The sequence below is a fragment of the Balearica regulorum genome, chromosome 11, assembly GCF_011004875.1.
Source record: "Balearica regulorum gibbericeps isolate bBalReg1 chromosome 11, bBalReg1.pri, whole genome shotgun sequence".
In the NCBI taxonomy this organism is placed as follows: domain Eukaryota; kingdom Metazoa; phylum Chordata; class Aves; order Gruiformes; family Gruidae; genus Balearica; species Balearica regulorum.
The window spans coordinates 3,966,553-4,038,641 of record NC_046194.1 but is presented as its reverse complement, the minus strand read 5'-3'; positions in this window follow the sequence as shown (position 1 = coordinate 4,038,641).

Below are 72,089 nucleotides of genomic sequence, written 5' to 3'. Positions count from 1 at the left end.
ATAGCTAATGCTTAAAGTTTGTATATTAAGCACCTCAGGAAGTGACAACGCTGTAGTCCAAGAGTACATCCCATGCCAGTCCAGAGGCACAGCACTCCTGTGGCGTGCGGGCTCATCTGGACTGTTGCCCTTGGTTGGTACACAGAGGATGGGACCTCTTCCAAAAGAGGCCCAAGTATTTAGTCACAGCTGTCCATTTGCACAGTTGCATCTGCAAGGCCTGTAACCTGTTTCAGCAGGTAAGTTTTTTGCCCAGGTTCAGGTGGAGGGATGGTAGGATTGTTCTTTCCTCCTTTCCTGGAATATCATGACTTTTGCTTTCCTTAAACCTGAGTTTTTGCAGAATTTGCTTGTATTAGCAAGCATTTTTCTGGAAGCTTATGCATTTAATTGGCACATAGACTGTGAACCTGCCATGCTTGACATAGGACAGTTACAGTGGTTTTATGCTGTTACTCATCTAATAACAAGGAGTTAGAGGGTAAAGGTGGGGTTCTGATAAGGTCATACTGGCTGATGTTGAACTGCTGTTTGTTACAAATACTTTTGGTAATTGATGCAAAGTTGTATTTAACCTCCATCAGAATTTCTCGTGTTTTGTCTGTGATAATAGGCGCAGGTGTCTTCAGTAGCGGAGTGAGATGCTAGAAGCCATTTCTCTCTAGAAACTTGGGTGAGTGCAGGTTGGGACCTGGCACCTCTGGCACTTGAACAGCTCTGCAGAGGTGAGTTGGTGGGAGGCTTTGGACTTTGGGGAGTATCTGCATGGATTAGATTTTTCTCCTTTATAGTAAATGTAGCGGTCTGCCTTGAGTAGCAATCCCTATCTAGGCCACAGGTATTGTAATAAGAAAGGTAAAACAGGGCAAGTACTTTCCCTGTGGGTAGTATGTGTGTGGTGATACGTGGAAGTGCTGTCCAACCTCACTTTTGTGCCAGGCTGTCAGTCCTGTCACGAGGCTTTTAATCACTGTGCAGTGATGGTTTAGATATCTGTCACAAAACCAGAAGCATAATGATCTGTTTTATAGGTATGGCTATCTGAAGTGATCTTTTTGTTTGTGATTTAGTGAGAAAAAAGGAGATAGAGGCTATCTAGGAAACCGTGATGTAGAGGACTTGTCTCTCAGGATTTTTGCTATTTTAAAGTTTGTTTTTTCTACCTTGACTAGTTTAAGTGTTTTAATCTTTTGTAGTTACTAATAGAATGTTTATAGCAGATGTAGGTGTATTCTTAATCTGCTCTTTAATTATAAATTGAGGTATTATGTTTGATAGTTGGGAAATTCTGGATCAGAATTCACCGTGATTCTGGACACATAGCAAACAGCATTTCTTAATGACACTTATTATTAACAAGACCTCTCTGTGTCCTTGACTTTTTTGACACTGCCAATCAAAATTCATCTTCCCTTTGGGCATGTCTTGTGAGCTGCTCAGATTCAGAATAATTTATAATGAGTAAATCAAACAATCCTCTAACATGTTAATGGCCTTAATTTCCTTCTTCTCCTCAAGGTCTAAAGATTTGATTGCTGTGTTGAGAATATAAAAAAGAACATTATAAATTGCAACCTGTCAGAGATGGTCAGAATGAGAAAAGTGCTGATATAAAAAAAAAAAAATGTTAAAGGTGCATAAAAGTGGAACACTTCTGGCTCTTGTCCATACCATGCCTAGGAAATGTCTTCTCGATTTACATCATAGTAAATACTATTTATTTTCATGAAATGTGCACTATATGGCACTGAATCAAAGGAAGAAAAGATATAATAGATATGCTGTATTCTAGTATATTTGGAATAATTCTTGTCGTTGTAAAGCTGTAGAGGTATTTGCTTGCATTTTGTGTGTGAGGAAAACTGATGATCCAAAAGAAAATTACAAAAAAATTAATCTGTATCCTGGCAGTATGCAGGGTTTAGTTACAGCTCATAATATAAGCAGTATATCAGTGAAAATAAAACTGATGTATAAAAGCAATAATATTATGGGGCTTTGTCCAATAATTTTGTATCTGTTACAGTTTGTAACAGAGGCATTTATGGTGCTCATCACTTTATTTTTTGCATCAGCAGAATATCATTTTAATTCCATCTTGGAAGGCACTCTGGAAGTCATTTTTTCCAACCTCTTCTGCCCCTCACACACCTTGCAGCAGGGCAAATTGGGTCAGGGTACTCCAGCAAGTTTGAATGTCTTGAGGGATGGCAGTTCCTCAGCATCTTTGGTTCACGTGTCAGTGTTTGAGCACCCTCATGGTAGGAAGAAAAAAAAATAAATCCTATTTAATCAGAATTTTCTGTGCCCAGTATTTCCCATTGCTTTTGTCCTGTTGCTGCACACCTCTGTCTTCTCCACATCTTTCCAGTTGGTAGTTGTAAAGAGAAATAAGATCTCCTCTTAGCCTTCTCCTTCAGGCAGAACGAACCCAATTTTCTCAGGCTTTCCTCAGTTGTGGTTGCGTGGCCACGTGCTCTGCCGCTCGTAATCATCCTGGTGGCTTCTGTTGGATTGGCTCAAGGATGTCCGTGTCTTCCCTGGGAAGCTGAAAAGTGGGTGTAGTCCTCCAGAGGAGCTATCACACAGAAACACAGCAGAGCCCCTGGTCGTTGTTGAGGGCACCATTATACTAGACACTGCACAAGTGTGGGACAAAAGGATAGCTGGTTTGTGTCCCTATAAGCCTGGAATCTAAATGGCTAGTGATACTAAATGGAAGAAGACAGAGATGGCAGTACCAACAATGATGTAATCACCTTTAGTTGGCACAATATGTAGTGCCATTGCCGTATCAGCAGCCTAATAGTTGTTGGTTTACACATTAAGGGAAAAATCATTAGAGGTATCTGCGTGAGTCCCTTACAAACACAGACAGTAGATTACGTATGAAAATGTATGAAAATGTATGAATGCACCTGACTGGAAATGTAGCAATGGAGTGATTTATTAAGAGTCAGGAATAAGCATGTCAGAAGCGATCGGTAAAAGGGTGAGCTGACCTTGAAAGAGAAAGCAAACAAAAAATAGTTTTGGGAGGCAGAAGAAGGGATGACTGTAAACTAAGGCCAAGAGATTAATGATATAAACAGATCAACAGGTTAGAAACTTATCTTTGTAAAAATATTCTTACTGAATAAGGCAAAGGATGGCTCAGTACTCAAAGTGTTGACAGCCCAGTCACCTTAATGTTGAAAAGGAAAGACCAAGTCTTTGACGACTTGAAGCGACAATCTGTAGAATTTTGGATGTAGGGTATGTGAGAGTGTTTGGAGAAAGAAACTTGTCAAAGATGATGATGGAGTTGTGTGGTGGAGTGACAGTTATGTGTAGCCTTAATTACAGTAATTAAAAACACACAGAAAAATAAGCTATAAATGTGAATATGCTTGATGTATTATGGTGACAGTGTTCATAGGCTAGCTTATGAGATGTCTGTAAGACCCACTATCTTTACTGCATATTGCATGACAAATATAAATGAATGTGTCAAAAATTGACAGTACTTCTGTACTTGATACTCTATTTAGTGATTAACATACAAATTTATTTGTGTCTGTATTATATCCTGTATGTTTTAACCACAGTTTACCAGTTATTGGATGAAAACATCTTATTTGTATTTCTAGCTCTATATCAATTTATTGTGTATTGTGAAAGCTGAGTGACAATTTCTTTAAGATCTACGTTTAACTAGGAAGCTGTGTCTAATTCCATGATTCCAACTTCGTTTATGGATGCAGCTGGTTTTCATTTGTCTCCTTGAATTCATTACCCTTGTCAAAATTTATACTGATAAGGGTCAGAACATGTATCCCCATTATGAAAATCTTTGCCTTCAATTCTTTTTACTCTCATTTCAAGTAATCACAAAATAGACACAAGTTCAGTTAGCATTTATGATTTTCACATGTCTTATGTGAAAAAATTTCTGTGACCCTTGTACTTCCCACCTGCCCCGATGGTAACACCACAGTTATTTTCATGAGATCCTTTTTGTTACTGCATCATAGGAAATAGCACAGAAATAATTTTATTCCAAAATTTCCTCTTTCTTTCCTGAGGCCATTTAAAGATACCTGAATATTTGCATAGCTCTTATTATAATGACATGTTTTTAACTGTTTTCCAATTAAAGTAATAAAACTGTGTTCAAGGTAAATCAAAAGGAGCTGTTAGATATTTTGGATAATAAAATTCTCCTTCAGCAGGGTGTTTATGTTGCAGAGATTTTATTTTTCAGTTTACTGTTGTAAAATTAATTTGTTTCCATTTTCAACAAGGTTCTTCAGCATTCCATTTTGCTGACTTGAAGCCAGCCTGCTTCTTGCATCTGTGATGAGCAATTAAAACATATACTACATACTTTCTGAAGCCTTGAAAAATTAAACGTGGGATAATAGAGCAAAGGCTGCTTCTAGCATGGATGGGATAAGAACTACTTTAATGACAATTGATGTTTGTAATATTTTTAAGAAATCTGTTAATATTTTACTGAAATCCAAAAATAAATGAATCTGACAAGTTCAAGAGGAAAAAAGTCAAGTGAATGATACCCTATTTCATCTTTACATAGAAAACTTACAATTTCATGAGGTGATAGACTTGGAGGAAGCATTTTGGGAGCTTCATCCTACCATCGTTGTTTTTGAGACTAGAGGGTATTTTACAAGCATGCCCTATTGAGGAACAAACATTTTTGTGAGCAGCAAACCTCGTGACATTTGGTCTCTCATTCTTCAATTTTTTTTAGCAGTGAACCGCTATGACTACAGTGTTTCCCACAGTTGAAACATTGATCCTTTTCTCTCTTTTCTGTGTTGATAGTCTAGCATTTCAAAGGCCTGGCCTTAATCTTCACCAAGGGAGATACAGATAGTATCCATCTCCCTTATTGGGGTACCTATTGCAGTGGAGCACGAAGGAATTTAGTGTCTTTGAAAGTGTAGCCATGTCAATTTTTCTTGGACCTAACCTACATAGAGAAATATGTATGTGAAGCAGAAGGCTTGTGTACATGCACTCATAAAGTAAAATCTTGCAGGCATCACTTATATTTTTATTTATAATATAATATGCTGAGTTTTCTAACACACACACCCCCAAATATTCAACGTTAGGGCAAGAGGCAAAAAATGCTTAAAAAAAACCAAACCACCTTGATGATTCAAGCGTCAAATATTCTTTGTAATTTGTTGGATATATTGAAGCTAATACTTCTGCAACGTGCCAAACATAAAACACATTTTAGAATTTTAATAGTGTGTTACTGAGATAGTTTCAAAAAATGCAGCAACGCTATTACAATTTAGAACTAAGGGATTTTTCTAGGTTAGAATCTGTGCCACATAAATGTCACGTTTGACTTCAACAAAGATGTATGGTTATGCATAAACCCAGCTTCTTCCAGGAAGTGGCTAAATAGGAGTAATTACTATGTATCAAATGAAAGTATCTCTCTTTAAACTAGTTGCTTTTTCTACTGCAGTTATTGCTATGCTAAAATGCATCTTGTCCCTCCAAGCTCTTTGACTTTAATCATAATTCCATAGGATTTTCTTTTTACTTCCCTGAAATGATTGTGAATTATATATGTGACAGTCACTTATGGTACATTGAGGTCAACAAGAAACATCTTTTGCTAGAGTCATTCTACTGTATGTCTTGATTTCTGGGAAAATTTAGAACTGTTTTAATTTGTATGAAAGCTTGAGCAATCAAGCTTTCCCCAAATCCACATCTGTGTATATAACATGGGATGCTGCTACTGAGGATCCGTGTCGTCGTCCACAAAATAGTTATTTAACTTTATTTAAGTCTTACAGGATATAGCCATTGGTATTTGGAAACTTTCATTTTGACCCTTCCTTTTTGTATATTCAGGGTACCCCCTCACAGGGTTATGGAAGGCATTCTTTGTTTATCTTATACATGCTATATAGTGTGAAAAAAAATCCACAAAGAACTTGTGTGTATAAAGTTATTGGTGTTGCCACTTAAGTCTCATAGCTCCAATACAAGGTGATTCACATGTATCTATTATCTTCATGATCTCCTAATTAATCCCTGCCATGTTCCTTTGAGTTCCTGAGAGAAGAATGAGAAAAGTAGGTCACATTCAATTCTTTTCTTTCCAATAACAGTTACTTTTTTTTTCTTTTTTAGTATTTTAATGGTGGTTGGGTTTGGTTTTTTTTAATGTAAGAAAGATTGGTTGAAAATGTTACTCTGGTGAATTTTGTGTGCAAGCATTTTTGGATGAACTGAGGTCAGATCCCAGGTATTTGCCGGTGGGACCAGAGATTACATTTCCAGATAATTCTCACAAGTCCTCTAAAAATCCCAAACATTCCCATTAAAATATTTCCATGCTAGAGAGATAGAAGTTGAACTCCAAACATGAATTGGAGGCTTCCAAGAAACTAAATTTTCTAATTATTAAGTAAAATGCATTACATTGTTTAGGTCTGTCTTTACTGTTTTAATGCTTTTTAGTTGCGAGAATATACTGAGGTTACTTACACATGTCCTGTTTCCTCTTTTGTTTCTGTAAGGCTCCTTGACTGGTGCTTGTCAGAGACCAGATTCTAGGTTTGCTGTACTCTGCTTTCATATGATAGCACCAGTCTTGTAATGAGGATAGAGCAGGTCAGAATATTGCATTGAGTGGGCATCACGGTGCAGCTATTACAGGGCAGAAGTCGCTTTGGTAGAAATCTATGTGGAGTCTCGTATGAAGTTCTTATATTGCCATTACAGTGTCAAAGCAATCTCTAAGCTAGTCCACGGAGACCACATTATTATGTCATGATAGGAGATTACGCCTTTGCACTAAATGGTTTCAGAATGAGTCTACAGAGACTTAATTATATTGCCATTGCTGCTTGAGAGAATTGTTTAACAGTAAAGCACTTTCTGTGGAAGCTCACTTACAACGACAAAATAAAATGAAATTATGACATTGTATTTTCTGCTAAAAAAAAAAAAAAGAAAAGAAACAAATAAAGCAAAATCAATTATCATGTCAAATTAAACCAGAAATACATAGTAAATGCTGAATTTGCAGTCAAGCTAATTTAACTCTGACTTCCTGTAACTAAAATACACACATAAATAAGTTGTCTTTAAATTCCCACAGCAAATAATTATTTGTGAAAACTGTTTTTATTCATATAATAATACAGTAACTCTTAACAGTCAATTGTATGCCCTTGTAATAATGATATGACTGGTTTCTAAAGGATCAGCTCCTGTTCCAGACTATTTAATGAATCCGATGTTCCTAAGCAGAACTTCTGATTGAAGCGTTAAGTGGTCAGTAGTAGTTTAAATTATGAATTTATGCATGGTTCTAAATGTATGGCTGTTACCAAATTAATTTTAATACGTATTTTTGGTCTTTATCCAGATAGAGAACAAAGTTATTGCTATGAAAATTAGATTAATATTAATAACAATCTACACAAAACTTTTCCCAAGACAGAGGGCAAAACAAAGATGAAATCAATTCTTGCAAATGTTTATTTAGAGTGCCTTTCAGACTATGAAGATGTTATTCATTACCTGTTCTATAGATGCAGTGTCTCCTTTAAATTGGTATAGAAAATCGATGCTCTGAGTAGAAGAGACACTCTCCTCTATAAATCACAAGTATAGACTTTAGTGCTGTAAATTTAATTCAGAAAATGAAAACAAAACAAATATCTCTCTGCCATTTTTTTAGTTAATAAAGAAAAAGTGTAAAGGTTTTATAGAATACAAGCTTGAACTCAACAAAGATTCAGGCTATCCTGCAAGAAAAAATTCTAGAATTAAATTTATTAAATATTCGTATGTATGCATTTGCCTGTAAATAGACATTTCAATTTATATGTATGTTTAAACAAGTTTCAGTTTATAAAAATCTGCTAGAGTTTATAGTCATCAACTATAAAGTTGACTTCTGTGCATCTGTAGAAGTCTTCTGTCTCTTAAGTCTTCATCAGCTAAATGCAGGAAGCTGAAATGAGGCACAATTAGTTCTACAAATTGAAGAGTTGGAGAAAATTGGTTAGAGTTAATAAAGCTGGGGTTTAGAGAACAGTAAAGGGAATATAATACTCATCAAGTAATCAATCAGCCTTAGCACATACAGTGCTAATTCCGTCTAATATATCTATTTTGGTATTTCTAATGTATCTATCACTGTAGTGTCTAGATACCATGTGTCAGATATAGCAAGCCTCATTAAACATAGTACAAAACTTAAATTCAAAGTAAGGCAATAACTGTTTTCTGTGATGCCAACATTCAGTAATAAAGATGTAACCTAAAGAATTTCTTTGTCCGTAGTTATCGCGCATTAAATGCACATAGTTTCATCACTTCATCAGATACTGAAACATATATATTTATGTATTCACTTAAGGTAGTCTGAGAAATAAGATGAATGAAATCATTTATGACCTGTAAAAGTAATTGCTAAGGCATAGCCAAGTGTGGATTTTGCAACCGTAGAGCTCTGCTCAGTGTAAGCTGAGGCTAACGTAGGAATGTGATGACTTACCAGGGAGCTCCTGATCGCGTTGCTGTTGCACAGACTCACAGGTGACAAGGAGCAGCATTACTAAGACTAACAGATTAAGGAAGGCTGTGATAGCAGGAAAGGTTTGGTAATGATGTTTATGTAAAGGAAGAAGAAAGGCTGTATGTTGAAGGGTGGAAGAGTATGGAGGGAAGTGTTGGGAAGGAGATATTCTTACCTCTTGTGTTTGAAATTAACACAGTTATTGAGTAATAGCAAAATCACTATCATGGGATGACATGTAAGATTTCACATAATGGCAATGTAAAGACTAAGTTCTTCTCAAAGGAATATAGATGGAATATTATCATTTTAATTTAAAAAAAAAAAAAAAGAAAAAAATTAGGCTTGGCTAACAAAATTGGAAACTGCCCTTTAGGGACAAATCTGGAAATGATCAAGGACAGACTTTAGAAGAGTCCCTCCTTTAGCCTGTTTGCAGCAGTGTACTCAGAATTTCACTGAATGAAGATAACCGCCATTCTCATTAAAGCCCTGAACAGGGGGAAGAAAACCCCCTAATAATTACTTGACATCATTTGTGTAGGACAGTACTATCAAAGCAGCTGGGTTATTAAAAATATTTACGTGCACAAACATTAATTTTCACAAGAATCTCTCCTCCATCGTATTTTTCCTCTTCCCCCTCCAGCCAATTAACTAAATTGTGTTAAGGAATATATGCTCATAATAGATATGCTGTCATTTAAAACAAACACTCTGATCCATAGAAAGAATGACAAATGTTAGCTTTTACAGCCTCTTCACTTTCATAGTTAAATATTGTACTATACTCACTTATTGATCATTTGACGCACAGATCATACTCACTACAAGTAGATACCTGCGCTTTGCTGCTAATCTACCTGTAAATTATACACCTATATGATTCAGTGCTGAATAAGGTGGGTGGTACTTTGCAAGTTTGCAGTCTCTCTTTCCAATACCCGCCCAGAAGTCTCATCCCATCTCCCAAAGCTCTGCTAACTCAGATCGTCTTAGATTAAAATCCCTGGTCTGCAGTGGTGCAGCTCTGGTACTTCCACCATTCAGGACATCTCTGCTTAACACGGCGAGCCGGGACAGGAGCTTTGAGCTTAGTCCCTTAACGCTGCCAGAGGGCAGCACCAACAGCACCGCCCTGACTGCGGTCAGAATTCTTGCAGATAAATCCCCTTGGCTACTGTCAGAATTAAATCTGTGGTTTCTAATTTTCAGTGGTGTGGGGTTTGCTTCTGGAAGGGCACAACACATTTTGTGCAGTCTTAAACTTACTGTTCTATTTTTGTGTTTTGACGACTGGACTGGTCATTAAATAAAAGCCAAGCTATGGCACTTCTTCCAATGTTAGAGTAATATTGATCAATGGGAATACTGGAATAAGTTCAAGGAATGCCTACTTCATCATAAAATGTACATTTAAAAGCTTGTATTTTCCCTGTATTTCACAAATACAACGTGTACTGTAGTATGGCAATGGAATATTATCGTCAGATATTTTAAGAAGTAGACCTGACAAAGAATTCAGAACATTCAATTGGAGGAAAATCTGGAAGTTGTAAAGGACAGATGTAGTAAAATAGTATTTCTGTGACAATGAATTTGGCTTATAAAACATCCTTTGCAAACCTTTTAGGGTAGTGTGAATGTTCAGTAAATATAAAACCAATGTAATCGTCTAACTGAACTGAATCATTGAATGCAATAATTCTGTGTGCATTTTTTCTAGAATATGTTGACTTCACACTGAAATACAAGGAATTAACGTTGCTTCTTTCTGGTTGTTTCAGTCATCAGGACTTATTATTATTTTTAGATCCAAGAAGTTTGCCCGTGCTTTGCAAAGTATGCTCTTGCTACACATTGTACCAATGTTTTTCACTGACAGTATGAGCTCTTTGGATTCTGGGAAGAGAATAGATTCACTTATCTACCAAATCAGCAATTATGAGCTAGAGAACTACTGTTCTCCACTAGAGAGACAATAATGGCTGCTCCAATGTTCATTGAGATATGAATCTTTAAAATGAAAGAATTCCTGCCAGGAATCTAAATTTTACCTTTAGTGAAAGACTACTTAGGTTTGATTTCTTGTTTCCTTTTAGAATTGTCTTTTGCATTTAATCAACTGAATTAAATTGTGTGAGGAACACAGTTTTTCAAGACAAAAGATTTCATAATGATCCTACAGAAATATTCTGATCATTACCTCCTGAAATAAACAATCTTTCTGAAGCATTCAAAATTATTTTAGGAAAAATATTATAGAAGTCATTATGCATATAGCTCACATGTAAGTTATGTTAAAAAAGACTGCAAGGCCGATGACTGAAAACTGGGGAAATGCTAGAATTAAGGTTACTTGTACAAGTAAATTCATCCGGTGTCACTTCGAATGCATTATACAATACAATTTATCGTATACACAGTGATTAATGAAGTGGTTACCCAGTAGTTTAACTCCTTTCTTCATAGGCTCAAGGTTTAACCTGAATTCTCTTCCTAAATTTCAGGACCTTCATTTTGCAACCTGGTAGGATATTATGTCACGCTAGGTGTGAATGTACTCGAAACACTTGTTTCATTGGAAAACCTTAATTACATAAATAGGAGTTTGGCCACTAAATACTAATTTCTGCTCTGGATATTGTAGAATTCTAGATCCACAGGACAGCTCGTAGAAATCTGAGCAATAAAATACAACTTTCTTACTGCTTTTAACATGTGAGAATATAAACTTGGATTTAATTGCATAGTATAATTAGATTTTGCCCTAGTGTAACATCTATTCACTTTAAAATTGTACAAAACACTTTAAACTACTTAGAAAAATCTTCTCTGGGGTCAAAGAAAGGCATACTGCATTCATTCGAACGTACCTTTTCCAGAACCCCTGTCTTACAAGAAGTGCTATCTGATGGGAACGCTGTCCACCCTCTTCAGAGACTGACAATACTATTTTGGCATCCATAATGTTGGGGAAGTCAGATACAAAAATCTCTTGAAAGCCAAAGAGGGCTTTTCAACAAATGTTTCCTACTTGAATAAATGCTATTGAGAATGCAGAAGCTGTATAGACACAAAATCAGTTATTTGCCAAAGAAGCTTTAACTACATTACCCTTGAAATTTTATATATTTTAATGTATTGCTTTTAATACAAAACTCCCAACTTTACCCATAAAAGTCTAATTTCTGCCTGATAAACTCTCAAATTAGTTTCAGATAATTGCTTTTTCAGTCTTCTCACATACATCAACTGTCAATTTTTTACAGCTCACTGAGCCATTTCAAATTATGTCTGGTTTGTCTTGCAAAATAAAAAAGAGTGATTAAAGATGTTAAGTGTTTCTGTATCCAAACCTTTGTTTTTACTTTCTGTGTTACAAATATTTTTCATTTGACTTTTTTTTCATACATAATGTCTTCAAGATTCACGCTGAAAAGAAAAAGGACGAGTTGTGGTATGCTGCGCTGTATATTATATAATATGTTGTCTTTTTGTAATATGTTGTTTAATACTTATGTGTGAGTTGCACTTTCAGGTCCTGCCCTTTCTGATCCACAGTATCTGCGTGAGCTATGCTAACGTACATGCGGTTTGCAAACAGGCTCAGAGGTCTACGCAATCAATATATGATGGCGGACTTTGCACTTAGACTTTCAGTAAAATTTCTAAAATCGTGGCAAAAGAATGCATGCAATTTAACATCTCTTTGCTTCCATCAACAGACTGCTATTAGGATTTTTTCTGCATATTAGTCGTTTTATTTGTTGTACTCTTACATGTTTGTGCATTCTCTTTGTCGTTCTGCTGTCACTTTGTGTTGGCTCATTTAAACTCCTGAGACTTGCTTTTTCTTTGCCTTAGCGTACAATACCTGCAGTATGTTTGGATGTCACTTCTGATAATTGCGCTTCCTTCCATTTGTGATTTTATCAGTGTTTCAACTAAAAATTGAATAAAAGCATTATCAAATTAATTCCTTTGTAACGGTAGTAGCAGGGGCAGAAAACTGAACTGGCATAAAGAAAGGCTATGGTACGTGTTTTAAAGTGTTTCCATGGAGTCAGGACTCTTCTCGCTGACATACAAAAGTTCCTTCAAGCTCGATGTTCTTGTAATCAGAGCAGGTTATTAGGAGCTTTTCCTCTGGCATTTAATAGGCAGATATGCACTTCTAGAGGTCTCTTCATCAAATTCTAACCAGATTTATTTGTATTTATTATATAACAAAGAGATAATACCATCAAACAATGTGCTAAACTGACAAATAAATTTCTTAATTACACTTGTTTTCCATGGCTGTAACTCAGCAATTCTTACTCCAAAGTCTCTTAGTAGAATTATTACTGCTTTAATTTCTTTGGGACCACGACAGCACTTAGTCTCTAATCATTTCGGCTCTATCCACCTGACAAATACCCATGTATTAGCACAGTTTTCTGTGAAAAGCCTCCTGTTACCTTCTGTGTTTCAGGAACGACCTATGCGTTAGGCTACAAGTCTGACTCTGTTTGGGATTAGCAATCCCAAACATCCATCAGCTCTCTTCATTTTCACATCTTCACTCCTGCAACTTCTGAAAATTTTTTCTCCATATGCTCAATCTCTCCATCCCACTGGCCTTTCAAAGGACAGAGTTATTTCAGGACAATCTTTAGGTAATCTTGCAAGTTGTAAGCTTAAGCAGGTCTGAGAGGAAATTCAAGAACTTCATGGTGTGACTCAAGTCTGCGTAGACACTGGAGACTAGGAAAATAGGCGATATAAGCAACTCATGAAAAACGTTTGCTTATGTTGGTCTGAACTGTTGGTAGGAGTGCGCTGTGTCATCCTGCAAAGTGTTGAGGGTAGATCGGTGTGAAGGAGCAGGGCATCCCACGTGCATTTTGATTCACCTGTAGTTCGTGCTCTATACTGCGGAACACTAACGTGGGAATTACAGTAGCCCTAAATTCCTCCTTTTGCAATAATTCTGCTAATTCTAAAGAAGTTTTGGAACTACTTTGACTTGGACCTAAGACTTTGAACTGTTTGGGGTTTTTTTCCTGAAAGAGTAGGAATGGTGCTTTGTAGTCTACTAGAATATACCACTCTGGGATTTAACTGGGAAGAAGAAACTTTTTGGTTATGTATAATAACAGGGAAGTTGGTAGTGAATGTAAACATCACAATAAACACAAGCGTGAGAGAATCCTGTATTTATTTTTAACATTTTAAATATTTTCCACTCAATTTTGTTCTTGTAGACATTTAATAGAACCATAAAAGGAGACCAGTTGCTTTATTTTGAGAGATTAGTATAAACTTGGAAGAATGCAATGATAGTCAAAACATTATTGCCAAGTAAGTGGGGGATGAAATGTTACTTTATATTAAAAAAACCACCAAAACTTTTCTACAATTGTTTTTGGTTTGAAAAATGCTATATAATTCCTTTAGTAGAAACATAGATGTTACTTTTTTCTTTTTGCTTTATTAAAATATAAGCTAATTGTTGCCCATAGTTTGATCTTCATTATCTAACAATTACATTAATTGGGTGGTTAAACGTTTACTTAAGACATCCTATTTATCTTCTGCAGACAGCAGATATAGTTTGTAACAATAGTTACAACGTAAGAGACTGCAAATGGTCCAAATTCCTTTCTCTATCCTAAAATGTACCATAGGGAACCTGTCACTTTATAGTGAGAATATTCTGTGATTTTATATCAATTACTTAAACATTGGCACACCTTGTCTCATGGTTTTTAAGTAATTTGGAAAGTATTTTCCCTTCAGTATACTTAGGAACAATTTTTTTTAAAAAAGAGATACTTTAGGTGATGGTTCAGATGATGCATTGGTTCGTGATGACACACACATCTAATCTCTGCTTCTTAACCTGTATTCTCTGGTTCCAAGCGCCAGTGTGATTAATGATTTTTGTTGCCAATCTCATATAAAGTGTGACTGGAGATTTCAGAATTTAAAAAAAAATATTAATGTCATACACAAAGGCAGAATCATCAGTCTGAGACTTTGCTAACTGCAAAAATTAACCAAACCAGCAAATTCCAGTTTGTGCATACATCAGCAATATAAACTTAGTATGAATTTTTACTGTATATTAAAGCATATTTTCTAAACGTGCTCTTCCAATATCCTGATTTGTAATAAAAATAAAATGTTATAAAATTTGACATTACCTGTTTTCAGAAATTCTGAATTTCACCAAAATTTAGTGAGTCTTTTTTTCTGAAACGGTATTTAGGAAGAAATAGAAGAAAATCTTCTGGGTTTCAAATAGAAGTTATCCATATTCCTGTATTCATACCTGTGAGTATTGCTTTATGGTAATTCCTTTTGGTAGTTGGTAATTCCTTATAGTAGCTGTTGGGTTTGGGTTCCAAAACTGTGAGTATGCTATATGTGGCAGAATAATTCCAACAATGCATGCAAAATGTAAGCCAGAACTGAGTATTGTCACATGTTAGTCAACAGAAATGATAATCTCTTAAAGATTTTTCTGCAAAAAATGATAGGTAATAAAGTATATATTTTGTTTGTGAATTCTTTACTACTCATTCTTTAAAAGGGAAATGGATGCAGAGTTTATCTTTCAGGCCTTAGTATTTCTGCTCTTATTCTCTCCCCTCTGCTTTTAGTGCATAGCAACACATAATAGCATCGTGAAGATGTTTTCTTTTGCACTTCTTTCATCTCTATATGGTAGAAACAAGCTTCCCTAATCATTATTTTTCTCTTCCGTGTTGTTGCAAAATATAAGAATATTTTTCTTGTACTGCTTTTAATCGCTTTTCTCCTTTTGTGTTGTGTAATATTTTGTGCATTTACAGTATATTTTATCAGAGAGCACAAAGATCATTAATTTAACAGTCTTGCTGTGAATATACATTACATAAATAGCATGAAAATGGTGAGATTTTCAACTCTTATTTTTAAAGAAATGTGAATCTAATAAGCATCTGCTAATTCGTGTGAAGGCTTACTGGGTAAGTACTAAGTTATAAAAAGCACTCATAACAGTAATCTTAACTGTTAGTATTGTTTGGAACACAGATGATGAGAATTTTCTGATGGAACAGCTTTAAATTGACTGTCAAAAAAACAACTAATCACTATGATGAATAATAATTTAGAATAAGATCATTGCAAGTTTAAGAATTATCTTTATTTCTTACCATGACTGATATGGTTTATGCATATAATATCTCGTATGTTAACAAGATAAAAAGAACGGGGACAGCCAGTTTGCACTTCGTGTGTACTCAGCATTTGGGTTGCAATGAGCATAGGCTAAACACCATAACTAATACTTCTCCTTTCTCTAGAGATAAGAACTGAAAGGAGATTACAGTCCAATTATCTGGGATTATGCAATATGTTTAATTTTAGCATTATGCGTCTGCATAAAAGAAAAAAAAACCAAAACCTCGTGATGATTCTGGCTAATATAGCAGTAGTCTTCCATTCTACTTGTTACGTGAGGTAGCTTGTTAGATTTATAATTAACAGGAAAATACCTAAAATGTCTTATGATAAAAACTGAAGCTGATTCTGAGTTAAGTCAAAATAAACAGATATTTCTTAATACAATGGAAAAGGAACCCTTTATGGAGAGTTTTCTGAGAGGTTATTGTCCATTCTTGCCCATAGGGTTTGTTTGATTAGAGGGTGTTTTTGGGGGTGGTTGGGTTTTTTTCCAAAGAAGTAGATCATTGCCTGTAGAAGTTCTCCCTAATTCAGAGGAATTTAAGCACAATATGGAGTCATGGTCATAGAAGAACTACAGCTTTAAGAGTAACCTCTAAAATGTTATGATAATTACTTCTTTAATCCTTCTCCTTTTAACAGTTTTCCTTGTTGCATATCTGCAAATATACGGCATTATTATAATAAACAACTCAGAGTTCTCCACGGGGATACTGTTACCCCTTTAGAATGGAATAAATAATATAAATTTTAATGATATTTTAACAAATGCTGTGATGCTTATTCATATACATAATGGGCTACCACACTGGGAAAAGTGAGTATAAAGGAGGATAAAAGATATTCCTGGTAGAATTTTCATGACACAGAATTATTAGAGAATGGACATTTTTTTTAGCGTTTCTAATTTGGCTTCCATTTCTAGCAGATGGCAAATTTTATTCTTTAGAATTCAATTATCCAAGTAGCTAATTAGAATTTTGAGATATTAGAAGTATAGAGCCTTAATCATAAAATCTTTTGGAGCAGCAAGTTTTTGCACGATGTATTTATAATAGTATGGCTTGTCCTTACACGATGTAGGCCAAACCCCCCTGAAATGTAAGGGCAATTTAGGGTGACGCATACGGATAATGATTTCCTCCTAAAGAACACTAAAATCTTTAGTATGTTGTGCCTGTTGGAAATTCACTCTCTTGCTGACTATAGTTGCCTCTAATTTAAGAAGACCAGAGACTTCTACTGTAGAGAATTATAGAATATTGCTCTTTAGGGTTTTCATGAATAATGAAAAATTATCTATTATATGGAGCTGAATAAACTTTAGGGTGCTTGGAGTAATTTTCAAATAAAATTTGAAATCAAGATGTTTATCCATTCATTGCATTCAGCTGTGAGAGGAAAAATATGGATCAGTATAAATCATAAAATACTCAGTAAATGTGAACACCTTCTGCAAGTCTTCATAGATGGTTAAAATGGAAAATACAGGATTATCCTGTCTTTAAGTACTCTAATTATTAAATCAGCATTTCTGATGCAGAAATCCTCAATATTAGAAAAATATTTGATTCAGTGTGATATTAAATCCCCAAGTAGTAAGAAAAATACGAGTGCACTAATCTTTCCCTTAAGAGGCAAACTAGTAAAGTGAGATGTTGTTACTAGTGAAAATGAAAATTATTTTTATCTTATTGCATAAATGTGTGAGACGCTTTCATTTATCTTTATTGTCTGGTTCTTTTTGAAAAGAAAGATCAGATTCCAGAGGCATCTCACTGAGAAAATGATAGCTGGTAACATCAAACAGTGACTGTGTAGGAAAAGCAGCATAATTTGCACAGCTTCATTACAGCCATCTTTTCTGTGAGTTGATCTCGACTCCGCCTTGCAGGCTTCTGCAATTTTCTTCACCTACCAGATGCTGACCTTTCCTTTCTGTGCCTTGAAGCAAAATTGCTCGCAGGTAGGGGACCACAGCGTTGCTCCTCACAGAGACAAACAATAGCCAAAGCAAGAACCGTGCAGCCACTTGCCAGCCTACTAACTTCTCCTGGCCACATGTCTGAGTCTCACCTTTCAAAGCTTCTCTGAAATAACTTATGGCAAAGCGACCATTTTAAGCAAAAGCCCGAGGAAAAGGTTGTCATTCCAGCAAACGCGCCAGAGACGCGGGTTGCCTTTTATTCTTAATTATAATAAATCAACTTCATAAGTTTATAGCCAGTATGGAACTGGAAATTTATGAAATATCTGCAAGAGGCTTTCAAAGTATCAGAATTTATGTTTATAGGAAACAGGACTGATGTGTGCATGTGCAGACATGGGTGTGTGAGCACGTGTTTGTGTGTCCTAAGTAGATGGATTTCATAATGTGAATCTTTTCCAAGGCCTCTTCCAAAGGCAGATATGGCTAGCACACTCTTCAGGTTTTCCCTGTCCCAAAAAAGGAGAATCAGAATGCTAGATTTGCCAGGTTTCTGAGGTAGAGTATTTGTGTTAGATCCAAGTTCAAGATTTGGACAGATTGCAGTCTGATCTTTACTAAATAAAATTAAATTCTCTGTAGATGCAAATTAAGTGTATTGGGTTGGAACGTAGTCTGTTGCCAACTAAAATGTTTGGTTTTAATTAACATAAATCTGCATGTGCGTAGTCTTCATCTTGGCAAATTATGACTGTAAAAGTAGGAAATATAGAAGTGGTAAATAGTGGCTTTTAAGCCACACCAAAAAAATATCCCTTATACAAAAGCATTATTAAAATTTAAGAAAAGACGTAAGTTAAATGAGAATTGTTATTGATAAGAACAGCCAAAACCTTTACAAAAGTAAGGAATTGGAAAAAGTTTCGAGAAAATGGAGGGAAAACAATTTTTTCCTTTTTAATCCCAATACATTTTTTTATCAGCCTCTTACAAAAGCTAAAAATTCAATATGAAAGCCATCTGTGTGGGCAGGAACACCAGTTGCCAGATGAAAACTTTACACCTACTTAGACTACTCTGTGAATGGAAAACTCTTGAGTAAATAACTATTTTTAATGACTCTCTATTTATTCTGGCAGAATATTTATAAGCATTTTTTGGTTTGGTCATAACACTATTTTTGAAGTGTCCATGTATATACTGAGAAGAGTTTTCTAGAACTCTTGAAAGCTAGTACTTTTCTATTTCAGATGAATTAATCAGTTATAATTTTGTCCCGTGCCATTGGTGTGTTTATTGATGGGATACAAACTCTTGACTTTGAAATACAGTGATTGAAAATATGATTTAGAAAGCATGCTCTCTGTTCATTAATTCTAACAAACTTAATCTGTCAGATGTTCATAGAAAGCAAATGCTGTGGATGATTAATTTCAGATTGCAAATTAGTAGGAATATTTTTTTTTTCAATTTTTTTGGTGATTAGTTCTGGATAATCAATACCTACTGGCAATTATCTTAGGTAATGAAACTGTCAATTTTTGCTTCCCTAATTTATTTTGGCAGTAATTTCTGTCAGAGTTTTGTTTATTTTTTTAATTAAAATTTAAACAAAGATTTTTTTAATGGGAAATCTTGGCCTTTTGCTTACTCTGAATTAATGTCTGTACAAAATAATGGAACAAGATTTTAATTACTATTTGACTTACATGTGAGTTTGGCCAACGATTAGGCCCATAATTTTGAACAGATTTTAGAAGTGAAATTGCTGAAGCAGATATTGCTGTGATATTTACCAAACTCTCAGTATTCTGAAAAATCCTTTTGGTTTCTTTCTGTTTATGTTCCTAGGAAAGAAACTAAATTCTGCTGTGGCTTTATGTTTTGTTTTTTCTAACAGATAGCTGTCTGGCTTTTCTGTGAATTAATATGCAGACCAAGGCAAATTATTTACGTTGCATATGGTTCCTATTCCCACTTACAGATTTGTCCCTCCCCTACTTTCCCCTCTTCTTTTCTTCCAAATAGTCGCCAAGTCATTACTTTCATGAATGCAAGATGAGCTTTCACAGGGAAGGAATTCTGGCATTCCCGAATGTTTTTCTGGGATCAAACTTTCCACCAGGAATTTGAGCATTTCCCTCTTTTTGTTTCTATTCTAACAAAAAGGACCAAAAAGGATCTCCATGATAGCAAGGAGTTACACATACACATGTATATATACACATAAGCGAGCAAGTGATTTTTTCAGGTATCTGTCTTGTATGAAATAAAAGGCCAAACAATTGAAACTTACTTGCTGCAAAAATACTGATATTTTTATTTATGTTTTATAAAGTCTGAATTTTCATCTGATTTTTAAGCAAGTTCCAGTTTAATAGACAGGATTATAAGGCTTCAGGTTCCAGGGGGAAATAATAGGCAGTAGAAGGGAAGTTTGGAGTTAAGAAATTTCTTGACTTTACTGTTAGGAAAGCATATAATAATCATCACTAATGTCACCACTAAAGATCACAAGTCACCACTGAATTGTGTGATTGTTTTTATACACACTGCCTGTGCCTTTGAAGACAGTACCTATAATTAGGCAGTACAAGGAAAGTGCATGTTTTTTAAAAAAAAATGAAGTTGTTTAAGAGCTGATGCTGAAGTAAGTTCAAATATAAAAAGTAGATTTAAAATAACACTTTGCTGTAATGAGTAGAAATCATGACAGGAGAATAAAGCATAAGAAAATATCCTTGGGGCATAAGTGAAATGATTAGAAATATCATTAAAGCTAAAGCATCTGTTTGAATCCTTTGTGAGACACCCAATTCACCCACATGCACACATAAACGAGGGCTCAGTTTACTAATGCTGCAGTTTGAACACTAAATATAACATGCTTTGCATTTAAAGAACATACAGATTAAATATGAGATGCCTGTAATACAAGGGAGCCTGCAGTAATGATACGCTGTGGATTTAAAGATCGTATGTAAACAGGCAGATGTCCAAAGCGAGCAAATGTTCGTTACAGAAAATTTCACATCAGGCATCTATTTTATACCACTAAAGTAAAATAAAGAGTATTTTTTAAAGGTTTGTAGGGAAAACAAAATTTATTAGCAAAGATCTGCAGCAAGGTGGCAAATGCCATCCTGATAATCTGTTGGAGGACGATACAGCAGGCATGGGGCACCTGCACTGAGCAGGGCAGGTCCCCTCTGACGTTAGGGTGAGGCTGAGACAGAGCCCTGCCATGCAGGAGAACGTCTTCATTCGACTGGAAGAAACTGGGGACTGCACGCACACACCCGCAAAGGAGAAAACCACAATGGACATACAAGTTCTGTTTTATGCATGTCGATGTTTAACGCACATACCTTTGCTTTCTTGTTCCAAATAGAGTCCAGTTTAATCCTTTTTGCAGAACATACAAGCGTATGAATCTCTACTCAGATCTGTAGTATTATTTTAAGTCATTAGTATCCCAGATAGCACTGCCTGTTGCCATTAATGTTCTCCACTCACATGGGATGTCTGTACAGACCCCAGTTCATTATACAGCCAATTCTTGTCTGATTATCAGCTACTTTATTACCGATTTTTAATTATTTCATTAATTTAGAACAGAACTTGAAAGATCATTTCAGAATGAGATTTTTTGTGCCTTTTTCTATGGATGATTACCACAAAGGTAGTTAAATAGACAAGATATAAAAATGAAGGAAGAGTAAAAACACATAGAAAAGTTTAAATTCTTTTCAAACTTACCATAGAAGTCATTGAAAGAAGAGAGGAGATCATCTATGGGGTCTCCTGGGAGTATCTAATTTGAGAAGAAAAACCAACACCATAGATTCAGAAATTCAGTATTTTTCCACCAGCTTTAATCTTAATTTAAAGGTCAGTGTACGTGTCTGTCCTTAATTGCAGCTGGTCAGGTAAATCAAGACAACGAATACTTAGTATATTCTGATAAAACTGAAAAAAAGGCACAGATTTTGTCTCCATTTTCAGGGAAAAAAAGTCCACATTGGATGTAAAATCACTAATGTCTGGATGTCGTTATAAATTCATTGCATGGCAGTACCACAAGGCATGCTTAGGCCTCTTCAGATTTTCTAGATAAATAATACTTGGTTTTAGTATACTTAGAATTTTCACATAATGTCTTTTACGAAAAATTAATTCCTCTTTGTGTGAATGCACAGGAATGGTAACTGTAGAGTCTTTATCCACCTTCTCCTTGTCTGCCCCTTCATTAGTGAACAGCTGAAGATTATCTGATCCGGCCTCCTACTTGAAGAAGGATCAGATCTTGACGAGCCAAATACTGAAGATCTCCAGAGGTCAGATTCCACCACTCCTAGTGCTTCACCACATCTCCTTGTGGTTCAGTAAAACCAGAATGAAAGTTAATGGCAGCGAACAGGAAAAAAAGGTAAGCCTTCATGATTCTCAAGCTGCTTGGAGACAGAAGGCTGTTTCTGGCAGTCTCTGCTGAGTTGGACCTCTTTATATATTACTCTACTGGAAGAGAGTTTGACTTCCACTCCCTCCCTTCTCCTTTACAGTGGCAGTCCCTCTCTCCGAAGATATGGCTTGAAAGTGCAACGTCGCAGTGTGATGTTATTATCTGGAAATGAACAAGGTAAGGATAGCACGCTTTGAAAGAAAATCATTGCATTAGAAATACAGGAAAATAATACCCAGCTAAAGCATTTCAGAAATTCCTCCTCTAAGCTTTTCTAAAAATTTTCACTGAAGTGAATGCAAAGGCTCCGACTGGTTTTAGTAAGAGCTGCAAAAGGGTTCTGAAAGAGCAGTGTCTTCCTTGAAATAGCTTAATGTATGAGGCAATGATATGAGCTGTACAGAAAGCTTGTAGATGGATCCTATTCAAGTAGATCCAGACTGATTTTTACCCCTTCCTCTACGTTTAAAACAGTTCATTGGTTTAAAATAACAGCACATATTTTTCGAGTAGGTGTTCTTAATTCTGTACCTTTAAGAAGAATTTCTAAAAAATGAAAACACTTAGCCAGTTTCCTAGTCTTCAAAGATAAAAAGACTTCATCTATGTCTTATCTTTAAAAATGTATGTTAATCCCTAAGAGTTCCTGCACATGAATGATGGCTCTCAAAGCTAGTGAAAGGATAGCTAGAAAATTCCTCTTGGTCATGGTTAAACCTCTTTGCACAGCAAACCCAAAAGAGTTTAAGAATGCATTTACCCTGATTTTTGGATCTGCTGAAGTCCCTCTGCTGATATAGAATTCTAATAAGATTTAATCACAGTTCTGTAAATTTCTTTCAAAAGGTCAGCGGAATAATGATTCCTTTCCCCTAATGGTTTAATGCTTTTGTAACGTGTTTGTCAAACATGACAAGAAAATAGAGGTATTCTTGCATGCAAATTCCCAGATTCAAGGGTGGATTATTGTACTAATGCAAGTGAAGAGTTACATTTCCTTTTTTTGATAATAAATATATAATTTGTAGTGTTACAGGCTATCAAAGTGACCAATCCTTCATACCCTGTTGTGAAGTAAGGCACATTAATAGTTGATTTCATTGGAGTCCTGCATGCAGTGACAAACGGTTCTGTGCTGCCAATCACCAGCAGCTGCAGAACGTATTTCAGAACTCCGTATATGTTCCACCTATGCTCTATAACTGGTTCTACCCTGCTATTGGGGCTGCATTTCTTTAGTGATCGGGAATTGGTCATCTGTGATTTATGTTTATTGAGTTGGGGCTTCTGGTATTAATTGTACCATGTACCTCAAGCCTCTGCTCTCCTCGTTTTGTGCTGGACCTTTTGGCAACCTCTGCTACAGCTTCTGATTTTCTTCAACAGCCTTTGAGATCTGACTTCCCAATAACATGAAGGCTTATTGAAACAGCCTAGTCATACATACACCCTTATCCTAGGGTCATGGAATAGTTCTCTCTAGAAAGTAATAGTGCATTAAAATATACATTTATATGTGTAGTCATAAAATGCGTTGTAACTGCTTGTTTTTAATATCTGTTAGTTACAGCAGTATCATTGCTATGTTATCAAAATTGCCTTATAACAGCATGACAAAATATTGTTTACTACTACTACAAGCAGACCACACAGCAATTCAAGTTTCTTGCCTCGGTAATTCTTCATTACTGTTGTGCTAGGTCTTTTTTGCACGCTGTATCCAATACTAGGATACGTGTTGGTTATATCCTTCACTAGTTCAAAGATGTGATTGCACGAGTTATGGAAATTTCCCATGTGCTTCTTACATTCTAGGCTTGGGTTCAGGTTCCTGCCAATCTTCTAACAAGAGAGAGCAAACAACAGTCCCAGGAGCATCATGATGGAAAAATCAAAAGGGGTACAAGTTGTTTTCTGTTTAGTTTTTTACAGTCTTGTGAAGCGTTACAGACCTTTGCACACACATAATACACGTGACTTTGGGCTGGTTCCTAGTAGCATAAAAGCTGACAAAAATGCAATCCACAGCATTGCTTGTTCTGTGGACAGAGAATTAAAATTTCCTAAACTGTCATTTTTTCAGTCATTAAAACTGACTTGAAAGAAATTAGATGAACAGAAGTAATCTTTGTGTTTATATAGGATATATTAAAGGATCTTCAATAGTGGTGTCACTTCCAGGCATTCGTGTAATAACTGCATGAAAATAAAAATAAACAATGCTAATAAACTTTGGTATAAGAGTGCAGCCGCTCTCTGATACATTTAGGCCGGAATCCTGAAGGCTATAATAATTATACTTAAGTGTTCCCAGAGTATTTATATGTGTTTCTTTGAAAAGGAACAGATTTTTGCCCTTAAGGCCCACTCAAGTTGCAATGATTTTAATTAGCTAGACACACATAGCTTAATTCAACGTATTCTACATGCACTTTTAGGAATGTTTAAATCAGCTAACAACTCTCCATAATCAAGGAGCGGAAGGTGTATGTGTAGTGATATGGATTTAATGGAACAATTCTCTTAACTCAGACAGGGGACTCTGATTCTGGGGCAGACGTGATTAAAGTATAGTCTATATCTTTGAAGAAACCACAGGTTGAGCCAGCTTAGGGTAAAGGGCATTGATCAGATCTAATTGACTCAGGCAGGCATGACAGGTTTGGGCTTTTTAGTCAAGATTCCTGACTGAACCAAGTTTCTCTAAGGGACATAAATCAGATCTGTATAGCAATTTTCTCATGTCCTTCTGCTGGCTTCCCTTTAGTTTTTCAAGTCTTTTGTGAGATACAGGGCCACGGATTTTTCAAAAGAGCTGTAATTCCCACGTTGCTGTATTTGCAGGTGTGTGTGACACTAAGCTATTTGTTTTGGTCCCTTCTTGCCCTATTTTATCAACACTCAGCTTTAAAGGTGTGCATGAGAATGATAAATTAGACCCTGGCTGAGAAAGGACAATTGTACTCCCAAAAACATGACAGGATGGGTATGTCTGGGTGTTCTTACACCATTTTGTGATTGGAGCTGCTTCTCTTCCCCTCTGTTCCTTACTCTTCTGACCTCTTCAGCCTCACCACTGGAGCTTTGCTCACACTTTCTGTGTGAAGGTTATTTGATAAACTCTCAGAAAAAATATATATGACTCTAAAGAGGTTCTTTAGCATCAGACAGAAAGACCTTCCTGCCTTCCTCTTTCTTTTTCTGGGCTATGGCTTTCACATCCTAAGACAGCCTGCCTAGGGAGCACTCACTCCAGGTGCATCACAAAAAATAATTCCTGCTTTCAGACTTTTGCACATCGTCATACACTTAAAGCTGTGATTTTTTTATTTTTTTTTTTCTGTACTTCCTAACTTATTTAACAGTCATGTCTCCTAAACAAAGCAAATAAACATAAAAAAATTAGTTTAGGCCAGCCCTTCATAACTGTCTGGATGAAGAAGAGCAGTTCCTGGACCTCAGTTGCAAGGTTTGGGCATTATATGTTACTCATGAAAAAAGAAGGTCTCTTTTTCTTTACAAAGCTGAAAATACCACTGGAGTGGTGACCAAGAACTATGCAGAATAAAAGTTTATCTGGCAGTTTTAAGTTAGATTATTTTAGCAGGATTTCAGGGTATCACCTGATGCAACAATACAATACAGTCATCATTTACACAGACAGAAAGGTTTTCTTTCTGCTGTCTCCTGTTTGGTAATAGTAACAGCCTATAAATCACATTATAAAATACAAACATGAATGAGAGAAGCAGAAATAGGGGTAGCTGTAATCTCAGTAGATTTGTTATCTTTTGATTACGGATCAAAAATTGAACCTGTCGTGGACTTTAGAGTCTTTAATTTTAAAATGGAACATTTAGTTTGTTACATTTCAAAGAAACAACATAATTTCTTTAAATTTGTATAGACTTCCTTCATATAATTATAGTATATTAAACTGTAAGAGAATCTAGAGACATTGTTCTGAAGAGCTGTATGTCCTCTAAGATTGCTTTGTTTACTGGGAAATCATAGCACAGAAATGTTTTTGGTTATCACAGTCACATTAGCATCAACAAGACAATTGAAATAAATCCCAGGTCAGCGTTCTTATTATGTTCTCTAAATTTACAATTAGCATTTCTGTTGGATTTTTCTTTTGTTATTATTATAGATTGGGTATTTTTTCATATAGATGATTGTATGGGTAGTACCTCTCATAATTATACTTAGGTGTATGAGACATTCTGAGAGAAGGAACAAAGGATCTCCTTTAATCTGGATAGGTTACAAATCAGGTTTGTGTTTGTAAGCCATATTTTAAGTTGGATTAGTTTTCAGAAAGAGAGAGAGGAGAAAAAAAAAAAAAAGAGGTGCTTTGAAGTGTTTGGTTATGGTCCGTGTTCTTAAACAGATACGTGTCTTACTGTCACAAAGTTGATTAAAGTAAAGCTCAGCGAATGCCATTCCTGTCTCTGTGGTCCATGTTAAACAGAACGCTTTAAAATGTATGCACTCAATTGTCAATGGTATTAGCATCCTCCAGATCTCAGCTTCACAGGATTGAAGCTTGACAACACAGATTTTCTGAGTCTATCTGCTTTGATAGTAGACAGTATTAGCAACCTGTGATGTGCCAAGCCTGATAGTACACGGCAACGCCAAGCTGTGAAGGGACGGATACTAATGTGCTCTGTATGTGTATGAACCTTAGAGCTGAGTAAAGTAGGTGCCTCTGAGAACTTCCTGGCGAGGTCAGCGTTCAAAAGGGGCTTGAATGAATAAAACTCTTGGGATTTTGATCTGTGTATTTTGGGTTTGGATCAGACTTAAAACAGGATTATGGATTTTGAATTAGATCTGTTAATCTACACATAGTCTAAACTGAGATTGAAGTCTCTGCACTGATACCTGAGGAGTTTTGATTTTATTTTTTTTTTAGTGCCATAAATGTTCTAGTTTTGACCTACATACTACACTCATACCAATTCTCTCTCATTTCCTCTATAATTCTTATAAAGTAATCTCAGGAGGATGTAGGAGCAGGACATTTAAAAGAGTTTATGTACAATTATTACTTTTTCTAATTAAAATAATTTACACATGTATAGTTATTAATATGATTAAAGGAAAAATCCAAAAATACCCTTTTAATCACTAGAGCGTGACTCCATAGACCTTTTCTGCTTTATAAGAATTGAATGAGATCTATAAAGCTCAGAAATTAATGAGCCTCTTAGAGCTTTTTTAGAAAAAGGCATTTTCATTTTGGTAAAAAGGCAAATAATCTAAGAGGAAAAAAAATGTTCTTAGTATACTTCAGTATGAATTGATTAAAAGAAAAAGAGTATAAGAGATCAGTATTATTGGTAGCTATATCCTCTTTATTGTGCTGTAGATTGATGAGATTGGCTCTGGTCTGTTCAGTCCCTAATAGCCCTAAAGAGACCAGAGCCAATCTCATCACGTCCAACCATTTAGGGTCCAAATTTCAACACCGCGTCAGCGCTACACTTTCATGTGATTGGACATTAAACACTGCAATTTTGCTTTTGTCTTAGCAAATACATACCCAAAAGAAACAAACACCTTGGGGGTATCCCTGACCCAGTGTGGGTCACCCAGACATTTTGTGATTTTGACCTACACTGACATGGCTGCAGCCTCCGGCTACTAAATCCCTCCAAGTTCTGCCCAACAGCTCTCATGCATCAACTCAGTGAGCACTGGTAGGTAAATCAACTGAGTGCTCATGGGTGAATGTAGTAAGTCCTGCAATTTTTGCCCAGTTATCCAGAGCTAAAATAGCAGTGTGGTTTGCAAATAGTTATTACTTAAATGGGTCTGCGGATTAGATATTTAGAATCATAGAATGGTTTGGGTTGGAAAGGGACCTTAAAGATCATCTAGTTCCAACCCCCTGCTGCAGGCAGGGACACCCTCCACTAGCCCAGGTTGCCCAAAGCCCCATCCAATCCGGCCTTGAACACTGCCAGGGATGGGGCCTCCACAGCCTCTCTGGGCAACCTGTGCCAGGGCCTCGCTACCCTCACAGTAAAGAATTTCTTTCTAACATCTAATCTAAATCGACCCTCCTTCAGCCCATCGACCCATGTTTATATTTAGAGGAGGAAAAGTAAAATATGCAGTAGCACAAAGATGCAAAAGCAGTTTGTCCTGATAGATGTTGCCTTTGAAGTATTTATGAATTAATGGCATCATAGCTAATCCTTGAAATGGCTTGGACTATTGGTTTGTGAGACTAGGACGTACTACATTCACAAGGAAACTAGTTCCATGGACATTTAATAGATGTCTTGCAATACCTATTTCTTCAGTAATGCAAATATTATTACAATCTTGGCAACTCTCATTAAAGATAATTCTTGATTTGAAAGATTTACTCGAGGTGAATTCTCTTCCTGGTTATTGTTCCATATATCCTGATGAGTTTAAATGTCATGCTTCTCAACTCAGAGAATGGCTATTGGCGTACTCTAAAGCCTTCAGAACCTTTGGATTTTAAGAAAAGTCTTTCTAAATGATGTATTTTATATCTTAAGACACAGTCAGAAGCAGTGAAATCTTTTTTGTTGAAAACTAGGGTTAACACAGAGACCTGCAGGTGTAATGCCGGTTAAAAAATGCACTAAAGCTGATGAGGTACTGAATGTGATAGTCAAATGAGGACTGTGCAAACATGATTAATAGCAAATCTGTTGGTATGGGAACTTCAAATGTGTGACTTAGGATTCCAACGAATAAATTAATTTTAAAATATAGGAATACATAAGATATTAATAAAAATTGACTATACTCTTCCAGTTTCCCACTTTTAGAACTTCTTAATGAGTTAAACTTAGCCTTTTTCCTGAAGCTGCATGTTAATTGAAGATAGTATAAAAATTACAAGTGCATCCGAATTATGCTTTCACAGCATAATTTTATTCACAGTGAAATTTCTTTTCAAAATATTGTATACCTTTGTGTTACAGTAGCACATGTCTCAAAAGTTTGAAGAGCTTTGTTCGAGAGAAAAATAATTTTAAACAATTTTTATTTGAATATGCAGAATTGCATTGAAGTATAAATTATCTGCTCATGAATTTAATGAAGGCCAGAAGAACTTTTTGCATTTTGGTGTAAATATTTCTTGGAAGAAATGGAAAAATATTTTGGGGAAGCTAAAAAGTCAGTTGAATATTTTACAGGTGCACATGTGAAATCATTTAAAGGTAGTGCTTTAGTCTTAAAATTGATCTACATTAAGAGAAAAGGTATGATATGGTTAAATGAGACCTGATTTAAGTGAAAGGGTTTGTTCGGTGTTGAACAAAATGCTTTAATGTTGCTACATCATCCAAAATGTCTTTTTCCTGGTCCAGTTAGCATGTTTACTTAAATGGATATTATTTAACTCTTATCTGCATATGAAGTTTAGAATTTACAGCTTAAATGCTCTCTAAAACAAAATACACGAAGGAATTGCATGTTCCCTTTTCGCGTATTGCGTGTATTCAGCGGAATGTGTCATCGTTGGTGTAAATATAGCCGTATCCATTCCTATAAGTAATTGTAAGATACACCATCTTTTCCTCTGTTATCCAATAAAGCCAAAGGTATATATTGGATGCTATAATAATGGTCTGAAAGCTACAGAAATTGAATTTCAGCCCCCTATTATGATGGAATATAATAACAGAATTTACCTACGTGAATTTTCATTTCTTAACTGAATTGTGGCTCTTGTGGAATTAAGGCTGAAGCCAGTATTGCTGTTGCATGGAGATACCATTGTATTCATGGTTCTGTTAGGCTTTGTATCAGGCTTTCTGGTTTGTGGTTATTCATTGGTTCTGGAATATTATTAAAAAATGAAATGTAAATATTTGTAATTCCTGAAAGGCAATATAATTCTTTCCTACTAGCCTGGCTATTGCTTCATCATTGCCCACTCTAAAAGATGAATAGTCTTCTATTCATCTTTTAGTATCTTTTTACCAGCTGTCTGGACACTTACAGACTCTAATTCTCTTTTTATTGCCAGCACACACTCGATGAAAATAGTAGCAGAGTATTGCAAATTGAAAGTGTTTCTGTAAGTCTGGCATGGGGTTTCAACAGCTCCAGTTAGTTATAGTTACAAAACTTTTAACTATACTGAATTTAGCTTTTTTAGTACAAAATAAAAATCATGTTCCAGTAGTGAGTGAGAAGCAGAGACAGCGTATCACTATTTTTGTTTCATGCTAACACTTACAATACTATTTAGCAAAGCTTGCACTTTCATTTGAACATGTAAAGAAAATAAATTAGGAAGGAAACCTATAACTACCGTGTCAGCTGCTAGAAGAATTTTGAAGAATCACCTGGCATGCATTTTCAAACCAGCAGTCTTTATTAGTGTTTCCAGACAGCAATGTCAATTAAAATTCTCTTCTTTACAGATCTGATGCCATTCCCATTTTTAACACTTGGCTAAGAAGAAATTGGATCCATGGATAAAGGTCAGATCTGTGGTTAGCAGCATTTTAATGTATGATCCCCTTTATGTGTGTACATTCAGAAATATCTAGCCTGGAAAAGTGCAAAAAAGAGATGTGTTTTCCTGAGGGCACTATCCATTCAAGTAATCATGACTGCACTTCAGTGAACAAAGAAATACACTCTCTGTGATGCCTAATTAGTATAGTGTCACGCAACTAAATGCTTAAATAGAAAGTAAATATTTCGCATAAGCAAATAAAAAAACTTTAATATTTTTTTCAGTTAGCCAGATAACTCTGCAGGGAAGGGTATCATCACAAGATCATTCTCCTTTCTTCTCCAAATTTTAATGTTCCATTTGATGCAACACGTTTTAAATTTTACCTTTTTTATGTAAAAAAGATCTCTTAATTTACAGAGAATTTCCACAGGTCAGCATACTTGAAGATCAAAGTTCTGTTCTGTTTTCTTTTCCAGCAGGAGATTTTATGTAAGATGATGTAAGCAGGGCATACCAGATTGCCTCCCTCAAAATGATCATATTAATTGATTCTTACAGAGTTTTTACTAATATAATTAATTTAATGACTACATTATTATTAAAAAAAAAAATTAGGACAATCTGTGAGGGTTACACCATGAGCCCAACAGTGGAGTATTGTTAGTACTGTGTCTTCTGGCGACGTTTAAAGTCGTTGAAGAAGATGCATTGCCCTGAGCTGTAGGATGGAGCCTGAGTTAGTGGTGGTGTCTGGCAATGAAGTTAACGGGATTACTGCTCACAGACGGCTCAGGCAGAGAGGAACACATCGCTTCCGACACCTGCCCAACGCTGGAGGCCTGGGAATTAGCCAGGTTGCTCAGCAGGTTCCTCTTCTGAATTTTGGTGCTGCCATCAGACAGTAGGAGGGGGGAGAAAATTCTCCATCACAGAGATAACTGTATTGGAGAGAACTTTTTGTGCGTTGGGTCAAGCAAAGCACCGATTCATGAGTGAGAGAGACTGCCTGAGCAATGGAAGGCTTTTACAGAGTAATTACTTTCAACAGTTATTGTAAAGATAGGCTTTTTAAGAAGCAGACTGATGTTTGTGTTCAAGGGCAGTAAGGAAAAAGGAAGAAAAAAAAAAATAGATATTACAAGAAGAGTAAGAGTCTCTGCAGTGGTTTTCCTGATAGGAAGATTTGCAAATGCACACAAAAGCAATACTAAAGAAAGGAAAGGTATTGACGGGAAAGGAAAAGAAAATGAATTAAAAGTGTCGATATTTCCCTTAAGTAATTAAATAAGAGCATTCTTGTTCCTCATCCATTCTGGGGGGAGGGAGATTGTGGTTTGCTGCAGTGCCATAAATTATAGGAAGGCAAGTTAGTCTCCGGTTTCATGGATTCAGAGACAAACGGGGCTCAGGGCGCGTGCTAACCCATTCCAGTCAGCTGTACAGTCTGCCTTCTGCAAACTGTCAGCCAGATCCCGAATCAGATCCAGACAAAAAATAGCAATTTTGTTTATGTTTAAATTTTAATCTGCATCATGTTCAGGATCCGGTGAACATCTAACGGTGAAGAGTGTAGTGATGGGGCTGGAATGAGTGGCACAGGAGGCGGCAGAAACTCGTTAATGACATTATGAGCCAAATCTTTTGTGTGTTTTTTAGGCGTGTAAAAAAGGTATTTTTCCACATAGCAGTTACGTACTTTAATTCAAATTGCAATGAGGTGAGGAGGGTATGGGCCACATCCTGCCCACAGTTTGCACTTGTTCAGTTCTCAGCATATTCAAGAGGAACTTATTTTGTTTACCCACGCATAGCATAGAGACACTGGGATTAGAAATGCTCACAGACTGGTTTACAGCCGTGCTTGTGTAATCCCTATAGAATGTAAGAAAACAATTTAAAACGAAGATTGTTTCTGTTACACTGATGTAGATGAAGTTTGTCTTTGTAATCCGCAAACTAGATTACTTGCATGCCAGCAAATAGGGTTTTTTTCTTTTTTTCTGTAAAATATGAAAAATGTTAACGTCAGTCACTTCAGTTCCTGAAAAAACTTTCCAAGTCTGAAATTCTGTTGTGTAAATTAATAGCACAGTTCACTAGAGAAAGATATTTTAAATGTATTTTAACATCATATAGAAGTAGACAACCTGCAAGGTAACATATTTTCTTCTGGCAAATATGTGTCAAATTAGCTGAACAGGTTTTAACAAGTGTGTCCTGATTCCTTCAGGAACTAAGAATATAGTTGTTAGAGTCTCAAAGCAAATTAAGCACCCAGCTCCCCTTAAAAACAGAAATAGGTAATAAAAGTTATTCTGCTCTTCAAGATTTGAATGAACTTGAAAATGCCATCTGGTTCTTAAAGAAAAATAAAACATTTTAGTTGCTGCATTGTATGTGCTTGCCCACCGGCTTTGTCTTGTGAGTTTTCTTTCAAGAACAGACATTAATTGTTTCCTGTGGTCTTGAAAGTATCTGAACTTTTGTTCCAAAATACACTTCGTCTTTCATGGAAAAAGAACTGCTAATTGCATTGCTATGTCAACAGCTTAACCATTTATTTTAAGCTTAGCAAAATTTAAGATTATGGAAAACATAGAGTTCAGCTGCATTGAGTTGGCTATCAAGTCGGTGTTTAACTGTACGTATGCAAAATGTTGTTTTCCTTCCCTGATCAATCATGGGAGAAGTAAATTACTGGAATATAAATGAGTATTTAAAAGATAAAACAGAAAACTATAAAACAGACTGTGCAGCAGCGTTACACAGTGGTTGGCTGTTTCTGATAGCAGGCACCCCAAACAGGGGAGAAGAGAAAGGAGAATAGTGCTTTGGGTAAGGTTGCTGCGTGCCCTTCCTATAAACTCCGCTAATTGTGAAGACACCGGCACTACACTGTATGATTTGTAGAAGGATATGTAGAACGATTTCTAACAGTGTTAAGGATTCAGGAGATGCTGGGGAAGACAAAGGTAACCTCTGCCTCCTTGACTAGGTGAGGTGCTGGGACGCCTTTGCACTGAAAACAGTGCTGTTGATCCTTCGGTTAGAGAAAAAGAGAGAAAGCTTCTTGATCTGCGTTTGTTGGAAATGCATTAATAAGTCAAAGACAAAAATACATACAAAAAGTTTTTCATAATCCTTTGGAAGTAGAAACTACACTCAGGAGATAAAATACAGTTGTTGTTTTAGGGAAGTTTGAGTTGCCACTCGGCTCACGTGCATCCCTCTGGTGTGTGATTGCCTGTCTCACGTTGACTCTACAGAATGTCAGTACCTACCAGTTCTCAGCTAGGTGACAAAAACTTTTCTAAAAAATGTTCAAGACTGACTCATCCAGTCATTCTTGTACATTTTTGGGTCTCTTTTGTTATACGGATAAGTACTACATTTCCTATTAAAAAGATGGGTAAAGAATTTGGACACAATATTACAGTATTGTCAGCTTATGCCACATACAGGTTAAAGTAATAATATTTCTCTTTTTCTTATTTCATATTTCTTGAGAAACAATCAACTCCCGGGATTGCACATTTCAAAATAATTGGCCAATATGACTTGACAGATGTGATCAGAGCAGAAGGATCATTACCAGATGTGATGAGCCTTATCTTCTGTCTGAATAAAACAAAGATTACAGAGTACTTGCAAGGACAAAGGAAAAGTAGTAGCTATCTATGGATATTTTCAGAAGGAAGAAAAAAAAAAGGGTAGGATATGGACTTTAAAATTAGCAAAGTTTCCTACAGTCTGTATCATTGAAGTTCATATACAGTGTTTCTGTATTCATTTATTATTGTTAGTCAAGATTTTCTCTTGCTATGTAGTTGTACTACGTCCCGTAGCTGTATTAGCTGCCAGTTTAATAAGGATGCTTTTCATCTCTCACCCATGACGATACTACGAAATAGTGAAGTGTCATTCCTAGGAAAGACATATCTGAACTGCATTTTATTCAGCCTTTTAGATTGACAGTGATTAATAATCGTCCCACACAGGGTAAACTTCATCTAGACAATCTTTTTTGTGTTCGCTCATGAGAGTATCGTGCGAGACTGTAAAACACTAAGGTCATGATGAATTATATAGTCTGTTTTTCTCTTACCCCCAAGACCTGTCACTATACTGAAAGAAAAATTAAAAAAAATTAAAAAATGATGGGTTAGAAATGATTCATTCTGGGAAAAACATGTGGAGTCTTATGTGTTTTATTGGTATCATCCAGATGTCTTAGAAATGGGTTCTGTGCCTATTCCAGAAGCTGAACTCAAGAAAGTAGGTCTATATTTAGACCTTAGATTTTTGTCTTTTAAAAATTTGTTTCCGCTTTTATCGACCTTCTCTAAACTGTTTAACTGCTCTAAGGAGCATTTCATCAGGCTATGTTTATATTCATCACACATAAATCGTATGCTGGAGCAAAACTGAATACAGAGAAAAATAACAAATTAACTGTTGGGTTCAAACACTTTACAAAACCTGACTGTGAATAAATGACAACACGAAACTTAATAGTTTCTTTTTTACCAAAACAAAATTATCTTCCCATTAGAAACAACTCATTGTAATTGGCCAGACTGGAGAGTAAGCTGCTCATTTTTTTCTAATAAAATACCTATGAATCTGTAATGTTTTTTTATGTTTCTTTGGTTCTCACTGTATGCTCATAAAGCATTATACTCAAATATATTTTATTCACTATAGGAATAATTTGCTTTATGGCTTATTTTAGGAATAAAGTTTTAGGAAAAAAAGTACATTAAAAGTATTTTTTGTATATCATGTCCCCTGAATTAGATAGCCTAGAATAAATTTTCATCAGATGTGAGGTATATCCACATTTTAGATCTTGATAAAAAAATTAAGACCTGATTGTTCTAATACTAGTTCTCAAACCCCAAACTGTCCAATCTAATTTCATGAGCATGGACAATAGTCCTTGTCTTCCAATAACATGTGGGGTTTTTTAATAGAAAAATTAATGTTTCATTGAATTTATACACATGGAAGATGAAGTAAATGTGGTTTAAAATGTGTGTAATTACACTGAATGAACAATTTAGAAGAGATTGATCTGTCACCCACTTTAATCTTTAAAATAAATGTGATCTAATGATGTTTTGTAAAATTACATTTTAAACTACTACATCAAAATATGTATCAGATAAACATGAGGATAAAAATGTACTGCTTCTGAATAACTCAATTACAGTAATTTGAAAATAAATCAGGCAATTTTGACTACATTATTGTATAAAGACTTTTAAAAAATACATTAGTAGGAAAGATCAAACGGGCTAAGAGTAGGCATGAAAGAATATGTAGGGTAAATGTTGATGTTGCAGGTTGGAAGGTACCTGTGGCTTTTTTAGCAGTACATACAAATAAGCTTGATGGACAGAAACAGAATAAATACGAAATCTGCAGCGCACATCTATAATAGTATTTTATGATCCATTTTTAAAATATGCACGTCTTACTAGGTTCCGCAATTCTGCCTCATAGGCCGTTTGCAAGTTACAACTAAACGACAACTCTCCTAATGTTCTTCAACTGGCAGTTCATGTAAATTCCGGGTTTAGCATAATTTATGGCAGATATCGCCACTTTTTGGGAACACGGGTGAATTAAAAAGCGAAGGTCATGAGAGGGACACTCAGTTGATGATTCTTGTTATTGCATCGTGTACCCCCAAAAGTGAGCAATTTGAAACAGATTACATAATGGTTAAGGAAAAAGCAGCTATTTACAACTGCACATCTTCTGCGTGCTTGTGACCAAGCTGGCTCTGTGACGACTGTCCACGAAGAGAATCGCCTTCTTGCGTTTCTCCTCGGGTGTTTGCCGGTCGTCGTAGCTGTATTAGCTTGAGCAGAATGAAGCAGGTCGTACGTTGCGTGCTACTGCTTGCTCTGTTATTTTGTGGTATTTGGGGAGGGAGGCGTTTTAGCACGATGTCGTAGAGTGATGTTGATTGCAACAGCTTTTTAATTCTGTCAGTATTCATAATGATATTTTAAATTATACCCGATTTTAAGTAGATGCATAATTGTCAGGCACTTAAACATATGCTTAAGTACATTCCTGGAGCTGGGCCTAATGACCTAACCTCTCCCCATGAAAGTCAATGGTAACATAAGCCATTTGTGGGTAGTACTGCAGGATATAGCTTTTAACAGCTAACTATTAAAAAAATTGAATTTTAACCTTGTCCTGCTAATAAAAAGGGAAAACTATTACTAGGGCTGTATTTATTCCACAAATGAAAATGCAGTTTATCACTCTGATGCTGATGTACATCTTTGGACATCCCCTCCCTAACATTTTTTAAACATCAACATATCTCCCAGTAAGTCAGCTAATGTTTCTTGCAGGTCTAAATCACTGAGTAGCACTTAATTTTAAGAATGAAGTCTCTTCTTGAATTACTTTTTAAATGATATTGAAAACCAAACATAAAGAGTCAGTCTAACAGACTGTGCAATTTAAGATGCCTGTATGCCTTGATCCTTTTAAAATGCTAGAAGCTGGTAGATTTTTTTTTTTTTGGGTGTATTTTTTGGTGGTGTTTTTTTTTTTTTTTCTGAAACACATGCAATCTGTGCCACTGTTGTGTGCATCCTTTGACTTTGGCTATGGCTACCCGCTGCCTGTTAGTCTGTATGTCGCAGTGTGACAATAGCAGAGAATACACCCAGGGAACACGCGGTGTTCAAATTTAGAGTAGCATCGCTATTCAGTAATAAACTTGGAGACAGCACAGCTGCTTTAAGTTCACTAAAGGGATGGAGTGCACACACAGCGCTTTCGGTCTGCTTTTGCAATTGTGGGCCGTATTTCTGCCCTTGTGTTTTGCATTACTGTTTCATCCTCTTCCGGAAACAATGTGCGATATAACAGCTGTGGTAGTTTAAAGGCTCAATTTTTATTTTTCTTCAATCAAAAAAAAAAAAATTTGAAAAATTATGATGAGTGTCTTCAAGCAGCGAGCACAGCTTAACTTTTTACATTAATTCTTTGGACAGACCTAGAGATATAAATCAGTACAGGTGGCATCTGGCTGTCAGCTTCACAGGTGTGAGCCGTGTGTTTTGCAGATCCGTGTGTGTAGATCCTCGATGCTGGAGGTGGGGGGGGCTGTTCCTGTTTGCCCCTCAGTTCTCTTTCCCCACTTCTCAGGCAATTATTTTTGGCGGGGGGGGGGGGGGGGGGGGGGGGGAGCCAAACCAAAGTAATAAAGTAGATTGGCAAGCATGCTTCAGACTTGAATTCAGAAATAGTGACTGCTCAGAGCATTAAAGTACAGCTTATACGTATAGAGGAAAAGCTAATTATAATAGTGTTGATTTAACAAATGAAGAATTTTCTCTTAGTAGAATATATTAAAGTCTCATTCATGTACATACAAAAAAAGTTGTATATAATTTCCTGTCATACAACTTTTCAGTAACATCTTGACACACAGGATGCCTTCCAGTGAACAGAAGTGTTTCAGAATCTGCCACTTCTGCTGAGCTGTGTTGTCAGAAATCAAACGATGTCACGTCTTCCACCTCGAGAGGAGGCATGTCATAAATCACAATAGAATCTAGTGCTGCTTGTGTTTTTATTTTCACGCTGTTCTGTGCTCTCATATTTGCTGTCATAACGTGCTTAACTGTCCTAACATATATAACTGTTACTTTAGATTAGATTTAAACTAGTATAAATTTATCTGAAGAATACTTGTCTCGTTATATGAAGATTATCGACATCTTAGCCCTGTTCACGGGCAATAACCTGATACAGAGAAGAGTGAGGTCTACTCAAAACACACACACTCCTCCATAAAATAATGCAAGGTCACAAAATCTGCTGAATGGGTGATCTTACACTTTGATACAAATTAGTCTGCTAGTTGTGAAAGATGTTCACTAGGTCTCTGTATCAACTGAACTTCTAAAGAGTCCCTTACATTTTTCTCATTATGTGAAAAATCAAAATATCTAGCGAAATGGGGCACTGAGAGCATAAATGAAACACAGGACTACAACTTCTAGCTTTCGTGGACCCTGTATAGTATGATTAGACCAAGTACACGTAACTACGTTTTGCCTGTAATGCACTTTGCAAAGCAGCGTGGTGACCGCGTGTAGTCTCTCGAGTGAAGCAGCAGGTTTACTTTTTTGGAACTACATGTCCAGCTCTAATTCAGATTCTTATTTGCAGTCTCGCTTTGAAAAAAAGAATACCAGATTTTCTTGGAAATCCGTGCAAACAACCTACAGAACTTTGATTTTAAAGGAAAATGTTAATTTCTCATTAATTACCAGAAGTAAACGATATACGGACTGTTATAACTGGTCTCGTTATGGCCTGGTTTTTTTCAGTGCAAATGCTTCGGAAGAACATAGCTGTAGGCTGTCTTACGTGAGGAATTTTTTTTTTTTTAGTCTTTTTTTGACTAAGTGGATTGAGTTACAAAAAGCAAAGATGTAATGATTGTAAATTACTGGAAACTGTAAGCATCTGAAGCATGTTGACTGTAGGCTGTGAATGTATTACTATAATGGAAAATGCTAGGAGTAAAAATTTTCATTTATATTATTGGTTAATAGCTTTGGCAATTTTTATTGTACAACAGTTATGTTTTTAATTGTGAGATGCATCCTGAACAATGCTAGGCAATAAAAAATAGGAAGCTGTGCTTCTATCAAGTATGACTCACTTAATAAGCTTGGATTTAACATTGATTTATTCAGGCCTTGTATTTATCCCTTGTGGTAACTTTTACTGTTCCAGATACTAATAAGTTAGGCTTTTGTACATGTTGCTTCATGATTCTCCTTTGAAGGTTCAAGGAGAAATCTGCAGAGCTGTTGATATTTGTAAGTTCAGTTTGCGAAGCTTTGACATCCAGAACTCTTTCATGAGAAAAATCCGTGTGCCTTACAGTGATGTCTTCGGTGCTTTCTGGCGAGATAGACTTCTGTTTTATTCCTTGGTCAGATTACCCATGAGGCATACCATGGAAATGCCACATTTCTGCAGAAAATACTTAGGTAATATGCTAGACATAAAGTGAAATGACATCAAATTGCTTCTTTGAAAAGATGGAAGATGCATAAATTTGTGTCTACAGTACAGACATTTCATTCCCTTTTGATCTTGCTGGAGCATCTCTTTACCTTCACCTTTTTTCTCTGGAAATCTCAGCTTAAAACTTTCTTTTCCTTCTGACTGGCACTCTTTCTTGTTCTTTCTGTTCTTGCTTTGTATTGTTTTCTGCCAGAGCAGAAAGGAACGTTGGCTCCTTGCCTTCAAGCGCTCCTGAGAGTGGAGTTTCTGATCACTTCAACAGGCTTCTTCTCGCCACTCTTGGACTCACAAGATATCAAAGGATATAAAGCATTTACAAAGAGAACGCGTTAGAAGCTGACACCTTTAATCAGCAGTTATGGAAATGCAGAATGTAATTTTAATTGCCTCTGCTGATCACTGGCACTGAATGAGAGAGACAGCGTTACCAAACGGACAGTGGGCAGTCCTAACCTGCACAGCAGCAGTAAATGCTCAGCCGTTTGGGGAGATGCCTTGTGAAGTGCTGCATGAGCATTGCATTCTGATGTGTACAACAAAGCTGAGGAAATGTGAAACTCTAAGGCTGTTGGAGAAAATTGGATGTCAAATATTTTGACATCAACATAGGAGACAGCTAGAGAAGAGGCTCTGTGTACAGGTGACACTTGAGAACTGATTTGTAGTTGCAAGGGGGCCTCACAGAGAACGCATTGCTTTGTGCCTGGAGAACACCAACCCCCCACTCCAAATGTCGGCACCTGTCTCGTAGCAAGTCCTGACGGTTTAGCAGGAGTCAGTCCTCATCATTCGAGTCCATTAATCACATTTCAGGAGGCCAATTTCCTACAGCTGATCTCCATTTCTTCCAGGGATTCTAGACAGATTTAATTTTTTCCCTGAATGCATTAACCTGAAGGAGCAGTCTACTTAATTAAAACAGATATTGTTTCACTTTCTTTAAATATGCAAATGTCTTTATTAGACTAGGTGTCATGTGCTGTACTTTCCTGCTTAATTAATCTCAACCCCAGCTTAATTTGCCTCAATGGGAATAAAACTCTCCCACTTTCTTTGGGTGACTTACATCAATACATTAGTTGCAACAGGCTTGTTTTCCTGAGTAGTCTCTTTCACTGTGTGGAATAGATAATCTATATGTAAATGTACTTTGTGGAAACATCTAAAGACGTATGTATGTATGTAAGTCGCTTTAGCTTTTAGTTCACTGTGTGGGGTTACAGTGAGTTTGGGGAGGTGGATCCCTCCCAGCACAGGGTTGCAGCAGCATTGCAGGTCTCGGTGCTCTCTGTAGGTCTGGGCCTAATGAGGGATGGAGGGTTTCATCTTTTAGATTGCCTTAGTTCCCACCTAACTAAAGATAGGAACCAAGTTCTAATTTTCTAAATTTTGGGAATATCTTTGATGTGTAGAAATAGTGGAATAGGAAAAGTAGAATAGGAATAGGAAGAATAGTGGAATAGATATAGTAGAATAGGATTCCTGAAGGAAAAGGTAAATCCAAAAGGTAACTGTAGGACTTTATTTTGCTTAAACTTTTCTGTTACTCAGGTAATATTTCACTACTGTAGTTGTTCGATTCTTGAGCAAGTAAAAGGGCAAGATACACCAGTGTTCAGGCTGCAGTGTTGTTCAACTGACTGTCACCTATTGCAGAGTGTTTCCTGAAAGCGCTGGCTGATGGTTTTTGATCTTTTCAGGCATTACAGCGGTGCTGAGCTAGCTGAACTGTACAAGCTGTCTTTAACTAGGACATGCCATATGCTGCCGTCCCTGAGAAATACCACGCTAAGCTCTTCTACGCACAGCTAGCACAGTGCATTATCTGCTATGGGTATGATATTCTCCGTGGCTTTTTTTTCTCTCCAGGATGAATTGATTGTTTGAGCTATTATGAGACTTGATGTTTCCGTATGTTTTAACCAAAGGCATTCACTCCTGTGCTGTCTGTGCCATTCAGAACCGGAATACAGAAAGGAACACAGTTCTTCTCGGTCTTGCCTCTGCTTAGCTCTGTTCCACAGTCATGGAGATGGTTTTATAGTTAACATTCATTCATGTCTCACTGTCTGTTTCCTGTTTGGTCTGTTTGTGACTTCTGCACCTTGACTTTGCAGTTATAACTATTCTGATCACAATTTTTTTTTTCCCTTTGTTTATGTATGTTAATATCTTATACTATAGGAAATGCTTTGGTTTGATCTATCAGCTGTCGTATTTGATGGTATTGCCTTTTGACTCCTCTTTTTCGTGATACCCAGGCATCTTATTTCTGGTCTCTCTTTTCTCTGTTTATGCACTCGTTTTTGCACATTTTGGTGTACTTCTGCAGGTACCTCTGATAGCTAGAAAATTCATTAATGATCTAAAGCAACTAGACCCTTATAAAGAGTCATTGGTGAAGGCATAGTCTATTCCATGCATTTGACAAAAACAAAAAGTTATTCTTTCCTTTGTGTAACGTTAAGGTTTAAAATATGTCGTACATGTAGGAAGTCAAAAAAATTCATTGTGCAATCCATTACTTTCACAAGTATGTCACACTGAACTGTGTATCGCAGTATTGTTCTGTCACGTAACAGTTTTGGACAAATTTATTGCGTGCTGTTAACTTTGTAGTTCCATATAGCACTAGATGCATAATTATGACTTAGTTTACATGATAATGGAGAATATTTGCATGAAATAAATGTCTTAGATGGCAATTTTATTTGAGTAACTACATTGCAAGGCCAGATTCTGATGCTATTTACATTTTAACAAATCTGGAAGAGATGATAGAAGTGGATTAACACTAATGTAACTGAGATGAATTTGTGGACCACATTTCCTGCTTCACATACATGAAAAATCCTGGTGGTGTCAATATTATTCACATGAAGATTTAAGTATTTGTAAAGCTTCTAGAAAATAAACTTAATTAAATATCTAATGATGAATCATAACTTTAGAGTGAAATAAATTGCTTCAATATCTTCCTGAGCTGACAAGAAATTTATATCAATAAATGGAACTACTTTACTTTGACCTTATTTTTGAATTTAATTGTGTTGAAATTCCAATTAAACAAATCTAAAACCGCATACTTTGACAGCATGCTTTATTGGTATCCAATCTGTGTAAATACTTTCACTCTGAATTGTTAATTTGTCAGAGATCAGTTACGTGGCAGACAGTAATTTGTTAGGTTTAAAATTAATTGGAGAAACAAATCACTGAGCTACTAATAGTGGTTACTGGGGTTTTTATTTGACCCCCTTAGTTGTCTCTCCCTTGGAATTACTCTGCATATTAAACTGCTAATTAATACAGTAATACTTTAGCTTAGTTTGCACAGTTGTTGGCTCTGAACTTCTTGTGAACTTCTCAGCCAGTTTTCCAAAAGGAATTTTCTATTTCTGTTTTGTTTGGAGTAACATTATGCCTTGTGTGAGAGTATCTTCCTGGCAGCTGCCTGCCTTTTGGGGACGGTAGGCACTGTAATACTACAGTTCATTGCAGGTGATCAGGTTTTGTCTGTATGTGGAATTTTCAAATTGAATACATTAAAAATACTGGAATTTGAGGTTTCCATAGCCTTTCCTCACCACATCAGAAAATCACCAAGAGAGCATAGATCGCAGTTCAAGGTCATTAATCTGTTTAGATTTTAATTTGTCTCTTAGTAATCTATCCTATGTACAGACCCTACTGAATGGGCTCTCCTCCTGCCCAAGGGAACATAACCGTTACCTATGAGCTACACCTGCCTTTTAGATCTGAGTTATATCTAAACTCCCTTTCATTTCCTTTTTCCTAAACTGATTGGGAGCCGGTGTAACTGGACAGATTCTGCACAGGTGACCAGTTTATACTTTCAACCTTTTCTGGCACAAAAAAACTGCTTGACTGCATCACTGCTGAGTATTTCATCACCCTAAGATAATTCTACACATTTGTGAAGGAGAAAATGTTAACCTCTTTCTTTATGAGTAGCAGCATGTAAATCAAGTTTTTACCACTCTTAATATGGAAGAGTTATTCTACATAAACTGGTAGTAAATTATTTCAATGTTACATAGATTAGAAGGGTCATTTCATTTTACAAACCACAAATCCTTAGAACTGTGGAAAATTTGGAAGCCTTGGCTGGGAGGGAGACTTCAAGCTACCAGGATAAATCATTTCTAGTTCAACAAAGTTTTCAGGAGCTGCACAAGTAATGGATTCATTTTTGTTGCTATTAATTGAAATCTTTGTGAAAATATTCTACACTATACATTTTCTCTGGTAATATTTTTTTTTTCCCCCAGGAAAGAATATTACAGATCCAAATAGTTCTTTAAGTTAAATGTTATATTGTGGTCAATACTATAATAATAGTTGCCTATATCTACCTTTGTGTCCTTTTAGGAACTGCAAAAGTATGAAGTTTTGTATGGACTTAGAGGAAAGCAGTGGTGTTCTTTGAAAGATCCCCATTCTTCTGTCCAGCTGGAAAGAGGAAGGTGGGTGTAAGGTGAAAGAATAAGTCCTGGGTTTACTTACGGCTTTTGTGTCCCTATGGAAAAACTAGAAAAGCCTTTTCCACTTGAAGCCTTCTAATAAGTTTTATAAGGAGCTTTCACCTTCCTGCACTAGATTTCTTGTTTAAATCTGTTGGATGCTCTGTATTGTCGTTTTTTGTGGGCCACAAAGGAATTCTTACCTTCATGCCATCACTGCTTGACAGATATTCTAGATGAAATACTTGTCTGATGTAAATCATATTTTAGAACTGGAACTATGTGATGCAGTTTTATTATTATTAGGATTGTGTACTGTAGATGTGAATCATGGAGGAAGATATCTATTGCACTGTCGCAGCTTTCTATTCTCAATAGATGTTACACATGTAAAATAAGCTGTGAAATGCAAGATATATAATGACATATTAGACAGGCATTTGAAGATAATGCTCTAAAAGCTAAGTAAACCACTTCTTTCACAAGTTGTCATTTTCTTGCCTATAGTAACTGTGGAGAGAATCTTCTCCCTTAGCAGACCTCTGAGAAGGGTACAGCTGTCACCAAGGAAAGGCGACCAAATTGGTGAAGGGAGGAAGGAAAGTCTGACAAGAAATTTCTATAGAGTCTAGGATGGCCAAGTGTATGGAAAACAGCAGGAGAACTTACAAGTATCATTGTTCTGCTTCTAAGGATGATGAGAGTTTGTTCGGATCTAGTTTTCAGTGTAATCCTTGTCATATTGCTTGGGTGTAAATTATCCGTATACCTATACACCAAAACCTATACCAAAGTACTGTGGCTAAAGATGATCTTACATTGCCTTACGTTCTAATAAACATACTAAAACTTGTTAATTTTCCAGAGACACCTAATGTTTAGCAAAAAGAATGTATAGAAGCATTTAGCATTCTCTGTGAATCTTAAAATTCAATATATATATCTTTGTGTAGTTGTAGAGGTCTTGCTTGATACAGAAGAGAGAGAATTTAGTGGCAGTGACTCGTTCCCAAATTTCTGAAAATTCTTTGATCTTCCAGTGAATTAAAAAAGCAAAATAACCCCAAATAAACTGGTATAATGGGGGGTTTTGGTGGTGGTGGTAAAATGTTCTGTCTTCGGGAAATACAAAAATAGAAATGAAACTTACATATCTGTAAACAAGTGGAAGTCATTTATTGATTTAGAGTTGTATATAATGGCATGGGAGAGACCAAACCAAGTAGAAGTTTGCTTCCACTTATAGTAAGTAAAAAATAAATAATAGAAGTCAATGTTGGAGAAATAGAAGTAAATAACCCATGTTAGAAAAGAGCATGAACTTTGATAACTGTCTGTGAGCTCTGTCAGTCCCTCAGCTGGAGAGCATCATCCTGTTAGTGGATTTGGGTTTCAAGCATACATTATAGCAGTACTGGAAACAAAAGCCAAGGAAGTTTCAGTCCCATTTATTTTAATCTTCCTTGTGAAGGAATTTATACTAATGGAACACAATTACATTAGCCCACAAGATTTTAGAGGAGAACTGATATATAAATCCATTCTATATCATTTGTAGTTGTCTAACTAATTAGCAATTATAAATATTTCTCTCTGGATTAATTGCTTAGATAGCATTCAGAATGTAAGTCTTTTAACATAACATTTATATTATTCAGACTGAAAAACCTACTTTGATTTTAGCCTTGGCTGACTGTGCACCTAGGTTGCTCAACCAAACTATTGTAAATGATCCATTCCTATCCAACTTTTATTCCAGTCGTATGTCATTTATACAAATCATTTCTTACTCTTTTGACTTAAACTTGATCTTAGTCCTAATTGTCTTAGGAGGCATTTAAAAAACAAAAAAACCAACACAAAATATTGCTTTCAAATAGATAAATAAAATTTGGTTTTGCCACTGAAATGTCAGAGATCTTCAATGCTCTATGAAGATCCACTAAGGAAACTTAGGTGTATGTACAGTGTTTCTAGGCATAAGACTCTTCTGTATACCCTGTCTGGTTGTCTCTTCACTCTGTATTTGCTTCTGTTTGGATTATTTAAATCAGCTTTCATTAAATCCACGTCTTAATCTTCATAACGCAAAATCCTTCTGAAGAGTAATGCATTATTTATGCAGCCAAACAAGACTTTTGAAAGATTGTATAGGTGACACCCTATTACTATTTAAAAAATAAAGGTGCTAAATTATAGTCCATCTGCTATTTAGTAAAGAGCCTCCAACTGCAGAAAGTTGTTGTCAAGACCTTTCTTTATAAAAGGCAAAAGCATTCAAAATGCAGTTTAGCAAAGGACTCGACTAGAAGTGGGAATGCACTGTTGTTTAACTTTTTGTACTAGCTCCAGAGACGTGCTTGTAAAGCCTGACCTGTCTTGGCATTGGAGTTGTTGGCTCCTCTCCTGGGAGCGCTCAGTTCATCACTGGAGAAACCACAGTCTCTGAAAGTGAACTACGATCGGGTGAGGAGGGGGACCGAAAGGCAGCGAACGTGACAGAAAAGGCAGGAGTGACAGTGGTGCGGCCAGCCCCATCCTCACTTTTAGTTGGCATCAGCCCCTCTGAAGCCTCGGGGGTTTGAAAGTACGACTGTGCTTCTGGGAAGGAGTAAGAAGTAAACACGAAATAAAAGTCTGAGTAACCCTGTTGCAAGAGCAATATACGTAAAACTAGCCACGGAGACAAGTTAGCTTCCAAGATGCTTTTGCATCACTTATTTTCTAACGTTGCTTGTGTAAGCTGCCCTTTGGAACCCTGCTCGTGTGCTTGCGTGAAACGGACCACGTACAAATAACTTTGACGTTTTTGGAGTCTTCTTACTTTTTCTGATACCATAAGTATTTCATCCTAGTCACGATAGCACTGAAGTTCCCCAGACTTTAGCACACATCAGCTGTAAGGAAGGGGGAGGAGGTCAGAGAAAGTCTCAAGAAATGGCACACTTCAGTCTTCCCTTTGTTTTCTGACTGTCCCTTTGTGTACTAGCTATCGGGAATAAAGAGCAAATATTGCTGAGGGAAATGAAATTGTGGTGTATTTCAATGTAAAATGAGGATTGTATGGCACAGTAATAAAATACTATGGGAAGTGGTGGAGGCAAACATGCATCATAACTGCTATACAGATTAACGTCTGCAAATCGAGTAAAAGAAACCTAGTATTTTTTTCCCAAACAGTTGTATTGAGGAAAATACATTACCCAATTAAGATGAAAGGGATAACAATCTCGGTGAATTGTTATTGTAGAAAATAAAGAACAGTACATTAATGGAACTTAATTTTATTATTATATGTATTTAAATTGCCTTTTATATACAACTATATATTTATTTGAAATAGATTTAAATACAAACATAAACATGTTGTAACAGTTTCCAAAGCTTTATAATCAGAAAGAAAATAATGTTAATGAAATATTCCATTCCTTTCAGTGCTAGGAAAAACTGATCTATCATATCTATGTTGCAATTTCTGTTGCCTCCAGCCTAATTGAGCCCTCCACAACGGGAGTGCCTTACTGGCGTACAGCAAGGCTCTGGAGGAAAAGCAAAAAGTCATTCCTGAAATGGGGAGGAGGAGGAGTGTGTGTGTGCACGTAACATGTAGGTACAGAATTATTCTCATCTGAGCAAAACCCAAGTGTGTTTTGGTCAGCACTAGGAGTGAAACAAATGGAGTCGCAAAAGGACCGTCAATACTCTCCTTCATATTTTTAAGGTTTGTTTGGTTTTCTTGTGTTTTGGTTTTAGACAACATCCAGTTTCATTTTGTTTTCTTGTGATTGTCTTTCCCAGTTGGTCCCCGGCTTTCAGGCAGCAGCAGAGTCTCCCTTTGGTTATGTGCCGTGTTTTTACAGTCTTGTTCAGAGTTTAGCAAAAAAAATATAAAGGCCTTGGCAAATAAAACTGTAGGCCTTCTATTTGTCAGTAATAGTAATTACTGAAGAGTTGAAATACAGTGACTGTCAACTTGTCACCAAAGCAACTGGTCACACTGGGGACGCGTGTTGGCTCCATTTAGTACGAATCCAATGCACCTCACTATGGGCACGTGGGGGGGGGTTAAAGTAGTTGAAAACCACAGTCTGCCATGGGGAGAGCAGGATCCAGAGCTGATGTGATGCTCCTGGCTGTCAGTGCACTGGTTTGTCTGGAAGATGAAGCTGTCAAAGCCCCCACGACCAAGGAAAGGAACTAAACCCGGCTCTAGGCACGTGGTAAGTGAAGAAAGGAGGATCTGAGCCTAACTGGTGCAGAACCTACTTTGGTAAAAATAATCACTGTTAAAAATGTCTATGGCTAACTTCTGGGACTTGACCATAAACTGGGTTTCAGTTTTCCTTTTTGATTTTAAATGATTGCAAGACATTTTCAGTTTCCTTTAAGTACTGTTTTTTGAATAAGAGCAACTTGTTTTTGTTTAAAAACTCTGTAGCTGACTAAGGTTGAAGTTATGATGTGTGAAGAAATCAGCGTGAGGTAATTTATGTAGAATTTGTCAAATCTGATTTAAAACAATATACAGAAATATAGATATATGTTCTCATATAAGTACCTAAAGAAATGCTGGGTCGAAGTTGATTCCTTTTTTTTCATTTACATATCTTGTGATTGTATGCAAAAATAACGCAGACCGCGTGTATTATATACATATATAATTATATGCACATATATGTAAGATATCTCTCCTGTTTTTCTTAAGAACTTATGTGAAGAAATATTAGATTTGCAAAATACAATTATTTTGTGTTCAAGAAAACGATGAGCCACTTTTTCTTTTTTTTTTATATATTGCCATTCTTTCATATTTTGGGACACTATAATTATTTTTGCTATTTAGTGCATGAAAGCAATATTGTGCTAAAAATGCAACTGCCTCTGTGTGTCATGTATTGACATGTTCTCTTTTAATTTTAAAGTAGTATTTTTGATAAAACATTAATTTTTTTTCTCTACTCAAAAGACATGCTTTCCCCAAAGCCATATTTTTCAATAACTTCTGACAGCTATCAATATTTCCCAGTATTAGAAACATTTCTGGACAAGGTCTTTTGGAGTGTAGAATATCAGTCAATATTTTTTACCTGGATACATGCTGACTTTTTCAAAGAAAGCATGACTTTTCTTAACAAAAGGTATGTTGACTCATTAAAGGTATCTTATTTATTCAGGTGTCTTCTAATATATTTTTTTATTATTATTAACAAATTCTGCTAGTTTGCGTGATAAGGAAGCCAGGCTTTCTTGCTGTAATCTTCCATGTCTCTGCCTCAGTTGTCTTTGTGGAAAATCGGTGTCGTATTTACGTCTCGCACTAAAGTATCTTTGTCTGTTACTGAGACAGTTTTGAGTTAAATTGCAGTGAATAATTCAACTGTTTCATGCTTGAATTCTTTTAGAACTCCTGGGTAAAATACTGTCCAGAGTTGGAGATTACTCTTCAAAATTCTGCTGAATTTGCTCTGTAGCCTTTTCTACCAGGACTTTATTTTATGATACATATTGGAGTTAGCACAGTGGGAAGCTGCATGCCAGATCCAGCCTTTTTAGGACACCGAGCCTCCTGGCTGCTGTAACTTCTCAGAGAGGGGTGAGATAAGAAGGTTCTTCCACTGAAATACAAAAAGCATTGCATGTGTAGGAACATGGTAAAATTTACTAGGAATGCAGACTCAGATATATGTCTATTATTTATGACTGAGCTAGTGTTAACTGATCAACCGTGCATCCATTACTGTCCTGGTCTGTAGTTGCCAAGAAAGTTCTCTTTCATCTGTTTCAGTGATTCTGACATTTTATTCTGAACAAGACTTTCTGGGCTTTTTTTGGTTTATTTTCTGGTGGGGGAAGATGTCCTGTAAATGTTGTGCAGGGGGATTCAATAGATTTGGTGAAACGAAAAACTTGTAGGGGTTTTTTTTTATTTATGTTCCTGTAGGTTTTTTGGTAATATGAAAGAAGTCATATCATAGTTGAGTAACTAAAATAACACTTTGATAGGAAACAGTAACTCTGTGGTTTACCAAAGAAAGATTAGAAAGGAGTTGGTGAACCTAGGTTGCTTGAGATGGAACATCTAACCAACTGTCTACTAGTTGGTTAGATATCACTCTGAAACTCAAGGCAGAATTTGTTATGTCTGATATAATGCAAGATGATGTCATTAGCGCTCTTCCTGTAATTAAATACAATACATTTATAATTAGGGAGAAACAGGATACAAGAAATGGGAGTTGTCTCTAGTTAATTCAGCATTAAAATATGATACAAATAAAATATGCTTCAAGCTTAGCTATCACTAAAAACAGCATAAAGTGATAGTTTATTCACTGTTTTTCTAGATAAACAGCCTACTCCATAGTCATATAACAGCAGCTGTTTCACAGGAATAGTCTCATCAAAATTCTGACAGTAGTAATTTTAAAAAAATGCTTAAATTATTATTTCTTGGTTCCTCATCAGAAAAATGTCGCACTTTGTATATTTATGATACGATGCTTGTATAAGCAGAATATGAGATGTGGAACAGCATAATTTGAAGTAGGTTCCTGTGCTACTTAAGAAAATCGTGCAAGTTGCCTTTCAACTGGAAATTTAAGAGAATTGACAAGAGTTACAGTGGTGCCCCGCATACATTTCTGAATGTACCAATCTGAGGCAAAAGTAGTACGACCCAGTCCTTGCTACATCGTTCCTCAGTCAAATACTCTGGACCAGATGTTTCATAATCCTCTGTACCTATGTGATTGAATTTCAAATTTGGCAAGCTTGTGTATCAACATCCTGGAATAATAACACCTTTCATTGTCTTTTGTCCTGTTTGCATTTGCAGATTATGCTAATACTTGACAAGAATGTATATAAAGAATGAATTTCTGTGATAGCAGTCTCAAGATTTTTCCCCCTTGCATAATGAATGTTTCTAAAATCAGAACATCAATTTCATTGTACTTGAGAAAATAAACTTATTTTAGGAGTAGTTATTTCTGTCCAAAAGGAAAATACCAATGTGGTGAGATAACTTGGATGGAATATTATTCCTATACGAAGTTCCATCTTTTGGCAAGAGATAACAAGAGCCATTCTATGTGTTAGTGTTAAACCTCTTTGCCAATATATTTAATTGTTTATTCAGATTCTTTGGAACCTCACACATTTTCCCTTCATGCAATTTCTACATAGAAACAATGGTTAAAGGTTCAATTGATTCATTGACAAACAATTTAAAAATCAGTATCCAGCAGCAATACAATCCAAGCCTTTGGCTGTCTGTAGTTAGTACAAAAAGTTTCTTTTTGTCTTACTGCTTATTTCCTTTCTTTGTACTTTGTAATTTAATCAGGGTATGATTGGATTGCCTGTAAAGTTACTGCTCAGCATTATAACACACATACTTCTTTCATACTTTGAGTACAGAGCGAGAATAAATACTAGCCAGGGGGTTTTGTAGGATGGTAGAAAAGGTAAATTGACCCTACAAAAGTGCCTGGAAACTATCTTTAAGTGTATCTTAATTACTGTATGTGTCAGTGACCATTTGTGGTTCTGCATTCCTACATCTTTAAGGCATCCAGTGTTACTGTAGTGTCGCAGTGTGTACCCTCTCCGTTACAGTGAATCCATTTTTGCAGGAGAACCTATCCGTAGATTAAAAGTAGAAACGTCTCCGCTGTATGTTACTATTTTGGCTTGATCTGTCTCTGAAAGGACTGCCTAAGTTCTTGAACCATGCATACTCCTTCATATTTGTTTTGCTCATTGATTTTCCTTTTTTTTTCTTTTTTTTTTTTTTTAAATCTTCACAGATTATTTATTCTTTCACAGTACCTGTTTTTGTTTGGTTCTTTTCTTTCTATCACACTCCTGATATTTGACACTACTGAAAAAGAAAATTATTCTGCTAAAATAACTTGTGGGGTTTTTTTTTTTTTTTTTTTGTGTATTCTCACTATGAATTTTCTGGAAAGTATGTTAACTTTCTGTATCTTGCGCATCATACTGTGGGTCTTGCATTACTACTGCATGTTTTACATAACTTAATGCTCTCTGCTGCATGCTGTTCTCATTTCCTTCTTTCTTAAACTTTTGCATTCCAGGTAATCAATTTTCTTAGTTATTCCTTTCATTACCTCCTTCATTCTATTCTTCTGTTAAACTATTTCTGCTTTGGTCCTTTCTTCCTTCTGTGCTCACTTCCTATTCCAATCTTTTCTTTCCCTTAATAAACTCACACAGTTCTTTTGGGCTTCTCTGTATGAGGGTATATGTAGTTTCTTTGTATACCACGAACAGTGTTATAAGGTAATGACTTATTCATGTTAGAATTGTAGATTACAAAGTAGGCGTGCCCGTATCATGCAAATGTGTGTTAATAAGAGGGCAGTTCGAATAGACCATAGAAAATATAAAGATACTACTGTGTCTCATACATACAGGGATTGCTTTGTTTTCTTTCCTTTAAAGCCCTGGTGCTAAGGAGAGAGTGTTTCTGGACACAGGACAGAGAAAAAAATGGTCACTGCTTATTAATAGTGATTGTATAACTGGAAAGAATAATGAATCCACCAATTCTCTGGCTGAACTGCTGAGCTTGTTTAATGGTGAATGTTTAATGTATGCAAAATGCATTAGAAGCTGCCGATGCTAATAGCAATTGTACTTGAACTCAAGTGTATTGATGATACAGGTCTAAGGACTAATTTGATCTCCTTTAAAATTATTGAGACTGGCTTATGTGGAAGGAAAGATGTCTCTGCTGCATCAATCCCTGCTAGTCTGAAATTAAATTAAGTTAGGGACCTACATGTTCTTTGAGATTCAAGGCTACGAGGTCTAACTTTGGACTGTGCCATTATTTGTCTGGTTTGAAATATATTAGTCCTTTCTCCTAAATATAAAAATGTAGACATAGGAAACTTCTAATTGTGCCACCACATTCAGCATAACCTAGTGCTCTTTGAAATCCACAGTAGCAGTGGTGATGAATCAGGTTGGTTTTGATGGCAAAACTATTTTATCTCCATATCCAACATTATGACAGATCACTGTACTCATTATTTGTTACTAAACACTGATTTAATATGCATTTAACCTGCTACATCACTTCAGTTGTATATTTAAAAAAGAAAATCACTGAATTCTCATGATGAATGATTTGCACTTTTGTGTTTTTACTGGTTTCAGTCATGATCATTTGTTTTTCAGAGAAGGATAGTTTTCAACCCGATCAGCTGGTGGAACTTTAATTTAAAAACATTAAAGCAAGCCATCTATGATGGCTGCTACATCTACATTCATTTAATGGAGCTTTTAGCTGTATCACCGTATTATTGGTTTCCTTTTTTTAAGTACTTAGAATGTATTATTGCTTTAATGCACTTCATGGAACATTGCAAAACTCTTACTTAAATTATTTTACTAATGCTAAGCAAGGGTTGCTGCATTATTAAACACCAGAGGGTAGGCAAATTAGTATAAACATGAATTTAAAGCACATTCTTCAGGTACCTGAATGTTTATACATCACAGCAATAACACAGAAATTTATAGTAGTGCAACATTACTAGCAGAGTGTATTATAAATATAAGTTCAGATTTTAGTATAGCTCAAAGTCATATTTAGTTTCAACTCTATCCTCATTTCTGATACATAATTTCATCCCTAAATTAGCTTAATTAAGTATTTAAACTGCAGAAAGTAGTACACGCTCTTAAAAAGCAAAGCATTAGTCAAGTTGATTCTACACATGCTACAGCTATTGGTGGCCTGTTGTTCAGAACCACCAAAAAGCTCCACAGCTTTCTCATTGCGGATGACAGGTTATCATGTCTTTCATCTGATCTTCTCACATAAAGAAACTCAACTCCATATTTTCCTCAGCTGTATTTTCTAAAATTCTTATTACCCTTTCTGCTCTCCTCCAGTTTCTTTCCACTGGCCAGTATCTTTCTTAAGATCTGGTTTTTCAAGACTGGATAGGGTATTCTGGATCCATCTGTAGCATCGTGTTTACCAGAGTAATTAGCTCTTGTGTCCTAAATCCAACTTCATTCTGGGATAACGTATCCCAGAAAAGTTTTCCCTTTATCACACCATTGACTTGTATTTGTCTTGTGATGAATTGATCAGTAAAATCTCCCAGTACTATTCTGCCATACAGATAATTACTCCCCATTTTATCTTTTCATTATCCCTTAGAAACAATTAAACAACAGTATTTGTAATACTGTTAAATAGTAATACTAAAAATGTCATGCAGGGAAATGAAGAACATAATAAAAAATAATGTTTTTATTAACAGCAGTAAAAGTAAATGTCAATAAATAGTGTAACCACCATGTATTTCACCTTTAAACTGGTAGAGGGCTTCTGCACAACCTATTAGACAGATATGTTTTTAAAAAAAAACAACCTTACATATCTTCATAGTATTTTGTACATTCAAACATTTGATGCTGTTAAAGTTAATATATATGCTAATAAAATTCTTAATTATATTAACACATAAGCTCCTAATACATATTTTAAAGAGATATTTTTTCTTTAAAGGTGATAGTGCATTTTTACAAAGTAGTACTTTAGAAAAAATAATATTCTCTACCATTCTCTTTATAATCCTGCATTATGAATTTTTTTTTATATGCAAAAGATAGTGTTAATCATGGAATATATTCTAAAACTGTAATTAGCTGCACAAAGACTCTTGGTTACTATCTATTTAGGATGTCTCTAGCTCCAAAATTTTAATGCTTCAGTTTTAGCCAGAATAGAAGATCCTCTACTATGGAAGATCTGTTGTACATAGGGAAATGAGTAATAATCAGTACACCACCTTCAAAGGGAAAAAATTGCTTGAGAAGCTAATGTGAAGCGGGGATTGTATCTACTCAAAGGGAAAGAAAACGCACATATCAATCATATAAAGTGCAAAAAGGTTAACAAGTGATATACCTTGGATTTCACAACGCACAGAATCTTCAACTGTCCCGCAATACCTCTAGAGCCAAGCTTTCACTGTTCATGAAAACCAGGCATAGCCACCGTTTACAAAAATTAGCCATAACTTTAGATGTAAGCTATCTGGAAAAGACCCAAGCAGAAGATAAATTTGGAAATCAAAGGCACAATTTTGCAGGGATTCTTCATGCATCATATTTAAGGAATGAATCCCAGTGTACTGCAAAGAACTTGAATGGTGCAGTAGCCAAATGTGAATCTGCAGAGACGTCTCTCTCTGCATTCTTCTGCAGGTAGAGCCTGCAGTTAGAACAACCAGCTGCAATTGCTGGCTAATGAAAAATAATAAAAAATACAGTTCCTGACAGTATTAGGTCACTAAATTAGGTTCCAAATAATTAGCCATTATAGTTTCATCTAATAATTACAAATGATGTAATAATTAATACTACTCTGTAGTAAAGGGGTCACTAGCTTGCATAACCCAGGCTGTGCTTTGTAGGAAGTTCGGTGATGGCAAGTTTCAGTTAAAACATCATCAGAATAACAATCTGTTACCACAAGACCTGTGGCTGCTATGCATTGATAGTTAAGTCTGTCTAGATCTACGAGCGAGGCAGACAAAGGAGTGGCAAAGGCACTTTGCCAAGATGCAGGTGGCATTATATATGAAATCGATACAAACTCAGGACAGCACTGGAGCAAGAACGAAGACATCTGCAGAGTAACACCTGATAGTGTCTTCCATGAGCAGATGAGGCCAAGGTCTATGGAAACTTGGAAAGAACACTACCGACCTGGCCAGATGAAAGTGAGATAAAAATAAGGTACCTGAAATAAAGGACAAATGAAATGTCACTAACAGACTAGAGGTAATGTTATGCAGGGAGAAAATACATTTTTCCACCCACACAAGCAAAAAACTGGCTTGAAAATTGCTGTGTTTGAATATCACCAAGCAGGCCACAGGCAAATCAAGGTTCTGTTAATCCCTTCCTCTGCCATAGTGTGCAATGCAAAACAAAATCATTTGACAGAAAAAAGTAGTTTACGTGAATCTGATGGGAAGCACCCAGCTTACAGAAAGAGCAAGGGAAAGAATATGGGATTTTAACTGTAAGCACTTACTCAGCTCTTGGGTTGCAGTATGTCTCTGAACAGTTCTCTTGATTAAAAATTAGGTTAATTTTAGAAAAGCTTTGCCCCTTATCTCATTACTTAGTACATAATATTGGGGGGGGGGTGTATTGAAAAAAAGGAAGAAAGTAGTATCAGCCTTTACCAAACTATGGGCTTTCTCAGAATCCACCAGTTTCTGCTGTTGGCTCTGACATTTAACTCTTTAATTTCATTCTATGACAGAAAAGCAAAAAGCATTGATTGCTTCACTAGTATACTTTTCTCCTGAAAAGAAAAGAATTTGATTGTTCTCAGAGTTGCAGAGCTGAGGTAGCATTTTTTCACCTTCTTTCTTGTTTTGATATTGAATTGTTTTGGTGTTAGGTTGTTTGTCTGCTTGAAGTCCACTATTGTCTTTTCTTTGTGTTAATGCTGTATATGTGTATACGATGAAAGTACAAAGGGAACTTTGCAGGGCTAGTTGCAAAACCCACTAGCTAAGTTCTGATGAAAAAATGCTTAGCTGTTTTCCTCTATTGCTGATTTTAGTTTGTTCAGTTACTTAGCTACAGCTAGATATGAATATTCCTTTTAAAACAGAATTTTCATGATATGTTTTTTAAAAAAGGAACTCCCAACTGAGTGAACTGTGAATACTAAGGAACAGGTTAAAATAATGAAAGCTAAGGAACAGGTTAAAAAAAAAATCCTTTAGTGTAAAACTCATCACTTTCTTAATTAGTTTCAGGATATTCAAAGATGATGAGCTATATGTCAAGTAAGAAAGCAGACCTGTACAGACTCAGGAAATTAAAAGGAATTTAATCTCAGCAATATCTTTTACAAACAAGAATATCATGTCAGAGATTCCTGAAAAATGTCTTGTCATTGGTGTATATATTGAGAATTCTAATTTATAAATAGAGGCTGTCATAAATTGACGAGTAGCAGAGTGCCTTGTGATTGGATTCCCCTTGATAGTCAGCAATACCAAAAGAGAGGCATGGTCTAAAATTCCTAATACCGTTCTTAAATTTGGTAGTTCATAAAGCACTATATTATGATAAGCTATCTATGAATTAATCAGAAGTCAGTGAACACTAACAGCATTGATTTCATTTCATAAAAAAGGGCTCATTAACATGTTGGCTTCTGATCTTTTGACAGCAATGATATTGCTGTGGAGGGTTTGGGGTGGTGTTTGGTTGGTTTTGTTTTTCTTTTATCAAATAGCTAATCATCATCAAGGATGCTTGATTTTCTTAAAGTGTCTTTAACTTTGAAATTTGAGCGCTGTATTTTCCTAATTTAGTCTGTAATGTAAAAGCTTATATGTCCAAATTACCTGGAATGTGTGTTCTGTAAGGTATTAGAAAGAAGAGTGGCAGAGGACAGACTGGAATTCAAGTTTATTCTTTGAATTGAAATCTATAGAAAAACAAGTAGTATCTGCATAGATGCCAAATTTACCACCGATGATGAGAGACAGTGTAGTGAATCCACACTTACAAGTCACCCAACATAAAATCTTAGTGGCTGAATAATAGAAATTTTCTGTCCATAATACTGTGAGATGTGCAGATGGTTGAAAAATGATATGTGATCTCATGCAGTGCATGCTGAGTTAACAAGAGAATTTCATTCAAGAAAAATAGTACATTTTAGTTCCACTATATGTGTGATTATGTTTTCTTCATACCCATGGAGAATCCCTGATGTTAGAAAGCAAACTATGATAGCCCATTAACATGTCCTCTTTTAAATAATTTATTTAAATGCAAGAACCTCACATTTTTGTGAAGATAACTTACATACACAGCAAAGATAATAGCTGCAGTTGGATATTATCGGGTTTGGTTTTTCCATAGAATTGTGAGCGGAAAAACCGAATAAAAGTACAACTCATTTCTCTGCTGTGAACAGTCTTTGGGCCCAAACACCATTACTGATAAAACAAAATGCTGTCAGAATAAGAAGTGTAGGGCAGAAACAGGTACGAGTCATTTATTGTCTTCTTCCCAGTCTTCCTCACCAGAAAACCTACTGCACCTGGCTTCGTTTAAGATTCCCGTCTATCAGAAACAAATTGCAATCGTTACATTGACAGTACTTCGTAGTATATGGTGCTCTTTTAGAGTCTTGTAGAACTCGAATCCCATCTTTTATAAATTTTATTTATAGTTCTATGAATACTTTTGTTTGTGTCTTGTACAATAATGGATATGGTACCCCTTAAAATGACAGAAGTCTGATTTGTTTGCATACAAAAGTATGTCTTTTGGTTACAGTAATGAAAGGATCCCTTGACATATTAAAATGACTTTTAAATATATGGAAACAGTTTTGTTGTAATCAATTAAAAATAAATTTCCTTTGAAAAGTACTCTAAATAATATTTTCATCAAGGTTTTATGAAAACTTGAAAGATACTTTCCCCTTCACTCTCCCAGGTTTTGAGAGTGGATTTTATATAGTCTATAAAATTTATAATACTTTAATGGAAAATGCAAATGCAGGGATCTGGAGAGTAGAAAGCAAGTATTTAATTTGCTTCATTTGAAACTTTGGGCTATGTCAAAAATTAAAGAGAGAGATTATGGTAAATTATATTACGGTGACAAATGATCATCTGGTCTTTCCAAATGACCCTCCCACGTGTGACGATTTAGGTGATGAGATTTCATTTGTCCATTCATGGGAGGAGATTAACCTATGTGAAAGTGTTCGTGATGTTAGGGGAAGCATTGAATGTTTAAGTTTCAAAATCTTCTGCTTGAAAAGGTGATAAACTGATGTAGAGAGAGTTATTTGGCCCTGACAAAGGCCTCTGGCATCTATCAGTCCAGAGGTATATCTGTTAAGAAGGCTTTCTCCAGAACACTTGTCCTTACTCATCCTGTTCTTCAAACACTGAAGTGAGGCCTGTTGAAGTCTGTGATATTACTGAGGACTTCTTTCTGTCCTTGGTAACACCAGGGGTTATCCAGAATATTTCAGTAGATTATCCCAGATGCGCTGCATTTGGTGTTTTCTCTCCTAATCAGATGATCACTCCAACTTTAGTATCTCCAAGAATAAGCAGACAACAGTCAGAAAATGCCTATGATTCTTTTCAGCTTCAGGTCACACTTTTGAAGGTGCACAAGCTGCTTAGCAGCTGCTTAGTATTTTTTTCCTTCTGGTGAATTTATCGGCCCAAAATTTTTTGGGATAACTATTTAAAGGAATCCAATCTCTCATTGCTTCATCATGGTCATTGCAGCATCCATGTAGGTCTCTTCCTGGGGCTTTCAGTTTTATGTGAGCTCATTAGGATGTTTTCCTCTGTCAAAGATCCACAGTAGTAATTAGATAGTGGTACTGTTGTGTGTTCCTACAGATCTTCTCTTTGAATCTTTAGGTATGTACTGACACCCACTTTCAAAGAAAAGGGCATTTTAGTTATCCTCACAGAGATTAAATTCTCTAGTCTCAAGGTATAAGTAAGCCCAGCCCATCCAAGGTGACTTGAATGGAGTCTACACATTATTATGTCTGGTAAAAGACCTTTAATATTCTGAAAAAAAGTGTGATTTCATGGCAGAAAGTGCTTTTACTTCCAATTTCTGGAAACCTTTATATTTATTAGATTTGTTAAGCAATCAAATTTTTTAAGGTGTTCATAAGTCAGTGTCCTTTCTAGGGGTAGAGTTTGGATGCTTGTTCTAGGTGTGTTATCTGTCATCATCTCTACTTTACACTTTGGAAAAACAAAAGACTGTATTTTCACAGAACAGTCTTGTTCAGAAAGATCAGAAGACTTGGTATTTTTCAGATTGCTTAAAAGTTATGCCTTTGACGCTGCTTTGACTGAATTTTTCATTTTCTGTGACCTGAATGTGTGCAAGTTATAGCAATCTTCTTCTTTCTGCTATGTGACCTGCATCTAAGAAAAAACTCTCCGTTCACACTGTTGAAGGTGGTGGGCGTTTGGAAAATGATATAAAATCCGGAGGCTAAGGAAGCCCAGGTGCTTTGGGATAGATTGGTTGCACATCACAAGTTGAATCGTTTCAGCCATCATGGCAGAATGGTTGTTGCCTCTTGTATGCCAAGATAAAGTTCTGAGGTAGTGAGGGATGCAGCCTCTTGCTGCTATTGTCACTTAACAGAATATTGCTGCCTGATAGAAAAGAAGTATCGTAAGCTGACCAAGGACAAGAATCAATCACTTTAGCAGACAGAATATGCTTAGACAAGCTTTTCTAAATACTACTACTTTTTTTTTTTTTTTTTTTTAAGGGGAGTTACAGAAAGAAGGGAGCTGCCCAGAGTGTTGTTTCTTTTTTTTTTCCCTTGTGCATACACCTTTTCTCCTGTTTCACATACTTCCTTTTTTAAGCAGAGAAATGTTTAGGCTTGGTTTGCATCTTTTACTACAATAGCTGCCAACTTAGAACACCTTAGAAGTCTCTTCAAATGTGAGTGAAATACCAGCAGTATACAAAGATATCTTTGTTGCTTTCAAGCAAAAGCAGTACTCTGCGTTGAATGTAGATGCCATTTAATGAAGTCAATCTTTCCAACATCATCTTTTCAGCTTTTTTTGTATAGTTTGACTTAACATTGGTAACTGTCAAAAAAACCCTCAACAAAATATAAGGAGGGGAGGCAATCTGACATAGCTGAATGTGGAAACTTTTTATGTAAGAGTTGCTAGTACATCTGCATCCAGTTACCAGTATCTACTGATTTTGAGAATGATACGTTAGACTTTCAGTCTTTTCTATAATTGGTTATATTTGGTTTTGGGGTGGCAAGGCAGTGGCAAACACTGGACATATACCACTCTCTGTCACCCTGGGCTTCAGAGGGCTTTGGATAAAGCTGTAATACATTCTGGGCATCATGAATGAGGAGATCCTGTAAGCAGGGAGAAAATAGACAGCTCTTCATCCCAAAATATCATTTGCTTATAAATATGAGATAGCTAGAAAAGAACAAAAAAAATTATTTCCTTTGAAAATAAATTTTTAGCTCTGCCTGCATAATGGAAAGTGTGGCATTCAAAAATATCCTAGAACATGGAATTTAGCTCAAAATATGCAAGGCATCAGATAATACTGTAAAAAATGAGAATATATGCGTGGTGTAACAGTAATTTACATCTCCATAACAGTTCTCTCTAGATTCTCAAATTCCCTAATGCCTGTGAAATACTTTAGATTGTCCATGTCAGTGAGCTGGAAATTATCATTATCGTGATGTACTTGTGAATAAAGCAAGACATGAAGATGTAATGCAATTTGTATAATGTCCTAAAAAGTGTATGGCAGAGAAAAGAACAGAATTTTTATCTACTGATTCCAGGGTTTATGCTCTAATAACAAGGCGATTTTCATAGCACACTAATAGGGTATAAGGTGCTCATGTATGTGCACAAGCTAATATATTCTAAATTTGTTTCTATTATCAGACTGTGTGATTATGTTGGTAGAATATGATAATAGATGTATAATTACTTGTGAAAAAGAATCCTAAACAATTGGCACAAACTACTTTTCTGAAGAGTTTTCTGGTTTTAGATGTATTGACAATCCATTTTTGTTCCCTTTTCGAACACTTAAAACCCAAGTTGTTCTGTGAACAGAGGAGGTATTTAATTCTGTTGCCCACAGAATTTTAATCAGCATCATCTGAGTACCCTCCATCTTCATTATGTGCCAAAAATTTATTTTCTAGGCTGATCTGTTGCACCTTATTGCCATCTGAACTTTATGTAGGAGACTGCCTTTTTTATCTAACCAGACCAATTCATCTACATTTTAGCAGAGAATAAAGTGGCCTGAGTTCTTTTTCTGACTTTATTAGTGACACTCCGAATTTCCTCACTTGAGTCATTTGTAAATAACTATATTTTTAAAAGAACTTGAAAAGTCATCCAAATTTTATTATCGTCTCTGATTCTGAATCAATTTAGTTTCAAGAAAGTTGAGTTTTGATAGTGGTTCAAATTTTATTGAGACCCATTGCTGCAAAAGGGTGGATTCCTGTATCTCACAAAAAGAATATAGCCTGGACTCAACATATTGGGAAAATGTCAACATTCTGCTTAAAAGCAATGTTCAAAACATTTTCTTGATGTTTACAAATTCCAAGAAACATTCTCTCAAGTAAGAAAAATTATGGATTACCATTTAAACTGAAATTAGCTTCTCTCAAATAGAACTTAAGCAACAAGTTACTATGAATTAAAGGTAATAAACTTCCGTTTAGTATCATTTTGAAATGGAAGACGTAACATGTTTGAAAAATGTTAACGTCCTTCACCTAGTTACTGACATTATTTCTGTCTGGGAACAGCATGTAGCATACCACGTACCACTGCTTGTCTTCTCCGGTTAAAAAAACTTCTTCGCGTTTTGCCTATCTGATTCTCTAAACACTAAAAAACTTTTCTTCTTCACTTTGTGTGCAGAGTAGTTTCTGCCAGAACACAAAGGGAAAAAACAGTCCTCTAGAAATGAGTATCTGTAGTTTTCACTACCCTGATTAGTCTAGAAACATATTATGTGAGTCTCAGAAGTCAAAGTCATATAAAAAGTTCATTGCTCAGTGTGTAAAAAGGGATCTGATATGTACTGGTAATCCACACTGATGCGTGTGACGTCATCTCTGGTTCACTGAACCATGATTTTCTGTTATAAGACTAACTGCTATTTTCAATTCTTTATGGCAACTGCTAGTACGGACAAGCCACAATTCAGTTGCCAGCGTAAACAGTGAGAGTTTCAAGATGCAAAACAGGAACTGGTGGAATGATTTGTTCTTCCCTCTTTAATTCCTTAACATTATCTAACATGGTTTGATGAGTGCAGTACAGTTGCTTATAGGAGTAACCCCATTATGTGATAACAGCAAACTAATCACTGTTAACAAAGTGCTTTCTCCTTAACAGGTATAGATAATTAGTTCCTTAACTGTCACAAACCAGCTCTTCATATTGAAAGAGATCTTCACATGGAAATTTTCCTTCTGTTCTTGCTCAAGAGGGCCAGTATTTCAGAGGGGGCAAAAGGACGATTGTAATGACTTTTTCCATTGATGTATTCTAGCTTGTGTGGAATCACAAGTCACTACTGTGATTAAAAGAAAAACGTTGTCCCCGGACTTCCCAAGAAAACCCCCAGAAACTCTCTGCACAGGAGACTGAAATGACATGCAATAGCAAAAGGTCAATGAGCACAAGGCGTTCTGACTTCCGAACTGGAAATTTTAAGGGTTCCTGTAAAGAATGAGAGAGGACAAAACATGTTCTTCTATTCCATTATTGCAGTAAACAAACCAAAGGGGAATTCTTAAACACATTTGGGTTTTGCAAGGTTGAACTAAAAAGGATTTGACATTTTCAGCTATCTTGCTGTTGCTTCATGATGGTAGATACAAAAATGTATCTTGAGAGGCGGGCAAGAGTTGACGCAAATGTTGCAGAAAAGTTTCTTCCCTGCCAATAAAGTTTGTATTCTATGTTTAACATACTAATTAAAAAGAAAACATCAGAGTTTCCCATGAAGTGAGTGAGGCTACTTCCGTGAAGTAAGTAAGGTGAATCTGCTAGAACGATTATTTTCTGAGGACTAACAATATATGACATATGACGTGAGCCTCTGTTGGTCACTGTAGTAATCTCTGATGCTTTATGATCCTCCGTAAAGACCCTTTTAGCAATTTTAAAGAAAGCTAAATAAAAATGCTTTTAGGTCAAAAACCCAGCCTATGCAAACATAGAGAGAAAAGATAAAGTTTTTCTTTATCTTATAAACTGTTTGAATTGTTTCTGTTCACAGATCTGAAAAATATTACTGAGAACAGGAAAGCAATTCTCTGCACTAAAAAAAAAAAGCAAAAAGGAAGTATTAACTTATTTGTAAACAAAGTATCCAATTGCTTTCTAGGTCTTTTTTGATCTTTTACACTGATTTATTTGGAGCTTGCTCAGAATGTTTGTCCTTTTCTTGGGAGGTTAAGTGCCTCTCTGGACTGGTGAAATTCTTCAGATTTTTTTCCAAGAGAGCAATATTTTTCCCAGCAAAATTAACCACTAAACTTTTTGCAGTTTATTTTCATGTAGGAATAAGAGAACAAATGTATACCTTTTTAAGATTTTGTTACATTTTGTTAGAATCAGAATTTAGTTTATATAAGTAATACTAATTACTAAAAACTAAGTAGTCTATCTGTCGGTGTTTAAGAGGTGATTGGACAATGCCCTTAATAATGTGCTTTAACTTTTGGTCAGCCCTGAAGTAAGCAGTCTAGTTGGACTAGAAGATCATTGCAGGTCCCTTCCAACTGAAATTCCATTCTATCCTATTGCTATTCCATTTCTATTGGGGTTGCATGGCAAGGTTTTGGTACGGGGGGGGGGGGGCGGGCAGGACTGCAGAGGTGGCTTCTGTGAGAAGCTGCTAGAAGCTTCCCCTATGTCCAACAGAGCCGATGCCGACTGGCTCCGAGATGGACATGCCGCTGGCCAAGGCTGAGCCCACGAGCGATGGTGGTAGCGCCTCTGGGGTAACACAGTGAAGAAGGGGGGAAAAAACTACGCAAGAGAAAACTGCACCGGAGAGAGGAGTGAGATGTGAGAGGAACAACTCTGCAAACACCAAGGTCAGTGCAGAAGGAGGGGAGGAGGTGCCTCAGGTGTTCAAGTTCTGTTCAGTCTGGTGTGGACAGAATATTGTGTTAAATTTCAGCTCTGACATAAGAGTTGCTTGGATATGGGATTTAGGGGGGGATGGGGGAAGGGGATTACTGTTTTCACCCCTGAGTCTGTAGAAATTTACGGCTGAGTATGATTTAGTCCCACGTCATATCAGAAGTCAATGACATAAACACTGATCTTGGACATAACCTTATTTTTCAACTTCATTGCAGATGTCATACCAGAATATTTCATGCCCTAATTTCTTTCATTTTACTGTGCAAAGGTCTTCTGAATAATTCTAGAAAGAGATTTGACCTTAGATCTCAGCTGAGATGCTGTACCTTTTGAGTTTAAAACCTAAATATTTTAAAACCCTCCTCTCCCAATATAGCTAAATGAGACATTTTACCTATCAGAACAGAAAATGTTAGTCCTCAATAGTTATTCTTTACAGTCTTGTAGAAATGGCACTCCGTGATTTCATATTCATTGTGTCATATTGATTTCTGGTGCCATTTCAGTTTGCAAATTATTTTTCTTTCACTGCAGGCACTCACATTTAAGCTGGTTTTTTTCATTTTATACATAATAGGCCAAATTATGACCTCATGCTTACTTTTGCCATTGAATTGTCTTGAGGCTGTGCCCTCCAGAACACTAGTAAGAATTCATTTGCAGTGATTGAGCAATGCTTATATGATGTCAATAGTAAATTACTTTAATACAACACAAGACACAAAGCAGTAGCTATTGCTGACCACTCACAATCAGTAGTTTAAGTTATTTTTCTTCCCTTCAGGCAGTGGGCTTGATCGTATACCCTGTATCAAAACAGCAATTTCAGTATACTATTTCTTGTACTGAAGTATCACTTTTTAATTAGTCATAAATTGAGAAGTCAGAGAAAGAAACCATCTCTGCATGATTTTATGTCTGGTTGTGGATTGTAGTTCTGTGGTTGGAGGAAAGTTTGTTAGCCCACCAGGAGTCCTCTACATCAGTTTTCTTGTAGTGAACCAATTGGAAAGCTTTCACAGCCATATTTCAAGTTATACTTCAGAGGAGGGGAAAAAAAAAAGGGAACAGTGATGATAATTATAAAAATGGGTGAGGACTGACTTGAAGAAAGAGTTTATTTGATTACCACAATAAAGAGATCCGTTTGCTAACTAGAAGCATATCATTAGTAGAAGTTTTCCATTCACTTCATTTGTAAAATAAAAAAAAATAAGAATTTATTCAGAACTAACATTTTCTTTTATCTTGATAATCAAAAGACCTCTTGCTAAAGTAAAAATGACACTTGACATCTCAAAGCAAATGCAAAGATGAAGTGGAATAAAAACATTGCATACTCAATTTGAATAAAAGAATTCATAATAATTAAAAAAGTAATTTGAAGCTAATTATTCTTAGGCATAATGTTCACTTTACTTTTGCAAATTATTCTACTGAAGTCACCATACCATATGTATAAAAATAATAATTTTTGCTTGACATCAGAATTACCAATTTATGGCACGCAAGAACTGTTTTCAATGGTGGCTTAGTCTTTCTAAACACGTTACAACATAATGGGACTTGTGTACTTCTGTAGTGACTTTCAAAGTCACATAATCTCCTAAAGACAGTGATAGATGCTGAGGAGGATTCTGAAGAGCATCCAGCTTGCTGTAGGCTAGGCACAGAGAGAAAGAGGTTGTTCCTTGAGCTGGATTTGCCAGGTGACAGTTACACCATAACGAAAAAATTGTTGGCCAGATTGACCCATCTGCCTTCTGGTCTTTGTTGGCTGCCAGAATAATGGGAGAATCTGGCCCAGTAACTGGAACATATTAGTTACTCTCACTCTGTCTTCTTGGCAGGCAGATGTTCTATTAATTAATTTTTTCTGTAGTAATTCATCACAGAATATTTAAGTCTCGTGGCTTGTGATTTGGAAAAGGAATACTCATTTTCCTAGTTCATGAGGCAGAAACAGAACAGGACCAGATGGTCCATGTGGCAACACTAGGTATCAATGAATAGCTACATCTAGATTGCCTCAATCTACTGCACGTTGTTCAAAAACGCTCTGTGTGCCTCTGTGTGTAGGTTTTCCCAGTTCTCAGAGCTTTATAGTTAGACCACAGTAAGAAATATTGATCACACCAGCAGCAATGTGTCTAAACATTGGCAGCATCTACCGTTTGCTTATGATTGGCTTTGAGTCCCAAAGTCACAAGTAGTTTCTTCTAGTTTATGAAATAAAATTGCCTGTAGGACATGCTGCTGGTTTTTTCCTCCTTTGCTCTGTGGAGCAGCTCATTTTGCTGAACAACGTGCGAGAATCAGCAGTATTGTTAGGCATGATTATCAAACAAAAAAGAAGACTCTTGCAACTGAACCATAATAGCTACTCCGACAGGTTGTCATCTACTTGCTTCTCTCAATTCAGAAAGAGCTTAGAAAATGGTACTATGTAGTATCGTTAACAAAGTTTTTTCTCTTCTCCCTCAACAAATATGACAGCCACTCAGCTGTAGTATCTGGGATAATGACCTTGACAGGAAAGACTTTTGACATTCAGTCACTGAAAATTAACAAAGTACATATTTGCAGGTGATTTCATATAATCTGTTACAATAACAGTGAAACTTTTGCTTTTTGGCATGCTATTTGTATATTAGCCACAGCACAATTTTTCAACATACAAGGTTTTTTTTCTTTCTACACTAAAAAAATTACAATTGAAATCTAAGAAACCAGCAATTAAAAAGACCCACTAAAATCAAAACATATCCATAAAAGAGTTTTTACTTTTTACTCTTGATTAAAATTAGGTAATTAATTTTGACATTATTTTTTTTTATATATTTTTTATTTTCAAGCTTAGGCCAGATATGTCACATACCACTTTGGCTGCTGAAGTATTTCCCGTATTTTTGGCCCTTTTTCTCCACCTGCATCTGCCTGCAATGAAAATTTTACGAAGAAATGGAAGCCACCAAAACCCACCAAGAATATATTAGCTGAATTGAGAGTTGGAATAGAACCACCTACGCTGTAAAGTACCATCATCTTAATTATGTTTCACTTATACAGCATGAGTTTGTAGATTATTTTTATAAGATCTTACTCTCCAGCTGTGTTTTACTCTTGCAACCTGATATTAAATCTTTTCTGTTCTAATCTGCTTTTAACATTCAAATTCCTACATAATTTTCTACAATTTACAAATTTGAAATTGATTATTGCTGGCACTGAAATGTAAAAGTTAATTACTTCTCTGGGAGAAAAAACCAAAAGCATAAGATTAAAATGAAATCATGTGATGGATTTCATTTGTGGAAGTTAATTCATATTCATTGTTGCTTACATTTGCATAAACAGAGGTTGCGCTTACCATTCTACAGAACACAGGTACAGTTAATATTTCCAAGCTATTCTGCATTTTTCCAGTGGCTTTTCTCTTTTTGTCTGGACTGAAGTAATATAATTAATTGAAAAATAAAAGAAGGCATCCAAGAATGATGATATTAGATTACTGTTTCCCAATTCGTACAAATTATGTACCTCTATAATCACAGCGCTCCATCTTGCAATCCCTGGTGGAACACCCAGAGTTACATTGACCTGGTGAGACCTTGGGCTGGCCTGCATTGCTGTCTGCTAATATTCATGGAAAGTGCTTGGGGAAAGTAAATTAAAATTAATTCCAAATTTGGGGATTCAATTACGGTATCTTAGTTTGTTAGGTTATCCCTAGAGCTTCATGGAAACCAAGGCTTCTGCTCTGCCACCTGAAACTCGGGTCTCTTTGATGCGCTCTCTGTTTTATTGCTGTTTGAGTGGAACCGTGAAGCTTCTTCCCTGTGAGATGTTTAAGGGTCTAACAGAAGACAGGTTATCTAATGGATGATATAGCTGATTATGCTACTTGTGAAAATCCTGCTGGATTTTAAATGTTTCTGTCATTTGACCCATTCATTCTGCCTCTCCTAGGCACAGATAACTTTGTGCTGCCACAGAGAAATTTCTGTGTGCAGGAAATATAAGAGTCACTTTTTTAAGGTGCAGGAAGCAAGAGATTTCTCTCAAAAAAGTGGTAAACTATTCTGGAAAGGGTGTTTCCATTGGAATTTTAGATGCCTGCAACATTCGGGGATTGCCAGAAAGGAAGTTTGGTCTGAATAGAACAGAGCGTGTAATTCCTTTAGCTGAAGGAGAAATATTATATATGCATAAACATAGCGTGTTGTTTAAATGCGATAATGTATCTGTGGCATGCTGCTTTTTCCTCCTTTCTTCTCAAGGATGTTCTTTTAAGCAGTCTGGTTAGGTGGAAATCTCTAGAGGGAGGAAAGGTTGCTCACATGTCTGTAGGAGGTAGGGAACAAGCTCAAGGGAGAGAAAAATTAAGAGACTACAGGTTTGGGCAGGCAAATATTCGCAGTAGAGAGCTGGGAGCCTGCTTGCAACTCATGCTGAGACTGAGTGCGTGAGGAGCTGGGAAAAGGCAGCCAGGCCACAGAAGTGACAAGAAGAATTTCCTGGGGACTCTGCAGAGTTTACTGCATCTCAGAAAGTCACTGAGTTGACTGCGGCCAAGTCTGAAAGCAAGAATTACCTGCAGGGACACAAGGAGCATTGAGAGCATTATGTTTCTCCCTTCTACTTATATGCTTTCCTAGTCTCTTTGAATTTTCCGTGTTGTTTGGTTTTGTGTTTGTTTTGGTTGTTTTTAAAAAAAAGTCTCTTCGTAGTTTATTTTCTAGTAAAACCTTTGTTGTTACTCTGATTAGGATTAAAAGTGGTTTAGTCTTCCTTGCAGAGAAATTATAAATAGAGCGACCTCAACATGGACAGGAGTATCACTAGTAAGATTTAAATATGAAAATCATAAACATGCTCTCTTCTGTACATTGCTAAATATGCACAGACTTGAGATTTACTTTGTTAAATGGCTATAGTAGAAAAAATCATGGGTGACATAGGAAAACTGTTGAACTGCACTCTAAATCCATTAATTCTAGTATTAAAGTCTTTTGGTAATTGAGACTAAAACTTGAACTTTCTCAAAGGCCAAATTTCATTTAAAGTGGAAATACTAAATAACTCCAGGGGGGGAAAAGTGTCATTCAGAAAGAGTGCAGAACAACTATGCAAAAAGTAAATTTGACACTGTCTTTTCTGCACAAAAATATGTTATTCTAAGAGAAGGAGATAGACAGATGTCATGCACTCCATTATATTTTCACAATAAGGTAATGCATATGATTGAAAATATTGCAAGAAAAGGAGAATAATTTTACAGAAGTGATTTCAGGAACTCCCTTGGATTCACAAGTTAGGATTTTGCTGTAATAAGTGATAATGCAAAATACATTCTTCTGTAGCAGCAGTACTGCTAGACAACTTCCACAAAGATGTTAATAGGATTTTCAGACTCTTTCATGTCCAAAAACAATGGCTGAAGTCCAAGATTTACTCAGTTGGCTTCTAAACTGTGTGTAAAAATACTTCCTAAACCTTGCTAGCACCATACCCCAAGTGTCAGCTACTTCCTCATACTGTAATCTTCATTAATTCACTTTAAATGGTATTTAGGATTACTGCATGGGGGTTTTTTTTTTAAAAAAAAAAAAATGTTTGGAGATGCTTAAAGCTTTATGCAAAAGATACAACTCCTCAATAAGTAACCTCATCCACCATGGCTGCTCATACTGGATATATTTACGCACACTTCTCTGTCTGCAGATGAAGTTTTCAAATACGGGGAGTATATTGAATGCAAGCCACTGTAAAAAGACTTTTTTATTAAACTATGATACTCATCTGATTTTAATGTAATCCATCAAATTATTCTATTTTGTCCCTTCAGCTGCTCAAATACTTAATCTTTTTCTAAGGCGCTGAAATATTAAAGTGTATTTTAACAGGAGTCCAACCTTAAAGTAGAATATGCTTAAACTCACTCTAAATTAACTCGGAAAAGTCTCTCAGTCTTTCCTAATAATCTGTAAACTCTGTTAGAGGAGCTGTAGAAGAGCGAATCCTCCTGACAGAAGCCTAGCCCATAGGTTGTTACCAGTACCAATAAAAAGCCACTGAGATGATTCAATTGACTGAAATGCATTTTAAAAGTGCTGCTGGCTGATCTAATCTGAGCAGTTTGTGCCATTTTTTTAATTTCCTTTGTAATAATTCTTTTTATGAATTTATTGTTAATCATAAATGTTTTTAAGTGGTTATACTTGATGGTGCACCAAAGTTCCTTCAGTATGCTTACTCTGCCATCTATAGGGGACGTTTCTTTCCCCCCCGCCCCAGTCCGTACAGCTACGTGTAATAACACGGCATATACAAAAGTTGTGGTTTCTGACATTTATTCTTACTATTTCAGTTGTGGACTGCCAAATAATGTGCATGTAAGAAGGGGGTGGGGTGGGGTGGGTGGTAGGTTAGGAAAACAGCGCTCTTCTGACCCAGATACTAGAAACTGGATTTTTCAAAGCAGGTGAATGGACACTCAACATCATACCTTAATAAATCAATATCCGGGCAGCGTGCTTCATCAGCCCAGCTGCTGATGCAGAGGGCAATGTCGTGTTGGTCAACAGGTTAAGGGGAAGTACATGCAAAGAATATTCCCTTACGTCCACAAAATAGTTTCTAGGTGCTGTTAAAAATTGTACTACTTCATTCTGAAAGGCTTGGTTCCTCCCAAGTTAACATTTTTTCCACCTCGACCAGTTTTAACTAGGTGGTCAGCCACAGAGTTTCCTCAAAAGAGATCTAGAGAAGGACTTAAACTGGTTTAACTCTATTTTATTCTTGTCTCTGATCCACTGGAATTCAAGTTCCACTCAATCTACAGTTTTCCAATAAACTATATAATATATATATATAAAATATTGTCATATAAGAATATGAATATATATTCTTACAATAATACATAAAATTAATTATACAAAATGAGACATATTGGTGAGATACACTAAACTGCAAAAGAATGCAAGTATATATGGATGTTCATAATGCAGTAAAATATATTCAAGGCTTCAGTACCTTTTAGAAAAAAAAAACAGAGAATCTATTTTGTAGCTAAGGCAGACCTGTGTCATTATGGTTGGATATCTT